The 58,237-nt window shown below is 43.0% G+C and overlaps 2 protein-coding genes across 3 annotated transcripts; one reads left to right on the forward strand and one right to left on the reverse strand.

Annotated features, from left to right (window-relative positions):
* Nucleotides 1-14,268: 14,268 nt before the first annotated feature.
* PRCP (prolylcarboxypeptidase) lies at nt 14,269-44,605 on the reverse strand. The gene is made up of 9 exons (XM_069015798.1): nt 44,354-44,605; nt 28,717-28,857; nt 26,840-26,941; nt 26,327-26,508; nt 25,420-25,577; nt 24,640-24,812; nt 22,999-23,163; nt 21,668-21,855; nt 14,269-17,384 (listed from the first exon to the last, which is right to left on the reverse strand). Exons 1-9 carry the CDS (start codon nt 44,477-44,479, stop codon nt 17,180-17,182), a joined length of 1,440 nt encoding a protein of 479 aa, XP_068871899.1. The 5' UTR covers nt 44,480-44,605; the 3' UTR covers nt 14,269-17,179.
* Nucleotides 44,606-44,930: 325 nt separating this feature from the next.
* Nucleotides 44,931-54,241, forward strand: DDIAS (DNA damage induced apoptosis suppressor). 2 transcript variants are annotated; one of them, XM_069015822.1, is made up of 7 exons: nt 44,931-45,006; nt 45,116-45,240; nt 47,182-47,310; nt 48,304-48,465; nt 49,560-49,677; nt 50,990-51,366; nt 51,454-51,542. In XM_069015822.1, exons 3-6 carry the CDS (start codon nt 47,198-47,200, stop codon nt 50,993-50,995), a joined length of 399 nt encoding a protein of 132 aa, XP_068871923.1. In that variant the 5' UTR covers nt 44,931-45,006; nt 45,116-45,240; nt 47,182-47,197; the 3' UTR covers nt 50,996-51,366; nt 51,454-51,542. The 2 variants fall into 2 exon arrangements, with proteins under 2 accessions (XP_068871923.1, XP_068871913.1); XM_069015812.1 differs by lacking the exon at nt 50,990-51,366 and having other exon boundaries at nt 51,454-54,241.
* Nucleotides 54,242-58,237: the final 3,996 nt, after the last annotated feature.

Genomic DNA, 58,237 nt, shown 5'->3' on the forward strand with positions numbered 1-58,237 from the left:
TGTGCAAGATACCATCTTTGAGCCATCTGTGCAGTCTAGAGCCTTCATCTCTGATCTTCAGGTGGGGACCACTAGGTCTGTACCAGTGCAGAGTTTACACATGGTCTCAGTGCACTATTTAAAGATGGTTTTCCTTAGAAGCGTGATTTTGGTTCATGGGATGGTATGGGCTTCATGGAAGAAGAATCAGAAGGAGAAAGAGGGCAGAAAGACTCAAAGAAAAAACTGTTAACAGAATTTTGGAAGGGGTGGGCAGATTTGTTTGAAGAATTTGGTTCTTGAGAAAGACAACTTAACTATCAGGTGCTTAAAAAATCATTGTGGGTAAAATGTTCCCATATCTGTCCAGCAAGGGCTCCTTGTGATCCTGCCCAGTCTGTGTCCCAGAGGACAAACTGGGGGTTTATAGTGCACTGACTTGAGTGGAGATCTATGGAAACTTGGGTCAGTTTCAAAGGAAATTGGTCAGGGCAGCAGAATCTTCTTAGATTAGAAACCTGCTAATGAGCCACAGACCTGTGTGCAGCTGTGGTGGTCCTTCCTTTTTCACCCAGTTCCCACCACTGTCTGTAGCCGGCATCACGAACAGCCCCATGGTGAACAGCCCAAATTGCTGCTAAAAGATAAACCTGTCCTTTTTCCATCTTGACAGGTTCACTCAAACCCTGATCAAATCCCCAGGGCCCTTCAATGCGTTCCCAAACTCTTGTACCAGCTTCTTCTACCTTACAGACCTCTTGGAAATAGAGAAAATCACAGAGAAAGGAAGCCCAGAAGTCAAGTTGGCATGAAGAGTATGGCAGGCAGCTCATTCTCCAGCGTGGCCATCAAACTGCACAAAGTCTATCTGTATCTGAAGATACAACAGAAAACAGCAGAATAAACAAACCAGATGAAGGAAACTACCACTAAGACAGAGAAATTAAAGGCACTCAGCCCCTCCATCCAGCTGTCTAGGGCACTCATTACATCTTATTTTGATTTTGTAGTGTCCACAAAACCCATCTATTTTCTAGGAGAGCTTTGTTAGCCTTTATGCTATGGTGGGGGGAGCTGTCATGTCTGTGAATAGTCAGCTGGGGTCAGAAAACAGATTTTGGTGGCAAAATTGGCTGTGTAAGATAAACGTTAGTCATGGTGATTATCTGCCAGGGAACACGAACAGGCTACAAAGAGATAAGAGGAGCTGCTGGCACCAGAGATCCAGTTTAAGTTTTTTCCATGGAATTTAATTTATGCCATCTTTGCAAACAATACCTGATTGCCGTGTGAGATGGTCCAGCACCAGAATGGCAGCTGCCAAACTGGTACCCAGCTGAACTCACCTCCTTGTTTGCTGCACCAGAGGCAGACAGAGGGGGTTTGAGCCTTCTTCCTCACAATTCTGTGCATTTTTTGATCTTCCACATAGAAGTCTCTCCCCACCTGATACTTCAGGGAGGAACTAGATTTGTTTTGCTTTGGTTAACAAGGGCCATGGAAACTAGACTTCATTGTCAATATCTAAACCACCCCCTTAATATTTCAGGAAGTGATAGGTTTAATTCCTTTCTGTGTTGCCCAGCTGCAGAATGCACACCAGTAATCAGCTTGATGGAGGTGTGGAGATGAGCCTCACAGTCTGATGCCCACCATCCGTGATTTGCTCCATGACAGGAAGGGCTATGTAGAGAGGTCCAGCCATAACCCAACAGGGTATCATTTTTTAGGGCTCTGAGACCACAAGTAGCTTTGGGAGGATTGCCTGGGTCAGGCACCATCATTAAGAGCTGTCTGTCAAGGCACTCTTCCCAGCACCAAGAAAACAACGTGGCCTTTTTTAAAGTATCTGGGATACACAGGTCCCTTTCTGAGCACATGGAAGATATGTCTGTGTTGGTAGCCTGGGGAACTGGTTTCCAGCCACTTTGACTGATAGTCTGATATCTCTTTTGCCCTTTTCCTTGCCCCAGTTGATCCTGCTGGCCCTGGTCCACAGTTACTTGCCATGGAGGGGATAGTTATACATCTCTAATATCAGTCAAAGTTGGGCACTTGTGGCCACAGAGGCTGCCTGGGATGTTCAGGGTGATGTTTAAGAAAGTTTCCAAGTCGCCATTACTTGCTTTCCTCTGGCGATGGCTGAACACTTGCCTGCCTGTAGGAAGTGGGGAATTAATTCCTTGTTTTGCTCTACTTGTGTGTGCAGCTTTTCCTTCACCTTGTAAACTGTCATTATTTCTCACTTCTACCCTTCCCATTCTCTTCCCTGTGCTGCTGTGGGGGCAGGGGGAATGAGTGCATGGCTGTGTGGGGCTGAGCTGCTGGCTGGGGTTAAACCACAACAAAATGCTCATTTCAGAACACAGTGCAGAAGAAGTTGACTTGCACCACTCACACTGCTGTCCAATAATTGAGGATCCATTGGGACAGAAAGCTGAAGAGTTCCTGTAGCTTTGTGCCAAAGGCACCTGCATGGGTTGTGAAGCCCTGGGTTTGAATATCTGCTGCTTTGGTATTTAACATGACAGATGAAACTTCTACCAACTTCCACTTTCATCCTCTCCATCTCCTCCTCCATCAGCAAAGACTGATGTACATCTTTGCATCTCCAGGAAGGACCTTTGTGTTCCCTTTAGTTGTGACAGCAACCCTCTGCCTTGAGGATGAGCCCCAAAACCAAGGATGTTTCATACATTGGGGTTTTAGCTGGAGAGAAGATGGAATTTGCTGCCCAGAGGGACTTTTCTTGTTAGGCTAAACCTTGAGGCTCAGACTCCTAAAGGTGCCTAATCCCTTACCAGTTTTAGCATGACTCAGGGAATATTGCCTAAAGCCAGAGATGATCTGTGGTGGTAACTTTCCCGGGCTGTGAGACTTAAAGGAGAATATGTGACACTTGGTCAGGTTCAAGCCAATTATACTTTAGAAACTTTGGAATTTTATTCACATTTTCCAGTTTTCCTTTCCTCCATCCACCACACATCACAAGCACATTCCTGTATTTTTGCTTTTGAAAAGGAGAAAGAAAAACAGAAAAGAATGAAGAAATAGGAAAACAGCATCCTCAGCTTAAACAGAAATAGTCAAAATGTTTTACTTTGAGAATGTTTTTACTTTGGTAAAAAGAATCTCATTTAGAAATCTCAGCCAACTCTTGGTAGCAAGTAGCCCTAAGAGTAGTGCCATATTCTGGTTCCATTCCTGTGTCAGTCACATGGGCACATCATTCACACTGCCACTGCTGCCTTCCTCCACTGGCCACGGCTTTCCCTGGTCAGGGCCATCATGGAATCACAGAATCATAGAATCATGGAATACTTTGGATTGGAAGAGACCATTTAAGACCATCTAGTCCAACCCCTTACAATGAGCACGGACACCTTCAACTAGATCAGGTTGCTCAGAGCTTCATCCAACCTGGCCTTGAATGTTTCCAGGGATGGAGCATCCACTGCCTCTCTGGGCAACCTGTGTCTCTATACCCTCATTGTAAAGAACTTCTTTCTTATATCTCATCTAAATCAACACTCCTTAAACCCTTGGCTGCATGCTCTGAGCATGTGTGTGCATGTGTAAATTCCCATTCTGAGCAAGGGGCTGCTGCAGTTGGATTTTCTCTCAAGATGTGCACACCTCACAACTTGCTGCTGTCGCTGTCCTCTTAATTAACATAAAACCTTGCCCAAAAGCACTTGTGTAAAGATTTAATCAGCTAAGTGCTTGTAATTGGGATACCCTGGAAGGAGAAAGGCTGGAGGACTGGTAATGTGGGACCCCCACCTGCCTTGAGGACACAGCCTACCTAGGGAGCCCAAAGCCACCAGCACATTTTCAGGACCCAATCATTTCCTGACAGGGGTTACCTGAGAGTAAGAGCACAGTGGTCACTGTGCTAAAATCCTATTCTTCCCTCTGGATTTAAGCCCCCTGTGACCACAGCGGGAGCAGAGACAGCCTATGGTAGCACCAAGCCCTAGATCCCAGCCCCGAAGCAGCCCTGTGCATGCAGCAGACACCTCTTAAGTCACCCTCCCAGGCCCTCAGGGCTGTTTGCCCAGGAGCCACTTATTGACTCGCCTCAACCCAAAACAACAACGTCCGTCATCGTTCCTCTTCCCAGCTCCGTCCCCCCGCCCCGGAGCAAGGAAAAGTGTCGAATAATCCTCCTCCGTTCGGTGTGTGGTCTGCTTTTCGGTGTCGTCATGCAGACAGTGCAGAGACAGGGGGTCAGGCGGGTCATCAGAATGCTAATAAGAAATCTGATTGATGAGCCGGTGCCTCGGGGATGAATGGGATACTTAATTAATGACTTCTGCTCTGTGTAAGAAAAAGTTTCCCTTAACTTCCATCCCTCTTTTTCTTGGGGAAAAAAAAAAAAAAAAAAAAAAGAAGAAGGAAAAGAAAAAAGGAAAAAAAAAAAGGAAAGAAAACCTCCATAATCCCAAGTTTTCCAAACAACATAAAGGGAACTTCAAAGACAGACGTGGTCAGTTTTTATGTGTTGGGTTGGTTCAGTGATTCTTTCCTTTCTTTGTTTACAAGGGCAGCCAGGCTTGATTCCAAGGCTGAAAAATAAAAGGCCACATTGTTCAACGAGATTCTGGATTTTTACAAGAAATTTCCTCCTTCCCAGTAGGGCAATTAACTGCTTCATTTCTGGCTCTGCCAGTACCAAAACATGCCGCCAGGCCTGTGAAACTCAGCAGAGGTCGGTTCCTGCCAAAACACCGCTCTGCTTCGGAAACAAGATGTACTATGGAGATGCTATTGTCCCATTAAATCCAACCAGCGATCCAGGACTGGTTGTTTGTGGGGGTTTTTTTGCAGGGAAATAAAAGCCCATCAGGAAAAATACCTGGTAGGCACTTAGCTTAGGAGCATTGGACTGTGTATTCAGGGCGATTCAAATGGGATTTCAAACCAGCAATTAGCAATGGGAAAACAGCAACAGTTTCAAATGATCTCTTCCGGATTGATTTGGAAGGTTATTTCATGCTAAATGAATAGCAGCAGGAAAGAAGATGAAAAGGGAAGAAGGAAACCCACACAAATTATTTTTTTCCCTTTGTGGTTTTGTTTTTTAGGACAAGCTCAGCTGCAGTGTTGAGGGCAGAACAAACTGCTCGGTATCAGCACCCGCAAAATGGCAACAAAGGGATGCAGGGAGACATATGGGGTCCCACCTGTTTCCCACCTAGATTCATTCACCCTCAGCAGGCAGCTCCTGGTCTCTATGGGCCCCAACACCACAACACAGAGCCAGGCCCACAGCCTCAACAGATTTGTGGGATCTTGAGCCCCTTGCTGGACCCAAGCAGGGAAGCTGCATCCCTGAGCCCCACCTGGTCTTCACCAGCCCTTTGCTGGTGCTGCTCATGCACCACAGTCAGTGTGTATTTAAGTGCTTGGTTGATCTGAAGCCCATGAGAGGAAGGCAAGGATCCTGACTGAGTTCGTGGGTGCCCCTGGCAGTGATGCTCAGCTCAGGACCACAGGACCTGCAGGCTGCCTTTTTCTGGATTGCTGGAGCTGAATTTTGATGCTGGTGTCTCATTTTTAACTTCTCCCTGTAGTAATCCTGTACATATCAAACACAACCTGTAAATACTTTAGCTGTAGCTTTAAATACAATGAAAAGTAATTTATTTTAAATTAGGCAAGAGACACTGAGGACACAGAGAGTTGGCATCAGACTGAAATCTGAGCACATAATGAAATGTGCCAACTGCAGAAGAAAAAAGGGCATGGCTTTAACCTGCCAGCCTCGTCTAGTGACTATTTGTCCCTTTTAAAAAATTGTACATGAATGTTCTAAGTGAGTAGGCACCTGTTTTTGGCCTAAGGGTTTAGAGCACTGGTTAGTCTCATCAGCCTTGCTAGTTTAAATCTCCTTTTTTCAAATCCCACTTGTGGGATTTAGGAGTCACTCACTTAGGTAGTTTATTATCTAAAAATCACTGACTTATGTAAAGTTCAGAGTCCTTCCTCCCTCTGGTCTTAGGTCCCCATAGCTGTGATTTTCTACTCAGTTTTGTCCAAGAGGTGAACTGTGCAGAGCAGCAACAAAGCAGCCTTTATGGCTCAAATGTTCTCATCTGGAACCAGTGTCACCCACCTGACCAGTATTTTAGGGAATTTGGGTGAGCCCTGGTTTATTTTTAGCCCTTCAGATCTTTCTGCACAAAGGGTTAATAAAGACACAAGTTGGGCAACAGGAAGAGGAGGAAGAGGGCAAAGGTGTGGGAATGGAGCAGGTCTCTGACCCTCCTGGGGACCTTGCTTCGGACACACCAGCTAAAGGAAAGGAGGAAAAGAAATAAGTGAGAAAAGACCTGCCAAGCAATGCTGGCCAGACAGGAAAAAAAACAAAACAACCAAAAACAACAAACCAACGGCCCAGAGCTGATTTGCATTTGTATTGGGCACTTGGGGAATACGGATAAAACACTCTTTATTTTTCAGGGGAATTCAGGGAATATCAGTAGCAACATCCTTGCACGAGCACAAAAGGGGAAACAGAGGAAATAGAAGTATTTTGGTAATCCTGTTCTTAGGCAGCAACAGTGATAACATCAGAATAACACCTCTCACCCCTTTTTCCTGAGTCTCATGAAGAAAAGCAGCACAGGCACAAAATTACAGTCACTTCTGGCACTGGCTGTGTAGGAGAAGTCAGGGAGAGAGGTTACATGGGGGGGAAGTCACCAGCAATGTATTGCTAAACTGTGAACAAAAGGAAGGGCCCAGAGTCTAAAACTAATATCAGAATGCCCCCACACCTCCTGTCATCAATGCCTGCAGTGCTCTGTGTCTGCTTGATGGGCATTGGCAGCATAAAAGCAAAGCAGAACTGAAAGCTGAAGAAGAGCAATGGACAAACATTCAAAAAGGTCAAGAAAGAAGTCATTTGTGGCCAGTGAAACAAGATGTATGGCTGAGCTGCTTCTTAAACCTGAGGCTGTGGCTGCTCACTATGGGTGTAGGACACACTCATCTATCCTAGTTCCCTCTGGTTCCCAGCCAGAAATCCCATCTGCACGTGTTTCCTTAAATCAAATGAGTTGGGTTGGAAGAGACATTTAAAGACCATCTAGTCCATGCCCCTTGCCATGGACAGGGGCATCTTTCTCTAGCTTGCTCAAAGCCCCACCCAACCCGACCTTGAACACTTCTAAGGATGAGGCATCTGCACAGTTATAGGGTTGTCCCTCCCTGCACTGCCCTGCTGGGCTTCTCTCCAGCCTGGTGGTTTTGCAGGTTCCTGGGCACCTCTCCTTGGCAGATGAAATTTATCAGCTGCTAGAACTCTGCTTCATCCTGATTTAGTTACACAGACATCTGGATCTTATCCAACCTCTGAAAAAGCAGTGAATTGGCCGTGTTCACTCCTCACATGCTAGGCAAGCCCAGTGGAGGATGAACTTGCCCACCAGTGCACCAGTCCAGGGTATTGCCTACTACTGGGCAGCTCCACATGGGCAGCATCTGTTTGCTACACAGTTTTGTGGAGATTTACTCATTTTGCACTTTTAAGTGACAAAAATGACTACTGAGTTCATCTCATACCCCAAGTCAAAGTGTTGATGCTACTGCTCCTGTAACACCCTGACCCTGTGGCCAGAGAGATGATCCAGGAGGGCTCTGTGCAGAGCTGGGCACCTCAGGCATGATGGTCACTTCTCGGTCAGTGGTGGTGACCTATCTCCCACACACGTGGTGGGTGGATCAAGCAAGGACATGGGCCTACCACCTCAGGGAGTGCCTGAGGTTGTTACCAACTCCATCACTGTGTTATAGGAACAGCCCTGGGGCTAAGGATCCTCTGCTATTTATCCCTGACATAACAGCCAGGAATGGCTCTGATGCTCTAAAAGCCCTGGAGAATCACTTACCCTCATGTTTAAATAAACTGTACGTTCCTCTGCACTAGGAAGGATCAGAACCAGGAAGGCTCTGCTTGGCTCTTTGTTAGCCATGTGTATCAGATCAAAACAAGGTAGCAAGTAGCCCCCTGCTGTCATTTCCCAGCTGAGAAAGAACTCAGGGTTACTTCAGGCTTGATTCCCTTCAGGCTTTGCCCACATAATTCCTTAGTGTGTATTTGCAGTCACCTTTAGAGCACACAGAGCTTCAGCTGAGAACGGAAGGTTCAGAAAACCCCAAGTGGTGGTGTGAAATGATTTACAAGTGCAGCTGTGCCAGTGCTACTCTGTTGGCATTTGCACCTCCTGGCACCCACAGGCCAGGGTCCACACACATTGCAGAAGGCACTGCCCTCTACGCTCACTTGCACATTTCCTATACATCCTTTCTGTCCAGGAATTCTCCATTCACCAAAAGATATTTTTGCTGCCATTTCTCGATGTTCTGGAGGATGGGGGGTGGGAAGAGAAGGGAAGGGAGGAACTGAGGTAGCAGAGGTCGAGCCCCTGGCTTACTCTGCTGATCAAATCCTGGGCTGTGGCATTACCTTCCCTTTCAGCTGACCCAGTCCGAGCGCTGTGACTGCCTATTCCCACGCCACGTCAAAGGGAAGGTTTACATTGTTCACTGGATATTAATTTAAATTATTCTGGGGTGCTTGGAAACCACCTCCTCCCCCCGTTCCCGTTCAGTCTCCATGGGGACTATCGCAGAGGCCGGGAGATAGAAATGAGCAGCACTGACACACCGATCCCCTTCTGCTGCAAACGCTGTCAGCCATCTCCACTGCCACAGGGGACACATTCATATTTCGCTGAATGACTTGCTAGGACAAGATAGATCAGTTTTAGAGTCTGGTACAATATCCTACTAATACCATTTTCCATTTGTTCCTTAGGTTCACACGCCTGTGTTGTGGCTCTTTTCTTCACACCAACATCCTGCTGCTTGTTGATGGTATTAATAACACCCGCGGCAGGAGGCTGTGCCCCCCAGGGCCCGGGCTGTCGGAGTAATTATTGAATGACATTGGGGTTGTTCTGTAAATTACTTTGTGACCCAGGAATTCAGCAGGTTACTGCTATAACTCAGGCTCTCACAGTTGATTGCACTCACCTCCTGCTGCCCCAACATTTATTAGTCTCGTTTGCCTAGCAAGCACTGGCTTCATCTGTGTGCTCACGCATAGATACGTGTTCCATGGAGGGGAATCCACTGTTCTTCCCTTAGAGCAAAGGAATGAGGCTCACATCACCAGAGCCTGCCTCAGCCAAGGAGCTGGGGGCAGCCAGTGGATCTGTGAGATGCTTGGAGCAACACCAAGGGACATTAGACACTGCAAAAAGTTGGGTTGCTTTGTGTCAAACTGATGCACGTGCAGGTGTGGAAGCAAAGCTCTGGGTGCTCTGGGAAGCCAGTCTTGGAAATAGTGACACATTGAGCTGTGCCTGCCATCACTCCTCATGACTCCTCAGCATCTGCCCAGATGTACTGGATAGCTTCCCTGGGAATGCTGAGCAGCCCTGGAGCACTGCTTAAGATTTGGACAGAGATACCACATTAAAATGTTTGTAATTCCTTCTGAAGAAAAACAGTCAAGACCTGTCTTGTCTTATTCTGGTCCAAATTCCCTACTTACAAAATGGGTATATAATACCTGGGATGAAACACTGGTGATCTGATGCATAGTTCTCCCGGACTCGTTTGGCCCTACGAACCACCCTCCAAAAGAAATCCCTTACCCTTTGTATGGAGGCAGCCTGGACTGCTCCTCTTCCTCATCCCAGTTGCTTGGACAGTGACTAACTGTTAAACCTGTACCACAGTCCCTCTTAAAAATGACTGGGCTCTGTTTTCATTGCAGCACAGAGGCTGTGAGGACTGAACCTCACTTCTAAAGCTCCAAGCAGCCAAAGCTTTTCCTCCCGTGTCCTGGCAGCTGGTCAGATCTCAGCTGCAGAATCTGTGACAGGATTGATGTAGGGATGCAGACAGCAAGAAGGTAGTCACTGATGCAAAAACTTTAGAGAACAAGTGCTTTCAAAACTAGTCCAAGGATATCTTCTACAAGAAAGACAATGAAGTAGCTACGTTGTTCTCAAATTTCAAGTTCTTTGGAATGTCTTAGTCTTGCAGATGATACCAAGTTGGAGGAAAGAACTGAAGGAAAGGTGACCATTCATACATGTGCTGAAAGAAGGAGGTAAGAATTTCATGGAATTCAAAGAGAGCAAGCACAAAATCCTGTCCCTTTGGGAAGGAAGGGCCCATTATAGTGGTACAGGCTGGGCACTGACAGCCTGCAGAACAGCTCTGTGGAAGAGGTCTTGGGGATCCTGCTGGACATCAAACTGGACATAAAGCCAGCTAAGCTGTGTGTCCTGGCAGCAAGACCAACATCCTCCTGGGCCATATGAATAGGAGCAGATCCAGGAGATCCAGTGAAGGGATCCCTCTAACTGGTGCTTGGTGACCACAGATCATATACTGCAGCCAGTTCAGGGCCTCCCAGTAGAAGTCAGTGATCAGCTGGAACAAGTTCAGGGAAGGACCACTGAGATGGCTGAGTCTGAAGCACTTGACCTGTGAGAAGAGGATGGGGGACCTGAACTCATTCAGCCTGGAAAAGGAATAGCTTTGGTGGCACCTACCAGAAGCCTCCAGGGCTCACCAAGAAGACAGAATAGGGTTCTTTATAATGGTGCATGCTGGGAGGATGAAAACACATGTCAACTTAATAAGGGGTTCAGGCAAGTGGCAGTATCTTTCCACCATGTAGACAGATGAGCAAAACGCTCAGAGAGGCTGTGCAGACTCCCTCCTTGAAGATTTTCAGGACCCAGCTGGATACATCACTGAGCATCTTGGTCTAACCCTGTTGCTGACCCTGCTGTGAGCAGGAGGGGTGAACAAGAGACCCCCTGATGTCCCGTTAACCTGAACCATGATTACTGGTTGTACAGCAGGGAGAGATGGGAGAGACAACAAGGCCTCACCTGGGCAAACTGCTTTTCCCTCCTTCAGAATATTCAGATTGATACAATCTGGGACTGGTTTTTAGGTGGTGAACTGAGTTCTTGAACACTCTCTCTCCAGAGCAGAGAACCCAGCACCAAGTCCACAGCCAAGGCAGGTAGATGAGATACAGAATTATAGCTGAGTGTCTGTCTTTGTGAGGAAGATACACTGATGTTGAGGTACCTCTTTTTCCTGTGTTGCTCTGCTGGGTGGCATGAGGAGACTGTGTTTCATTCCAACTGAGAGAGGCAATAGCTCAATATCCTTTTCCTCTTGATGTGCTGTTTTGAGGATGCTCAGATTACAAATTAAAAAATGCAACCTGTTAGTTTCTACTACAAATCCAAGTGCTAAGGAGTCCCAGAGCCACTACTTGCTTTTTAAATGCTTCAGCAACATGGAGGGTTCTACCTATCTTGCTAACTGCTCCTGACAACAAGATTTCCTAATGTGTCTAAGACCTGTGCCTTGAGATGGACATGGGGAAACCAAAGAATCACAGGCACAGGCCTATGAACAGCAGAAAAGCTGAACACCACCAGGCTGGTGCCAGCCAAGGTCTAGCTGTGGCTGCATCCCGCAGCATTGCCCCTTGGTGCTGTTCTCTCAGCCATCAGGTGTCATCCTGCAATAACTTGTCAGCAGGTCCAAACCTTTCCAAGGGGTTGATATGGAAAACTGGACTTTTGGGTCTAAAGCCATGGACCTGCATGGGTAGGGCTGCTCACCCAAGGCACAAAGCCAGACAGGGTCTTGTCATCCAAGTAACTGCAGATGACTTCACCGCATGCTCAGAAAGGAGAAAGCATTCCTACATTCCATGTTGCAGGGAATGTGGTTTTGCAGGAGGGCAAAAAGGAGGACCCTCTATTCAGGTGGCAGTCAAAAGAAGTGGAGAGTGCTCAGCCGCCTGCCAGAATTGGCCCTGTATTGGTTACACCCCCGGCTATTTGAGGTAAAACTTGGCCTCTCAAAGCTCTCTGCCTCTCTCCTGCGCCTTTGTATTCTCTAGAAGGTGAAGCGTAAGGGTATAAAAAGCTGCAAACAAGTTCCTACCTCTGGAGACCAGGCATTTACTCTAAGAAAGAAAGACCAATTGCTTCCCAGAGCATTGTCCACCCACATTAGAGAAAGGATTAAGCAGATACATTCAGCTATTCTAACAGATTTTCTTTAAACCTTGAATACGCCTCTCACACTTGGTAAGATAATCACATTAGTTTTGTCGTTAAAAGATCCCTTTTATAGAAAGTACCTAAACCGCTTAAACCACCCAGAGAGGTCGCATACATTAGAAAACAACAAGACAAACGGAAGGGATTTGCTATTCCCGGTTTCAGTGTTTCACTGCCTCTACTTTCTAAACTGGGGGATGGAACCAAAAGATCTTTCAAATCACCAGTGGAGGGAAAAGTTCCTGAGAGCTGGGCAGCCCCCACCCGCCCTGGGGAGCCCTCTCCCCACCCAGGAAACACTTGGGTACAGCACTGAGGACTTTGGAGAGAACACTGTTACACATGGAGATGCCCACAAGTTACACCCAAAGCACCCCCACAGCTGATTTTCCTCTGCTGAATATCTGGCACCCAAAACCCAACTGCAAGATTAGCAACAGCTGAGGTTGAGCTTATCACTGCCTTAGAGAGCACAGCTATGAAGTGCTCCATGCTGCAGGAGCACATCCTCACTGCTCCCTGTTGTGGGTGTTGAGGGCATTGCTGTCTCTGACAGGATCCCCATCGGGGCTGCAGCGAGGACAGAGCGGGTCCCCACCTCAGCAGGGTTCAGGGTAGCAATGCCATCAGCTGTCAGCAATCTGACTCTGCTGTAAAGCAATTTCTTCATTGGGCTGGTATTATTGAGAGGACACAGAGAAGGACACTGCCCCAAAGCATGTGGATCAAATAGTTTCACATTGGCTGGTAAGATGAAGTTGGCCTGGGGGGTAAAAAAAGAAAGGCTTATATTCCTGCAGCTGGAGGCAGTGCTGGGATATCAAGGAATCAAAATAATATAGGAGCACGAGTCTTCTCAGACCAGTGGAAGCTCCAATGCCCAGCATCTTTAAATGATAAAAGCCATCTTTTTTTTAACAATAGAAGGAGAAAATTAAAAAGTACTTAAGCACCGTTAATTTACCACAAATATCTTCAATTCATATCTTTTGCCACTGCCTCGCTGCACATTTTCTGCTAACCTGCCCTGCTAAAACAAACCATTTCAGGTTTTTTAACAGGGACAGTCTTAAAAAATCATAGATTTGCAAAGTCATCTCTGTAAGACCAAGGCTTTGCTTTAAAAACGCACAGAGAGGTTAGACTATTAAAAAAAACCCCAAATCCTAGAGGATACAGTAGTAACACCCAGTAGGACACCAGTTACAGCATAACAATGACGCTCTGAATCAATGGGGGAGAACTAAAAATGGAGGTTTGAAGTACACAATCCCCTGTATTCTTTCATCCCATGTTTAGTGGTTTTATAGTGTCCTCCTGACTGCCAGAAAGACACAACGATTCCACCCTTAGTCCTGCAAGGAGCTAAAATACCCAAGTGTCTATGTGCAGTCTTTAACCTACATAAAGCTCTTTAGGTCACTCATGATTCCTTAGAGATTCGATTCACAACAGCTAAATACCCTTTTTAAGAGCACAGATAGAAAAAGAAATCCCTTTATTTAAAGCATAATAACATTTTTTACAATATCCTTGGTGGGCAGACAGCATGGGAGACAAAAATTCTCACTTTTCCTGTGATGTAGAATCCATGCTCCAGGAGGGACTTCCCTTTCTATAAACTCCTTTGATGATGAAATATTTGATCATCTTCAAAATTAAAATTACCTTACAAACAAAATGAGTTGCAGAACCTATTTAGCTCCTTCCCAAGACTCTGCAGCCTTAGCTCTGCCCTATTAACTATTTGGTAAAAACCTCCCCTTGCCACGTCAGGGGACTTACAGATCTGTCCTCATAGCCTTCCTCATTACTGACATGTGGGAAGTGTGTGTTTGCCTGGGAAAGCTTTCAAAAGGAAAATGGACTTTTCCCATTATAGGTAGCTTGACTGCATTCAGTGTGGTCACCTACAGAGAACAACCAGCCCATACACCTGCTCTGCACCACAGCCAAAGCTCTGAAGAGAGAAACTCCCAAAGGAGTGCAGACTCACCATCTGTCATCCTGACTGCCGTGCGTGTGACTCGAGGATTCCTGTAACCAGTTTTCCTCTCACTCCTCAAGAGACAAGTACAAACAAGACAATATCACTTGCAGAACTTGGAATCTGCCAAAGGATAAAGATTCATGTCCCTCCAAAACAAAATCCAGTTCCAGAAATTCAACATTATTTTAATGTATTTTTATTGATACAAACTGCAGGTTCACCACTAAGATCCATGCTTTGGGGAAAACATTAATTCTTTTTCCATCTGTGTTTTTCCCAATGAGCAGGAAACATACAGTTTTAAATTCCAGTAATTTCTGACACATGCCAAGGACTTACATAAGCCTGAGTTGAAGTATGGCCCACCATCATATGCCTGGAAAGATAAAGCAACCATTTGTTATGGCCCAACTCGTCCTCACCTGTATGAAACACACAGGAGAGCCAACATTTAGATGAGGTAGCCAAACCACAAGACAGTCCCTTGGTAGCATTCAGAGATGTGTAAATGGATTTTAAGATGAAGTCTAAATGTCTGAGATAAGACCTAAAGTTTCAACTACTCAGCTTGATGGGAAAACAGTAAAAAGTAACATCAATTAAAAATCACATAAAAACAAGTCACATAAATTCATAAGCTGGTCCAACCAGTAGGAACCTGATCCAAAGTCAACTTGAATCAGTCTCACAGACAGAAACTGAATGGAATAGTGAGATTATTAAACAATCCCCCACAAATAAACAAAAAGCACAAACAAAATTTTTTTCAGAGGGGTTTTAAGTGGCATTTTACAAGTCTTAAAGTTTAAAAATTGTATGTTGTTTTAAGTGTTATTGAAGGTAATTTTTTATGAAAGGAGTGAAAAGAGAAATGAAACTTTAAATTACTTATGCTGCTTGAAACTAAAGTGTTTTCCATACAACAAAGCAGCAGCTGTTTCCTGAGACAGCAAGTTCACTAGCAGGGGAGAGAGAGGAGACACAAGCTGACTAATAATATACAGTAGCTGTTAGTTTGGGCTGTTCACATCTTTATCCATACAACACAGAAATGCTTATCCCTAAAATTTTCACTTGGAGTAGCATCCTGAGCAATCAGTGGGTGAGTGGGAGCAACTGGACCAGGATCTTGTTTGCTCAATTAAACCATTTCTGATCCCCAAATTTATATTAACTCTTATAGGTTTCATTCCTTGCCCTGCAGTAAACCAGGACATAACCACACATCAGTTAACATGTAAGAAGATACAACAGAATTTCTAAAAACTCTGCTGGCTGTAACATAACTGAGGAAAAAATAACATTTTATTTGTTTCAAAAGAATCAAGGACATGTTATTATAGAGTCTGTAAGTGAGAGTCTGGAGTATATTTACAGCTAAAACAGGAACTGTTGGAAAAGGGGAACACTAATAGCTTTCAGTCAACAGGTTTCAGGCAAATCCTACACAGCTTAGCCTTTAGCCCTGTAGTTCTTGTCTGGTCTTGTTCTCTGAAGTCTCTGTAAGAAATTACCATGCTCAAAAGCATGAGAGGTTCAGATTGCAGTCTGAACATAAATGCCATGTCTAACACTGGATGAGGAAAAGGACAATCTATTGGAAAGAAGATACATAGGAGTGTTTCAAAAGATAAAAATTCAGTGTTGGGCTCGCCTTGTTCCCAGAGGACAGGACAAGACTGGAAACAGAAAAAGCCACCTGGGATCTTAGGAAAATACTCAACTATCAGGCATATCATCAAAGCTGAGAAAACTTTTCAACAGAGATGGAATTTTAACAGTCTGGGGACACGAAGACTTGCCTGAGTCATTCTAAAATGGAGTTGTCCTTTAAACTGCAAAGAATCCTTTCTGAAGAAGGGCTGCAGTGTGAATGAAGCCAAAGCTGGAAAACAAGGGGACTGCCCCAGCCATTTATTAATGTCAAATATGCTGTCTCATGAATCAGGGCAGTTTGTCTGGTTTGGAAGCCTTACAGAAAGCCCAGTGCACCTGGCTTGGTGAGCTCAGCATCAGGCTTTAGGCTGATCCAAGGGAATAGCTGCATTCTGTGTTTTCAATAGTTTGTCTAGCAAACAATTTTTTTTTAAAGGCTTTTATTGAAGAGCCATCAGCAAACAGATCATGCAGAATTTGAACAATACACAGAATGGAGGGGAGGGAAGAACCCACACAAGGCACAGCCCCAATTATTTGTCACTTCATAAGATCCAGCCACCACAAGTGACACACTTGCTCTTCAAGAGAATAGCTTCAAAAGCTTCCTGATTTTAAAAAGCTAAGTGTTTGTGAGGGATACACACATACACACACAAAATATACCCATTTTCTTTGGTAACCATCATCACAGATAGTGACATCTCTCAGAATTAGGAAACATAGCAAAAGAAGAAATAAAATCCTGATGCATATTGTGCATGCTCAGCCAGTTATCAGTAGAGTCTGGGCCCAGCCCTGACCATTCAATACAGCACAGAATACAAAAATCCACCAATTAATAAGCTGCAGGAAAACTAGGTAGAAAAAAAAGTTGTATATTTATTTCTTTTCCAATACTCACTACAAAGGGTAAGGGCTGTTTAGTTTCCTTACAAACAGCACAGCTAGCTTTCCCAGCCCTTCCCTACCTCTCCACCAAACATCACAGTAAGATGTGATTTCTGTTCCCTCATTATCTCCAGCAGCAGAGGATGTCTGAAATTCAATCACATTGGAGGCAGCAGAGTTTCACCATCAACAGCACTGCCATATCCCACATGGGACAATCACTCAGCACAGCAAGGAGAAGGGCAACAATCCTAGAACAGGAACTCATTACTATGTGGTAAAGTACAGCATTTGAGAAGAGCAGAAGAGGAAAGCAAACCAGAGCAGGCAGCTCAATCCTTTGCACTTTGACTGGAGTTTATCATCTGAGAATGCTCTCCATCCATCTGCTGCCTGCCTCTCTCGTGGACACAAGCAATGATGACCACTGCAGTGCAGGTGAGGAAGCAGGAGGGAAATGCTCCAATGACCATATCACGAGGCCTGGCCCTACTCCCAGCAAAGCCAAGAGAAGTGTAATGGCCACAGTTGTTGCAGTGCCACTTCAGTGGCTGTGCCTGGCCTTTTCAATCCACTGCTTCATGAGGCAGATCTCCAAGGCTCGAGCTTGCTGTACAGACTTGGGGTCCAAAGGGTTACGGCTGCGTAGGTCCAGGTGGTGGGCTCCATCTGGGATCACAACTGCCACGAGGGAGTTGGTGATGTTCTGGGTCACCCCACCTGCAGACCACGGATCCAGGCCACCATTGCTGGAAGGAAAGACTATTTCATTAGGGTACATGTGCACAGCAGTCAGCAGTGAGGCTGTAGCTCACATCAACATTTCTACTAGTTTTGTACATGCAGCAACAGAGACCTCAGCCCTGTCTTAATGTCTTGTGCCCACCCCTCTGCTGAAAGGAGTCATCTTGACAGAGGTATGGAGCTATCATCAGCTTAAGCAAGGCTACACTTCTCATTAATTATCTTCTAATTCAGATAATAACCTATAACAGTGCAAAAGCCTCTGAAGAGAAATCTGCTGCTACCTGTAATTGTCATAAAAGTTTCAGGTTTCCCTCTACCAAAACATGTCAAAATTCCCAAATCAAAGCACTTCACTTTTGTTCTTTGCAGCCTGCCATAAACAAATCACTCACTGGACCCTTTAGAGCTGAATTTTCAGGAAGTTCTACCTTTTGCTAACTCAGCTGAGTGCCAACCTGGTTTTGCAAAGAAATGCTTGGATTAGCCTGCTGGCTTTAATAACAACCATAGGAAAATGAAGATTTTACCCCTTAAAAAACTGTCTAAAATTACTCTTCCACTGTGAAAGGACAATTTATTGCCATTTACTCCCCCTCCTCCCTCACCCCAAATCAATTACAAGAATTCCTTACACTATAGATATGGCTCCAAATAATAGTCCATAGAGCAAGCCAATGGCTCAGCTGGGAGAGAGCTTTCCATCTCTCATTCCTAGCTTTGGACTTGACCCAATAACCTCTACAACATTGTATTTTCCTTTATTGCAGTGCCCTTCCCACACATGGCCCATCTTTCTGCACAAAGAATACAACATCCATATACTTGTGGAGCTACACAAATCTAGATCTGTTCCTCACTTAAAACACTGGACCTGCCCACAAAAGGAAATGTCAGAGATGGGCTATGGTATTAGAGGCTAAATTTCTAGAGGGATCTAAGAAATTAAAACATCCTTGGACACAGATTTGGAGCTAGAAAAATACCACAATGGCAGCACCATGAAAAAACAGAAAAATAGCAAATAAAAACAAGAGCTTTTTTAGAAATAACCAAGAGTAAAAACCTGATGGGGTCTGAACTAATATTTCACTTGTTTCATCACTGAAAAAAACCCCCCGACTAAATATCTTTGAGTCTCTGTAGTTCTTTACTTTCAGTGATTCTAAATATGACTTAGAACAAGAGAAACATTTTGTATCCACAAAACAAAAAGCATAAAGAGCTGCCCAATAAGCCAAAAGCATTGGATTTAAAAGGTCACCTGAATCAGCAGAGCACCTTGGCAACAGGGGGATGAGTTGCTGAGCGACCCATGATGCACATGAATTTGGATCTTTTGGTCCTAGCCATGTGGAAACTAAGCATGCCACAGGTTTTTCTGTGAGCTTCTGGCTGCATCCTCTGCATCTCCTGCCAAAGGATGGCACCAGAGGCGCTGACGCAGTTTGGGAAGTGAAACTTGAAGGTGGGGGGGATGGAGGGCTCACCACAAAACCATGAATCTTGACAGTTTTTTGCAGATTTAAGATCATTCCAACTGGAATGAATTCTTTATAGGTTAAAACTAAGCATGCATGTAAGTACTCAGTTGTCCATCTCACAGGACAGGAATTTCCCAGTATAAACCAAAGAAGCAAAAGAAGAGAAAGAATAAAAGTCAGACTTTTTTTGCAGTGGCCAGGCAAGCAGGACTTCAGAAAAAAGCCAGTGCAAAAATCAGCACGCAAGTCCTGTTTTCAATTCATATACTTCCTTGACAGCATACATAAGGTTCTGCCTACCCCACAGCACAGAGTTCCCTCTCCTATATTCTCTTCAATCTCCTCAGCTCTCCTGCCCTGCCCAGAAGTTTTACACAATCTTAGCAGCCCTGTCTGTGCATCCTTTTTTAAACGACCACTCTCCACAACTTTCATGTTTCCTGTTATTAACTTTTTTCTCTCACCTTTTCTCTTCAGCCAGGCATCGTTCTCTTCTTTGCCACCACTCCCTTCTTTAGTGCTTTCAATTCTCCCTTCTGCACAGAGCACCAGAATCTCTTAAAACAGAACCTTCACTTTCTGCCTTTCCCCTGCCAGTGCAGAACTGGATATGTGGCTGCTCTGACTTAGACGCCTACAACCTAGATGTGATTCATTGAGAATGAAAAATACCCATTTTTGGACTGTGCACACCAAATTTCATACTGTCTGATGTAACCTGGGCTGGTTTTGACTACCACAGCACAGGGATGATGAGACACTACAGCTGCTACCACACGCATGAACAGTGTTAAAATGTCACTTCCCACCACCGTGCAGCACTTCCACACCAAGTACTCCAGTAAGAGGAGTGAAAAGAGGAGTGCTGGAAGAGAAAGGGGAAACAGTGGTCTGAAACCCCTAATTTCCTCAAACTAGTTTTAATAAAGACATACTGCCCAGGACAGGCAATTACCACCTGCTCACAGCCTAAGTAACCACTCACACACTACACAACTCCAGGAAGGTACCAGAGGGGCAATGGAATTCCCTGCATTAATGCCACACATACAAACAACAGTGAGACTGTGCAGAGTGATGTACTGCTCACAGAGGGAGAAGCAGCAGCAACAGTTTAAGCATCCTGGCCAAATCCCACTGCGTCTGGAAAAATCCACCCTACAGTGGTTCTCTTTAGATGGAGCACTTTTCCCTTCCTGCACTACACTGTTGTGCAAGTTGCCTGTCACTTGAAACACAGTCCTTTTCACCCCACAGGGAGCCACATCCCCTGGTAAACATTGGGATGTTTTTTGTAAAGCACTCTGCAGTGTTTGAGGATAAAAGGCTCTTATATAAAATGTACAGTGTTGACAATGTATTTGTTTGAAGAGAAACATCCCAGCTTGAGATCCAAAAGCTTTGTGTGTACAGCACTACTTTAACATTCATTTGGTTGCTTTCAGGCTTTTCTCATTTCCAGCTCCTTCAGCTGGCATAAATTCTTAAACACTTATTTAGATTTGTTTGCTTTGTATCACTTACAAAGCAGATTTCTACTGTAAAGAGCTGTGCGGCCTTGGAAATAAGCAACACTCTGCAGAAACTAAGTGAAACCAACAATTTTTTTTTATTTACAAGTTTTCCAAAAAAAGGTGGGATTTCTCACTCCAGAGTAGATATCCTGCTGGGATAGAAACAGCAAGAGGCAAACAAGAGGAAAGCAACAGGCCTTTGCAGCCAAACAGACTGACACTAACAGCTGCAGTCCAGAAAATAATCCCCAAATCAAGTGAGAAGTTTCTACTTTTGAAATGCACACCTATCTACCACGTCCAAAAGACTAATTCTGAGCTGGTTTGTAGAAGTGGCAAGGTGTTTTATGAAAAGGCCTTGAACAATTTAAACCAGAACACAGAGAAATATATATCCAGGAGCTTCCCATAGTGGGCAACGGGTACAGCAAGTCAGGACTCCTGAGGCCTCAATGGGTGTGTGGAACACCTCCCTTCCACATAAGAATTTGATGGACAGAGTACTCACCTGGATCACCTCCCAGCATAAGTACAACTACATGAACTTCCCTTTAAATAGTTTAATCTTAAATATAAGGGCAGGCTGAAAAGAGAGCAAGCGGCATGCACTAGTTTTTTGTGTTAGACTGAAACATTTCTTTCACTTTTTGTCCACACACAAAGGTGTTTCAGACAAACTTTTGTTTTATTACCAGTATTCCTTACCAAAATAGAAACATCTTTGTATTTGGATCTTATACAAGCTTGCTGAAACTTGCCTAAATGCCACTAAAAGAAAAAGGGCTGTTGGCAGTAACAGAAAAACTCCCAAAGTCAATTCCCTCTCTTTTCTGTATCAAAGGGAAAAAGGAATGCCATGCCAGCCCCTTCACAAGGCTATCACTCAGAGCAATAATTTTGGTGACCAAGATTCTGTGTCATAGCTAGAGCTCATTTAGACTCTCCTTTTACGCGTAAGCAACAGTGCTTTGGGTTCATAAAAGTAGGAATTTACCAGCATGGGAAACCTGGATTTTGGCCACAAGATAAGAAGGAATCCACTTGGAAAGATGTTTGGCAGAATCCCAGCCCAGATTCTTCTTTTACAGTCACACAGGCAGTAACAGAACAGTTGGCATCTTTGGCCACTGCAGACTGATCATTTTACTCTCAACAGCAACACAAAGTATGCCCATCATTTATTCAGCTGGAATGCTGGAGACAGATCCCTTTGCCACTTGGGGCAGAGTCTCTGCACTGACAACCCAAACTGGTGGAAGCCTCTACACTATCAGCTGAAACAAAGCTCACCTGAAGATGATGTTGCTGTGTGAACTGATGTTTTTTCCTCCATACATAGAAAGAATCCAAGAGAGGCGAGGCCTCACTCCCCACATCCTGTAACACTCTTCTGAAAGTGCATCAAAGTCCCACTTCTGAGGCTCAAACATGTCATGGACACCATCTGTGCATAAAGGCATCACCATCTCAGTGCAAGCCTGAAAGAAAGGGCAGGTCAATAAGAAGTATTTCCAGAAGAACATCCAATATCTGTTACTGCAGTATTTTAAAAAGAAAGGTCAAACAGCATTTAATCAGTAATTACCACCAAGCTATTAAAGAATCATTCAGGTTGGAAAATAACTTTTAAGATCAAGTCCAGCCATAAATCTAAACTGCCAAGTCCACTGCTAAACTGTCTACCAATGTGAATACTGTCTTTTAAAAAACTCCAAGGATGGGGACTCCACCATTTCCCTTTGCAGCCTGTTTCGGTGCTTGACCTTTTTCCTAATATTCAATCTAAACCTTCCCTGGTACAGCTTGGGGCCATTTCTTCTCATTCTATTGCTTGTTACTTAAGAGACAGAAACCCACCTCCCTACAATCTCCTTTCAGGAACCTGTAGAGAACATTAAGGTCTTTCCTCAGCCTCCTCCTTCTCTCCAGACTAAACACCGCAGGTTCTCTCAGCCACTCCCCACCAGACTTGTGCTCCAGACCCTTCTCTGAACATGCTCCAGCCCCTCAATGCCCTTCTTGCAGTGAGGGACCCAGAACTGAACACAGGAGTTGAGGTGTGGCCTCACCAGTGCTGAGTACATGGGGACAGTCACTGCCCTGGTCCTGCTGGCCACACTATTGCTGATACAGGCCAGGATGCCATTGGCCTTCTTGGCCACCTGGGCACTCTGCTGGATCATGTTCAGCCACTGTCAGCCAGCAACCCCAGGTCCTTTTCCACCAGGCAGGTTTACAGCCACTCTGCCCCAGCCTCTAGCCCTGCATGGGGTTGTTGTGACCCAAGTGCAGGACACACCACTTGGCCTTGTTAAACCTCATACAATTGACTGCTGTAGATAATTTACAACTGCTTGCTGTACATCATTTTCCAGTCTATATGAAGATGTAAAACTCAACAATTAGCTAGATAATGAAGATACAACCTAAACCTCCTGGGAAAGCTGCTTCTCTTTTCTCCTTGCCTTCCCCACTATAATCATACTTAGTTTGTGACTACATCTGTCATCAGTACATCAATACATCTGGCACAATATATTGACAGCTAAATGACAGTTCTCATCAGCTCTAGATCAAAAAACCCTCACTGACTTGCAATTTATAAAGATTAGTGTGCATACCTGGTAGTACCAACCCATTTCACCCAGACTCTTTGTTGCAGTCTGCGACACATCTAAGCATGGGGCTTCTCCTGTATAATTGTAATATAAATTTACTGCCTGGAAAACATTCTGCAACAACAATTTTTCAGAGAGACTGGGATCCTTCAAGAACTTGCAGACTTCCTGCAATGAAAAGAGAAGTAGATTTCTAAATCCATAGGAATTAAATATTAATACATGATACCTGGTAAGATATTAATTTCTTTTCCAAGTACAGTTGGACCGCTTCCAGAAAGTGTCTATGAAATGATATATCCTGATTATCACAAAAAGTAATATTACATGTGTGTGGTGCATGCTACTATGATGAACCTGAAACTTTATATTTCCTGGTTAAAAAAAAATTTAACAAACCCAACAGTGCCACCTTAATGTTTCATTCACCAAATTTTTCAATCCATCTCCCATACTTTAAAATAGATTATATTTAATAAATAGTATTTAGTACCTCTGTAATTGAAGACAGCACATACAGATATATAACAGACATTCCAGGTACAGACTGGGGTTCCCTGCAGTTTGATGTGGCAACTCACAACAGAGAACAGATTAAACTACATACATACATATATATATATATCCATCTAGCTAGCTACTCATTAAGGTTGGAAAAAGACCTCCAAGATCATCAAGTCCACATCTTCCTCCCTTTCTCACCCTCAGAGTTGTATTAGAGCTTCTGTTTCAGAAAAGAAAGTATCTTAACAGCTTATATAAATCAGATTTCATACATCAGTATTGTCCAGATGGGTAGTGGCTTTTTCTAGGTTAGGGTTATACCTCAGTCAAACAGGTAACATGGACAGTGGTGGAGGTGAGCTTGAGTTTCTTGGGTTCTTTCAGACTGATAAAAAATCAGAAATAATTTTCAATGTGTTCATATTGCTCTTTGCAGACAGCCACATAGGACAAATGAATTTCCCTCTCTCCTCCATCAGGCAGCTCTACACAAGGGAAAAACTTTGGTTTATAATTAACTACTGCCTAAAATACTTGTATTTTATCTGCCTCACCTATGTTACACAGTAACCCAAAGTCCTGCAGGGAAATTCAGCCAGAGTATTTAAAAGAATAAAAACGTTCCAATGAAATAGAAACCTTGGAGAAAGCACTGTGGATAAACAGAACTGCACAAGGAAGACTTGCAAGCATAAAAAGAGGTTCTGATTTGAGAAGGGACCCTGCAAGGAATATGCTTGTGGAAATCCACATTTTCTCTCATTAGTTTTCCCACATCAGAAAGGATATAGGCTCGAAACTTTTTCAGTTGCAAGCTCTGTCAGCTAAGTCTCACATCAGAAACTCTAAATTTTGTACAGTATTTCTACTGCTCAAGAACAGCTCTGCAGGACAGCTGAGGTTTCTCAGTCATCCCTGGCACTTTTCTTCTCCTGGGCTCTTGATATAACCTACTATACCTACAAGTGGCAGTTGGGCAACAAACCAGCTCATGCACACGATATTATCTTGATTGTCTTTTCTCAGTCACATTGGTTCAACAAAACCAAGAAAATAAAAGGAAAGGTGCAAACTCGGAGAGGAAGGGAGAATTATTAAACCAAATGGTCAAGATGTTACAAGATATTAGTTTTAAATTACCTGTATAGGCCAAGCTGGCAGAGGCTGCAAGAAGTCAGCTTTATAGGGATAATTCACCATAGCCAGATTTACCCATGTTTCACTCAGCCAGTTTTTCAATACAGCAGCATCCTGAAGATTTTTTAAAGGGCTGCACAAATGAAATGTGTTGGAAAGCCACTGCAAACCTGTATCTTTAATAAGAATAAATGGATAAAACAATATTTAGTGTATTGTACCATTAACACATAGGTCAGTTGTGCTGCTACTAAAAAATATTTTTGCTTAGCCTAATTTAGTGAAACTATTCCACATACATATAAGCACAGCAGATCAAATTTTAGTCAGCACCTCACTACAACCTCTTTTCAGGTAGTTGTATAATCACAGAATCACTTAGATTAGAAAAGCTCCTCAAGGCCAAGTGAGTTCCTATCACTGAGTTCATAATGATTACAGTAATTTTCTTTTCCTGAATGCCTCAGTTGGCAAACAAAGTACTCTTTTTATAGTAATGACTATCTGGCCTATTTGGTCAGAAGGAATACAAGCTTTGAGGTTCTGATCTGAAGCCTCTTCTTATTTAACCTTAGGGATGTTTGGACCTAGATTCTGCATCCCACCAGGCCTGAAAGAAGTTTGTGATACAACCAAACAGGCATTTAAACGTAGTGCTACATTCACTTGGCAGTTTTCAATATCAGGAGTAGAGTTTCAAAAAACCCAATACATACACAGGTGGAAGTCATAACACAATGTTGATCATTACTATTCTTTGAAAACACATTGGTGAGGTCTTACCTGTTGAGGAAAGGTGGTTAATAGCATCCCAGGAATTTCGAATGCTCTCTGAGCAGCCCGTGCCACTCTTTTTGAAATCATTGGTCACTATGCTGAAAAATGTGCCACATGGAACCAAATCACCAAACTGCCAGATTGGGGCAGAGGCTGCCAGAGCTCTGCAAAGGGACATAAGAGATCCTGAATCCCTGCAAAGTGAACTTCCACCCTCTGGTCAATACCCTCCCCCACAGCCACTATCTAAGCAGCATTTATAATTCAGCTTGGACACTGTGCTCTACGTGAACAAGCTCTAGGACACAGCTCTAGGTGAACTAACCACAATGTTGCAAAATTATTCCACCAGTCTGCAGGCAGAGGCTGCTGGAGGATATAAGTGTTGGACACTAGTAAAACAATATCAGCAAATACAGGAAGTAGAAATTCAGACTTGATTACTTGATTGTTTTTCATTCTTGTCTATCAATTAGGTCTTTCTCACTAGGCATTGTGTGAAATCTAATGAAGAGAGCCCCGGTCCACAGAAATATATTCTCTAGCAGACAAAGGTAGGGGAATTACTATTCTTCTTTCCAAGAGAATAACTAGGGCATTGAAGAGATTAAAGACCAGCCTAAAGTCATCAGGAAGTCTGGAGACCCTAAAAAATTTAGGTGCCAAGACAGTGTTCACATGCTGCTTTCACAAATCTAACAGGTAACTCTGACAAAATACAGCATCCAGTACCTGCTGACCTACAGTTGCCTTTATTAGGTGCTCCTTCCAAAATTCAAAGCAACTTGATTCCTTCTCCCAGTACTGAAAAATTCAAGCCAGCTTGAATTATGGTACTTCTCCCAGAGCTGTAATATTTATAGCAGAGAAGTAACAAATGCCTGCTCTGTTTAAGCAGGATGAGCACACTCACCCAACCACCACATGGGGATACTTCATCCTAAACCAGGCTGCAAGCATTCCTCCATAAGATCCTCCTATAGCTATGACTGGACTGTGCCGGGCTCCTGCAATGGTCATCTTCAAGTACTCAACAAGTACTGCAAAGTCTGCTAGAGCTTGTTCTGACGTCAGGTAATTTAGGTGCTTGGAATCCTGAGAGAAAGAAGGCAGGTTATGGACAGCATGAGTGATTTCCAGCAGCGGTCTTTCTATTCCCCACAGTAGCTACAGCTAAAACCAGGTCTACAGCCAAAATCACAGGTCTGAATCTGTGCCTGAGAACAAATGAAACATTCTTTGCAGGTGTCCCTTGAAACACTTAAAAAAATCTCTAGGCTTTTTTTTTTTTTTTACCCTAGAATTGATAGTTACAAAAAGGTTACATCTTACTCGAGTTAACACTCATTGCCCTGGCAAGAACTAAATACACAGAATTGTGTTTGTATGGAATACATTTATTAGGAAGACAAAAGATGACACTTACACTGAAAGACTCATTCCCAAAGGGCAAAGATTCTCCATAATATCTATGTTCAGCAAATACCAACATGGCATTAAGTTCTTCAGCCACATCCCACATAAAACCCTGGTTGGAGGAAAACAGACACTGAAAGTAATTGACTCAACTTGTTTAAAAGCCTCTAGTTTCAGTCTAGTGTATTCCAATTCTTTGATTAGAAGGATATCACTATCAAAATGCCACTAGAAAGACAGAATGCAATTTGCTTTTAAAGTATCACTGAAGTAAGAAAACACACAAAACATCTATCGACCCAGAGAAGGTGATACATACAAAGACAGTATCTGCATTTTAATGCTGCAAAATATCCTTGTTTTGTGACTACACACAGGCAATTCTAACAGAACTCCTATGGCATGAGGAGTTTAATCCACAGGAAATAAAAAAGCCTACAGGTGAAAAGCATGCATTTGAGCTAGGACTACATAACAGAAAACACAAAACTTGTTTGGCAATAAGCAATAACCTAGAGCATTGCAATACAGTTATTTTCAACTAACAAATAAGTACAACTTGTTATTACTTGTTGATAACAGTTTGTTACCACCATGTTGGAGTGAAAACTCCTCTGGACCCAGGCCCAGAGGAAAGCCAAATCACAGGGGTTGAATTAAAACCTTTGGATAAGCTGAGACACATGAAGTCGCATTAAAGTGAAATAGAAATAGAGATTTTTAACTTTTAGTAGACATATATGCTAAGTGCTTTAAACATTGAAAAGCTGCAGCAAAGGGACCTTAAACACAATTCTTACTGCAGCAGTGTTATCTTTTCACAGAATTTCTTTACTTTAGACAAAACATATGGATGGAACTATATTGTTCACATTTTTTAGAGTGTTCACATAAACAACAGGAGCTGATAGAAACTGTGCACGCAAATCTGTGTAATACCTATGTAACACTTGTGTAAGACTTACAACTGTTAGAATTAGACCAGGATAGGTTAAGAAAAGAAAAACTGGAATAGTGTGTTAATCTTATTGATCAGTTAGCAAATATAATCCACACTTCTGTAAGTTTAGATAATAGAAGAAGCTGTTTACTATTTGCTGTTTGCCTGCTGCTGCTACTGCTTGGCCTTATCGTGTAACCCCTTCAAACTCTGCCTTCAGAAAGCTGTGAGACTATGAAATGAAGAACTTAGCAGGACAGCAGCCTCCTCTGCTCTTTCACCCTCATCCAAAAAGGAAGGGTATCCCATCAAAAGCTCAACACCACCAGCTGTGGAAGGAAGCAGACAGAGATCGTCTGCTGGCAGCACAAAGCATACAAGCAGTCCTTGGTGGCTTCGAGCTCAGCACAAGCCACCTCCTGTCGTGTTACTGGACTTTGTATTGAAATGGCTGAAAAATAAGCACACTCCATTCTGCATTTGTATCAGTCAGGGAAGTAAAAACTTCCTCAGCTATTGCATAGAACAAGAACTATCTAGCTTTGATTTCCAGCTCCCTTCATATTTTTCTTAACAGAGAAACAAAAATCCAAACCTGAAAACCTCCTATTTTACTTGAGGAACCTAACATACTAGGAAAAGTTTAATTCAGTCCAAAATTCTAAATTGTTAGTTCAAGGCACCTTATGGTGTTTCCTCTAGAAATTTTCTTCACTGCTCCAGGAACTTAATACAAGTATATCCTTTTGGTTTGTTTGGGCTTCAAACAGGACCCTGAACCACCTTAAACTTTTTCTGCGCTTTTGTTCAGCTTCCTCTTCCTCCTATAACCATCATTACAAACTTAACTTTCAACAGCCTTCTGAGACTGTCTTCCTGTTCCTCCTCACTTGTTCAGTATGGCATTCCTGGCAGGTAGGATTGTAATTCCCCTATTTCCCACATACCGTGTTGTTGCAGAACCACGTGATGTCTCCCTCATTGCCTGTATAAAACAGTATTGGTCCATTGTCCTTCTTCCAGTTCTGATCTGCTACCAGATACCGCTGCTGGAAGGTACGATTTTCATCAAATCCAAAGTGATCAATCTGTAAGAACAAGGAACAGCAACATGTTCAGAAAGCTAGAACTGATCCTGGAGTCCACTGGGAGTGCTGACAGTTACTTTGCAGATAAAAAAAAAAAATCATTAATTTACATTCCTAATTCATCACATTATTTCTGCTTTGTGAAAAAAAAAAGAATCAAAATTACAGGTGTATATACTGAAGGAGAAATGCTATTTTCAGCCATTAAGAAAAAACATCCCTGCCCTTTTTATAGCATCCTACTTCACATCAGATTTTTAAAATATATTTAGGAAGTCAGACAAACCTGCTGAGAGGCCACAAAGTATCTCATGCAATGAAACTGTATCAACAAGTAAAAAGAGTCATCACAAGATGTTTTGAGTCTTAGGAAAACCTTACTAGCCTTGTTATTAAAAAAACTGAAAAAAACCAGCAAACTAAACAAAAAAGAACTCTAAAACTAAAATCAACAAAAACCTCACCTCTTCTTTCTCTCCTCCTTCTGGCATAAGAATTAAATTTAAACAGATTCTTGTTAGAAAGTGGGTTTTTATTGCTTTCTACTGCTCTACAAATATTGCCAGCCTAAACATCATACCCCTTAACCCAAACTCCACAGTGTTAGATTTATTCCCTCACTAGAAATTCAGTTCCTAAGGTCATTTTTTTCCAGCTTTTACTCACACTGCTTTGTATTCACTATCCACCTCAACCCTTCTCCTAGAATTCATCCACACTGGAAAGTTTATCAATTGCTTTTACACGTATCTCCCTGCATAGGCATAATCTTATTCTGGAATACCCATGCAGGCTTTTACTATGAAATATAAAAAAATCAAACCAAACCACAGAATTACCCCAGAAGACCTATCCTACTTAATTACCATGTATTCACAGTTCTTCATTATTTCTATTCATCAGCTGAAAACAACCTGAAGCTTCCAAATTTTGACTTTCATCAGTGCACCAATTCACCTTTTCCTTTCATAGCTCCTGCTGGTGGTAACAGCCTGACATCTGCTGGCTTGAGGATCTCTGCTCACCCATCCATCTGCCTCTACACCCAAAACTCTGCCACACCTCTCAGATGCTACAGGAACCAAACTTTCACATTCCCTATTTTGGGAACATCTGCAAGTTTATGTTGAAAAACATCAGATCACACACAAATCCAAGCACTTGCTGTTATCACAGTAACATCTGCTAGGCAGATTCCTTTAGGCACCTCAGAAAAGCCTAACTCTTGACCTGCAGGATCCAGCTACTCATATTTGCTTAGGGTCAAAGAGAGCACAGGAACTTATTTCAGATATACAATCTGCTGCAAAATGTCTTTTCTGAACTCTCTCAAAGGTTACTCCCTCTTGGACTCTAGTGGGAGGACGTGTGTGCTGCAGCTCACTGCTACAACAGCAAGAGCAGGAGGAGGTCTGGGCATGGTGTGGCCAGAGACAAGGCCTTTCCCTTCAATAAGTAACTTCAGTGACTGCTTCCAGACCCAAATAAAACTATTTTAGGTACTTCCACAGTTTTCCTCAGGGAGGCCGTTTGCTCCTTACTCATAAGTACATGGTGATGTTATGTGCATATTTAACTTTCACTGAACTTCAGTACTGACACCACATGCTGGGGCTTGTTTGGCACTGACAACTCACCTGCTTCTTTTTCATCTGCAGTTATTAATTTTAGTTTCACCTATTAAGAGTGATTAAATGTAGAAAGGCAGAAAAAGGTCAGCAACTGAAAGAGTCTTTGGTCATACGATCTTGGGACAATTAAAGAGAAGGATCAGTTAAGGCACATCTAAAAAGTCACAGTATAGTTTTATAAACTCCAACACTATTAAAAAATACAACTAATACATCTTTTGTTCCATGTCTGTTTGTAAATGGGAGAAATTCTTTCTCTATTTAAAATTTTTGGTTAGGCTGCTTGTTGGAGACAGGAAAAACAGGCCCATGTGTCTGGTTTGTCTTTTATGGAATCACCCAAGATTAAACATTTAGATTTAGAGCTTGATTCTGCATCCTTCTTGCCTGAAGCCAGAGTGACAACTGGAGGACTACACCCCAAAAAGTATTCAACCTTCCTAACTACAAAGATAAATACCAGTGCAGGCAGCTTAACATGCAACAGACAAAAAAGAGCACAGAGGAGAAAATAAGCAAAAACAAAATACCAAGCAAACAAAAAAACCAGAAAAATTTTGATACCAGGCTGAGCTTATCCAATGGAGTATTGTGCAGAACAGATTCTAAGGCCCATCTTACTGTTCCTCTTTCACAGAAGCTAGAAAATTAGGATACTGATACTCCAACATGCATATATTTTCCCAAATTATGGCCAGTTTTCTGTGCAGACATGATTTACCACAGTTTTCCTCTGATTTGATCTGCAAATCTACTTCCCCAAAACAAACCACAACGCTCTAGTGAGTCTGTCTCTCAAAACCAAGAGGGAGAAAAATACAAGCATTTAAGTTCTCTTTTGGTGGTTTTAGTAACCATGTTGACCAAAGTGACATGATTCTCTGTCTTGACTCTGACATGCTGTACACCCCCCCTTCACTGCCATCAGCCATGTTATTCTTTCCTATTCCTCTCTCAATCTGTAGAAATTTGATAGTCCCACAACAACTTAATCACCTCTGTTCATCGTACTCATAGCACATCCAACCATGGGCATGTGCAAGATCCCAGGCAGAACAGACAAGTCCAGACTTCTCCAGGAAAAAAAAAAACCCAAAACAAAAAAACAACAACACAAGTACCTATTACTCAGCTGAAGAGCAGAAATTCCTTTATTCCTAGATGATGGGGCTTCATACCTTGTAGCAACTTGTCTTTGCAAGGGTATGACATACAAGAAGAGTAAAAATAGAAATCCAAACCAAAACAACACCTAATGTTTGTAAAGCAGTCAGAGAAGAAAGTGTCACAAATCCTGGTTATTGCAAAGAAATTCAAAGAAATTCTAAAACCAGAACATCAAAACACAGTGTGGAGGTGTCCCAAGGAGTATCTTCTCACAACAGTAAAAACTGTGCGAAAATGTGTCAAGCCAGAGGGAAGAAGCCCAAGAATCAACATAAAATCGTGAAGTGAAAGGTTTGGACATATAGGGAAAGCTGCAGTTCAGGAACAGCAGATGGAGCTGTTGTGTAGCCAAAGTGTGCAGCTGGAGTGTGCGGGTCTGTCCACAGGAGCTGCTGGGTCTCATTCAAACAATTGCTTTATTTCACCATTCTTTACAGAACAGGTATGCAAACAAGTAATAAGCCCCAGCAACCGTGTGAAGCATAGGGTACAACTCAAATTAACCAGGTATTTTTGCAGCTTTTTTCCCTTAATGTCATTAAAAAGTTGAACCAGAAAGGGATTTTCTCCATACTTATGCAAAAGGAGTAAGGTAAAAACAATGACTTTTACAACCAGACTTGATTAGAACAGACCACAACAACAAAAAGTCTGTTTATTACACATTTAAAATACCTTAACTGCTGGTTAAAACAATGGTAATGGTATACTAACAGATACATGGTTTTTCCAATTAAAAATTTCATAATTACAACTGTGGCCAAGATGTCAGCAGTGAGTACAAGGTCCTGAGCTGTCCGACACAATTTTGAAATTGGCCCTGCTTTGAGTGGGACGTTTGATGAGATGATAGCAAAGTTCCCTTCTAAAACAAAACTATTCTAGAATTAATGCAAACCAGTTACCAAAGTTCTAAGCTTCTGCAAACAGGATTATCTGGCAGGTTTGATAAAAAATAATAACAGTCATCGTCAGTGATGCAACAGAAATGTTTTACAGATCAAAGTATGATCTACTGACACAGGAACAGTCATTCTGATACTAAAAAGAGGAAGGATAAAATTAGAAAAAGCAGCACTGAAAGTCGTAAGTTATGAAAAAGTTTTTAAGAGAAACTCTTGTCAGCTGAGGCAGGCAGGATGGCAAAGGGAGCAACAAAATTTGAGTTGCACATACAAAAAACTTTGTGAACATTGTTCAATTAAGAAAGCCTCATATTTTCCTGCACATCTTTGAGTCCAAAGACTCACAAAGCATTTGGGCAAAATAAAACCATACATTTAGCAGATGGCTTGAGAGGCAGGCAGCTCTGATGGAAGACCACTACCCACGGCATGGCTACTGGGAACTGAACTCTCTGAGCTGGATGACAAACATCAGTGGGCAGCACAAGGCAATGGGCCCAGGAGGCTGATGAGAGCATCAGACTGAAGGCTCAAGTCAGCAGCTTTAATCCTTCAGCTCAGAGGAACTTTCCACAGAGAAGTGCAGCTCATCAGCTCAGGGTGAGGGACCTTCCCCAGACTGATTTACTGAACAAACTCACACTGGGAAGAAGGGCCAAACCCCACCTTGGTGCCTTCTGTTTGAACTATACAGCACCTTTCTGTATCTTTATCTTATTTGTGCACATGTACCATGTGCTTTTGTTGAGCTCTCAAAGATTACTTATCTCATGGTGGTTTTTTAGTAATGTGCTTTTTTGTTATTTTAAAAGTCCATTTAAAATAAAACAAGCCACTCTGCCACACATCTCCCCTGGGGAGGAGACAAAAAAGGCACAAGAGATGTTAGTTATTGTACAGATGTTAGTCTGCTTAATGTACTTCTGGAAGTATTCAGGAACTTGGGCAATGAGTAGAGTACAAATACAAAACAGGACATGTGGGCTAAAACCCACTTCCTTCTCAGCAGCACCATAAGGTCATCAGTGACTACAGGGACTGGGCAGCAAAGCCAAGCCTTTACCAAAAAAGACTATAATTCACTGGGCAGTTTCTAACCAAAAGCATCTAATACCATTTCAGGTGATAAATCAGCACCTGATGGCTTTATGCTTTTAAGTTTCTGGCAAGACTGTGAGCGTCTGAAAGCCTTTCTGTGATGCCTTGAATTTCAATCTGCTACGTGATAGCTTTATTTTCCCAAATTGGATATTCCATGTGAAATCAAGCCAGTTGTTTTACTGGTGAGAAGCCAGGGGATCTTAAGTCATGCTTTACTTTCCACATGTCCATGGAGTTGTTTTGAGTGCTCATCCTGTCTGAATTATTTCCTGAGGACAGGAAGATACAGGATAGCCTGAGGATATCCTCCTGTGTGAACGGCAGTGTGGACCTTAGCCTCCTTGGGATTTCACTGATGTATTTCTATTCCTGCTTTTACTCCTGATGGGCTGTGGGCCCTATTAGTTTTGTTTCCTCTTATAACCTTTGCTTCCTCTATTCAAATTTGAAGTTCACAAAGGCAGCAACTTTCTTGTCATCTTTGTATAACACCATGTTCAAAGGGGAAGAGGCTGGGGGGCAGATTTTGTTGAGCTTGCCAGGACTGAGGTTTCATCCCACCAATACCTGCGGAGATTCTCTGTTTGTCCCTGCTCACTTAGTGCAGAAAAGGGAGGGAAAAAAAAAAAGAAAATCAAGCTTAGCTTTGTTTCATCTTCTCCATTTTAAATGCAAGTAATGAGGTGTTTCCTTACTTTCAAGGCTGATAGTTGTGCAAGGACAGCAGAGACTGAAGACTTGTGCCCATCTGTTGAAATGCATAATCATTTGGTGCTCTGCAGAAGAGCAGGGAGATGTAAACTGCACCTTCTTGCATCAGGCTGTGTAACCCACTAACTGGAAAGTCTTAGACATAAGTAATACCAGAGATTTAAGAGACAGAATCATAGATTAGAAAAATGGAACTGCTTAGGCTGGAACAACACCTTCAAGACTGAATCCAACCATTAATCCAGCACTGAGAAGACCACCCCTAAACCACATCCCCAAGTGCCACATCCACACACCTTTTGAACACTTCCAGAGATGGCAATGCCACCACTTCCCTGGGCATCATGTTCCAGTGCTTGACAAGCCTTTCAGTGAAGGAAGATTTCCTACTATCCAATGTAAACCTCCTCTGCTGCAAAATGAGGCCATTTCTTCTCACTCTATTGCTTGTTACCTAAGAGACAGAAACCCACCTCCCTACAATCTCCTTTCAGGGAGTTGTAGAGAACATTAAGGTCTCTCCTCAGCTTCCTCCTCTCCAGACTAAACACCGCAGTTCCCTCTGCCACTCCTCACCAGACTTGTGCCCAGCCCCTTCCCCAGCTCCGTTGCCCTTCTCTGGACACGCTCCAGCCCCTCAATGTCCTTCTTGCAGAGAGGGGCCCAGAACTGAACACAGGAGTTGAGGTGTGGCCTCACCAGTGCTGAGTACAGGGGGACAGTCACTGCCCTGGTCCTGCTGGCCACACTATTGCTGATACAGGCCAAGTGCCATTGGCCTTCTTGGCCACCTGGGCGCACCTTGGCTCATGTTCAGCTGCTGTTGACCAGCACTCCCAGATCCTTTTATCCTGGGCAGCTTTCCAGCTATTCTTCCCCAAGGCAGTAGCGCTGCCTGGGGTTGTTGTGACCCAAGGGCAGGACTGAGCATTTTGCCTTGTTGAACTGCACACAACTGGCCTCAGCCCATTGATTCAGCCTGTCCAGATCCCTCTGCAGAGCCTTCCTGCCCTCCAGAAGACCAGCAGAGATTTAACTCTACTCACCACCACCCTCTGGGCTTAGCTATCCAGCCAGTTTTCTACCCAGCAAAGAGTACACTCATCCAAGCCAAGACTGACTCTGTCATTGTCATTTTCCACAAGCTCCATAATTCAGAGGTTTTGTTCACCAGATTTAATTTTATTTGTTAATCCATCACATTTACCAAACCATACAGATAATAATACACATGATTTTTGACCATTTACTGTTTCCAACTTCTATTCAACTACTGATGTAGTCTAGAGCACCTGTTATCAAGTTTTCCTTGACTGGAATAAGCTTCCAGCCAAATATGCCCCCAAAGCCAATGCAAGCTTAGGATCCTTGTAATAGAAAGAATCTATCATTGCAACTGTGTCCTTGAGAATACACTGGCCTTTGACAAGGCACATGGGTTAGTGATAAACCTGGTAGTGTTACATTACAGATGGACTTGATGATCTTAAAGGTCTTTTCCACCCTAGTTGCGTCTATGATTCTACACTTCATGTATCTTTCTGAAGCTTCTCTTAGGCTGCAGAAATCACAGCACCTGCTCTGGGCGATGCTGTTTAAGGAAGTCTGATTTTTAGCACTGATTTATCTCTTCACTGATTAAAAGACATGGACAAGAAAAACTTCAGACAGGAAATCTACCCCTGCCCTGAGTCACACAATTTGGACAGGCACTTGAAAAGACCAAAGAACATTTAAAAAGCTACAGGATATGCTGTAGGAAAGCACCAGGGTACTCAGGTCAGACCTTGTTAGACACAAACAGTACATGATGAAAGGTTATTTTTACATCGGAAGCCCAACTGGCTAATAAGAACACAAACAAATTGATTTCAACTTCCACAAACCATTAATAGTATTGTGCTGCAATTGAATCTCCAGATTCTGCTTACCATGTAAAAATGAACTCCATAAACACATTTAGGCTTTAACTACTTAGGTGTAAAGCCCAGCAGACACAGTGAAGATGCTATTCCTTGTTAAAACTCCTCCATTTGGAAGGAGAAGTACCACAGGCATTCTCAACATTTTCTGTCCCGTACTTGAGAGCCACAAAGCTCCAGCACAAGGGGGAGAATGGATGACCATGGCAAGAATCTATTCAATCTGCTTTACTGCTGACACTCCTTAAACCAGAGTCTCCATTCTCCTGTCACCCAGTTCCTCTCAGAGAAATGAAGAGGCTCGTGCTGCTCAGACTCCACCAGCTACATAACTCCGCAACAATATGGCAATAAACACCCCAAATGTTCACATCACTGCTGTTTCCATTCAAGGCATTATTTTCCTGGTGAAATTCTTCCTCAGGACAAGGGATGGGGCAAAGCATAGGGAACAACCAGCTCAGAGCTGTACTTCATGAGGTGTGATTTCACAAGGCTGAAAAAAGCACACAGACGCACTAAACCAGCAAGAGCAAAGTTACCCTTGTGCAAGGTCTCTCAGACCCCTAACAGGCAAAGGCCACTAATTTTTTCCATGTGCCTGCCAGATTGAATTACAAATCCATCACATTCAGAGGATTAACTTCAGAGGAGAGGAAAAAATTGGATGTGAAATGTCAATATGTCACAGATTAAGCAGCATAAAAACATGCCAGGTTGTTTTAGGAGTGACCTAAAGTTCTGTGTAGGACTAATTGTTTAAGCAAAAGAATTTGAGAAGTTTCATCTTCTCTGATGAGCAGAGTTTTCCATTTGAAAGACTTCAACTCTTTTTTTTTTTTTTTAACAAAGACAATGGGAATAAGAACATTTCAGATCTAAGAGAATATTTTTATTTAGTCAAATTAAATATTTAAACCAGCTCTACCCCTACCCCAAAAAGGTCTAGAACTGTCTACTTTGCTAAATATTTTTAAAAGGTTTAATTCAGGTTGCAATTGTTTTATTTGCCAGGTTTTCAGAACTACAATTAAATTTGCTTTATCATTCTCCCAGCCTTAGTTCAACCACTATTACTTGTATTTTATTTTTTATTGCTAATCCTACAAAAGACAGAGGATCCAAGGAAGTAGAGATGAACAGTGACAGCGAACAGGAAAGCTGTCCTGTCATCTATCCAGATAATCTTCTAATTAGGCAGAGCACAGACAAAATGACACAGCTCAGTACTGGGATGGCAGTTTATCAGTATTGAAAGGCTAAGTATTTTACATGTGCCACTGTGGATCATGTATTTAATAGCCACCAAATTTGATGAGCATCAAGGTGGGGGGAGAGAAAACTTCAGAACACAAAGCATCAAAGCAGCAATTACTTCTACAGCCCTGATGCAATAGCAAAAATACCACAGCAACTGCTACTTGGCAAGCTTGCAACACCAAGAAACAACTTCTGCTTGCAGGGCTGCAAGATACTGGTAGACAGGATGATGGGGAAATCAGCAGCATTCAGGGAAATATCATCTGTGGCTCCCTGTACCACCAAATGTGTCCATATCAGTAATCAGAGGGAAAGGACATCACACAGTATCATAGCTCCCTGCTATCCCATGCAGGTAGGCTTTTCAGTGAGCCACCTACTCTTCAGGAAAGAGACACATCTCAAATTTCACTCTACAAGCACCTTTTCCAGCTAATCTTCACATAATCACTTTGGCTTTAAGCCTGACACAAGGGTGAACTTGTATATAAACTGTGTCTTGGCTGCAGGCACGACTAATGGAAAAAGCTGTTACATCAATTTAAAGTTAGAAACAACAACCCACGAGGATCAGAAGTTTTGTTCTTTGCTCTGTGTGTTTAGAGAACAGCAACCACACACAGTACAGCTGACAGTAGCATTAAAACAGCACTGAGTGTCAGAACATACTACATGCGTGCTAGAGCTGAACTAAAGCATAGGAGACAGCAAATAGAAATTTTAAATAAAAAAAAGAAAATTATCCCATTACACCACTGTGCTTAAAAGAAACACAATTCCCATTCTTCTGTCTTTGTTTAATTCTCTGAATTGACATGCCTGGAAAACAAAGAAATTAACCATTTTGCAAGTATTAATAAGATGGCCCAGTACAGCCCGGTTTACCCCACTAAATTTCTGATAATCTTCACCGCTTTAGATACAAAATCCAAATATGACAGGATGGATGAAATAAATTAAGGTATTCCGGTTTTGAAAGCTTAAAATAAAATGATCAAGTTTGATTTCTGGTCTCTCACCAACTTGGCAAAATGCTACAAATTATCTGCACAATCTACAACTTCTTACGCTGATGGCTGGTCTTTATCTCCTCAAAGTCAGATGAAGAAATAGATACAGAACTCATCAGCATAAAATTTCATTTTGAACTTAATTTTCCTCCATATCTCCCCACCCAGTCCCCTCCACAAAAAAAAAAAAAAAAAAAAAGAAACAAAAAAAATCAGCTCTAAGACTTTGCTTCAACTTGTAGAAGCTTATGGTACAAGTCAAATTCAATGAAGTTAACAGGAGTTCTCATGCACATCTGGCTTGTGATCAGCTTGCTACTTCAACCATATGCAGTTCTGCTCAATGTTTTGTTCTTCAGACTTTTATTAATCTAGACAGTCTATCAGAAAGCTGTCAGTGGCCTATTACAGCTTTTAATGATTAAAGCTAGTGAGATATGAAATGCTCACTTTCAGTGACGGAGTAGTAGTGATCATTGATGTTTTTTGAGTCATTAGTATTAACTGCTCACTTGAAGGAAGAGGTTGCAAGTTGTGAGGAAATTGTTTCCTGCTTAATTTGAGAAGCTGATGTCTGCATTGTGACCTCGCAGATAAGTAGTGCATAAAAATAAAAATTCACTGACAAGCTTTAACAAGTACTTCCCCGTTTTCCTGTCCACTGAAAAAGAGCTATTGTTCCTGCGTGTGGACCTGGTTTATAGCTTACAGTTCCCATTTTAAACCATGCTATGAAATCACAGAGTAAGAGCTGCCAAATATTCCTGTACTACTTGATGAGTAAAACACATACTCCAAGTAATTCACCTCAGGGACAAACATCAGCATCACTTCTCTAAACACCGGCAACTTTTAATTGGTGCCAAGGGGCTCTGTAAAAAGTACTTTGTTTTTTCCTTCACCAGAAGCCAAGAGTGCTATTGTATTATGGTGCCAGGCATCAAAAACAACCCATCTTAACCATTCCCGACATCTGGTACTATTCTGAAACACCAACCTGAGTCACAATAAGATGCTAACCACAATTAAAAATTATAACCTCAATCCATCTCTGTCTTCCTAAGCTAGTTTTAGACTCATGATTGAAAACTACTTCATTAGGTTTAAAAGACCTCCATATGTGACTGTTGTATACAGGTTTTTAGTGACACTCATTTACATACAACAGTAAAAAAATACTGAAAAAATGCAGAATTGGATTAAAGATACCTTGCTCCACAAACGAAACTTCCTTCTTGTGAGTTCAAGAGATGCAGCATTTAAGAGCAAAACTGCACCCTTAGTTTTGACTAATTCAATAAATTAGGATAACATTGTCATAAAAATGTGAGCCAAGCTCTTCACCACACTTTTCTCTACTCTGCACATTCATGAAGTAAGCTGACAGAAGTCAGATAGGTTTTTGATGTAGTACTGATTTACAATTAAAGCATTACATTCTTGTATTCGCCTGCTTCCTCTTTCATAGATCTTTTCTGCAAAACAGAAAAAAATATATATATGTCTTCACTTCCTCTTTGCAGTTCTTCTCAAATTCTTTTCTGGCTTGAAACTTGCATTCTAATTTTCACATTTTCAATCAGGGCTTTTATTTTCTATACTTCAGAATTTCAGTCTGTAATACAAAATAAGGTATTAAAGAATCCTGATAAAGCCAGAAATGATCAAATTGCATTACTTTTTAAACTTCATCACTTTGAAGCTTCAACATATCTTCCTTTTATGTACACACAATATGAAGTGTGGATGCATTTCAGAGCACAAACACTTGCATGTGAATTTACTATGAAATAATTACAGAGGTGTGAAACCTAGAAAGTTATTAAATGCAATCAGAATCCTTCCTTTGGAAGGGGTGACACAATTGACATGTATTAAATCAAAAGACAAGCTGATTGAAGGACCAGGGTCAGTAAGTTGCTGAACAAAAATTAATTTGTACTTGTTACATTGGTTCTTGGACAAATTCATAGCAGTTCACAAACTGTGATTGAGGTGAAGGGCTCACCAGCACATTGACCCTCACACTGCCAGCAATTATCAAACTGAGTGAAGAGACACCACATCCACTCTCCTTTCTAAGACAACAGTTTATCACTGAGGAGCTTTCAAACATCAGGAATTGTAAGACATCATGCTCTCAGCAGTACTGCACATAAAGTACAGCAAGTTCTCAGGCTACGGTTTTTGTAACACTGGTTCGTGTGCCAAAGGCAGAGACATAGAGGTACAAGACAAGGCTCCCCAAAGGTCAGAACTGACTGACTCCAGACTCTCCCCAGCATGCTGTAAGATTATTTCTACTTGGATAAAGAGAACTAGATGGATCTTGGATGCCTCACCAAGTCATTCCAATGAATTTGAACTGTGGTCACAGACACAGCTGCTTACAAAGAAGCCATCCCAACAGTGGTGATCCTGATACAGCTCTATACATTCTCCACATCATTCTCTGTAAACTTCCATTTTGGATGGATTAATTTAACACACAAATCACAACCAACCACTTAGCAGGCAAGCAAATTACCATGGACTTGCCTACAAAAGTCACATTAGTACATCAGAAAAGCTATAAAGGATACCCCTAAAAATCATCCCCTAAATAGATAACATTTGTTGATGTAAAGATGTGGCTGATGACAGTTTTGCTTCAAGGACCATCTACTCTTCTCGGTCTGCATGAGGTACCTTTTCACTGGGGTAATTTCACTCATACATAGGAGGGGTAGAGGGCTGAAAGACATCAATTACTTTTGAAGGGAGAGGAAAAAAAAAAACACACCTCCAAGATGAAATAATAAAAGTTATTAAATACACAGACAGGTCAGCAAACAAGCTAAGATGCTAGTCACACTGACACAGGCATTGCTTGACTGATTTCTCAATATTCTAGACTTTAGCCCCATCATCATGGATGTCTGACACTTAAAATGGTAAACAGGAGGAAGTGTAATGCAAACGAGCATTGCACTGAACTCTGACCCTGTTATTTCTCCATTTTTATGAAAACAGACTTAAATGTCACTGATTCACAGTAAAAGCTGACACTAAAACCCTCAAACAATGTTACATATCTACAGATTATCATGCCTAGATGTTCCAATGTGCAGCAGTAATAAATTATTCACAGTGATCAATAAGTAACTTTTTAGGCAACAAATCACGTAAGGAATCTATTTACACTTTCAAAGTCTTCTTCTGTACAAGTATTAAATATTAAAGGCTCTATTTAAAGGTGTTTTTAATATTAATAGGTGTAAAACTGTTTCCTTTCTGAGCATAATATTTTGCCATATTATAAAATATTTTTTTATATTGAATGCTTTTAAATTATTTCAGCTTATGATGAAAACCATAAGAGAAACAAGAAAACAGGGACCTTAGCTAAGGAGAAAGACTTGGCTGCAAGGAACACAAGCAGATAATTCATGTCATAAGTAAATACAATGTAAGTAATTAAACTTCAACAATCTTGAGAGGTGGCAAAGTATCGCTGCCCATATTTAACATGTTAATCATTGTTTTTATGTTGCACTACAGAATAACAATGCAATTACAAATTCCCAGACAAGAGCACTGAGTGCATGTTTCATGAGGGCTGAATGCTATCAGTTCTACACACTGTGCTACTGATAGCATGTCCTATGCTCTCTGTGTGATTAGACCTCCCATGCTACCTCTCTGTATCTTTCAAGTGCCAGGCAGCAACATTCAAATCTTTGATGAACACACCTCTCACACTCTCTTCAACAATATTAGTAAGTCTTTGGATAAGGAAAGCAAGGATTTCAAGGCCTGTGAATGGGCTCGCTCTTTCCTGGAGCAGCCACTCTTCAGCCAATGTGATTTTTCTTGACGCATGAGAGGAAGAGAACACATAAGAGACAGAAGAGAACAAGATGTGGCATCAGTATTTACAATAGGATGTTACCGTGACTCTTCCTTCTCTCAACACCTATTTACATCCCAAAATCCACGGATCTCAACCACACAGCAGCTCTGCCGCTTTGCTGGCAACTGGATGGCACCTGGGCTGTCTGTGCCAGAGCTGAGGAGAAAAGCCAGGCGACACTACAGCCCCGGGAGGAGATGATGACAGAGGTGCAACAGATGTTGACAAAGGGTGGTTCAGACCACGGCACAGAATTAGTATCACTGATACTATGATAACAATGTGTAACAACCAGTGTGCCACAACAATTAGGGTTAATTACACCACTACTGCAGGAGCGATATCCTGGCCAATGCTGGCCACACACTGTGGAAAGTATCTGCACTATGCTCACAAAACAAGCTCCAGAGCTGTTAAAGGAGTTAACGCAGGGACACAAATCACAAATCGTTACCCGAGTGAACATTAGGCAGAGATGTTTTCAAAACACAGGAATTTCATTATTTATGTAGGGAGACCCCTGGAACAGGAGCATTTCCAAACCAGTAACACTATCTGCAGAAGATTGTGATCTCAGTGGATGGATTTCTCACTAAAATCCTTCCCAGTCTCTCACCTCAAATGACAGGGACCTTGACCCTAAAATTATTCCATAGCTATTCAGGATAATCTTACAAGGGTAATCTGTTTTCTTTACATCTATTCTCTCTGTCAGCATAATCTTCTCATTTTGCTCACTCCATCATAACTCCACCTTGTACAAAGCTGAAACAGGAGATATTAAATCCTCATATCATCCAAGATGCCCAGCCACAAGTTGCACCAAGAGACGTTTAGATAGGATATTAACAAAAAAAATATATTCACTGACAGTTATCAAGCATTGGAACAGGCTGCTCAGGAAGTGGTTGAATCAACAGCCCTGGAGGTGTTTAAAAGAGGCGTAGACGTGGCACTTGGGAACAGTGTTTAGTGGTGCACTTGGCAGTACTGGGTTAAAGGTTGAACTCGATGATCTGAAGTCTTTTCCAACCTAAACAATTCTATGCCTGTAAACTAAACACCTTCTTCCCATCACTCCCTATGTAGACCAGGGCATTAAATTCAGATGCATGCTAAAACATTCTAAACAAACCAAGCGAATACTAGAAAAACGTCCTCCTCCCTTATTATGCCTTCCAGTAAAAAGAGCCACTGCCTCCCCTGCGAAACCCAGGCACAGAACAGCGATGATGCAGACACTCCCCAACACACCAAAGGAATTGCTGACTGTTTTTATGAAAACCCATGAACAAGGGGGGGTTTCAAGTCATACGCAAGGAAGCCAAACCAACACTTAAAGACAACACTGCAGAGCCCTCCATTCTGTCCACATGTCATGGATTTCGCCAACGAATTATTGAAGAAGACACGATGACAAAACTCAAGTTAGTATAACAGAAATCTCTTCCATGCTCCATCCAGGGGACAGCGTGCCTGCCCATGGCTGTGGGGAAGGTGGAACTAGACAATCTTTAAGGTCTCTCAGCCCAAACCACTCCGTGATCAAAGAAACGAACAAGAAAGCCCCGCAATTGCTGTTTGCAAACACAGTCAGGGTGCGGCCGCGGAGCGCGGCCCCGCGCTGCTGACACGCCGTGCAGCATGTGCGGGAATACGGACTCCTGGGCCAGGATTCAGTGCACGGACACCAAAGAGAGCCGACGACCTGACAGGTTAAACAGCTGCAGATAACCGGAACACTCAAGGCTTGGAACGTTTTACCAAGCGGACTGAGCGTCTTTTTAAAAACCTGCGGGTAGTACTGTCCCGCCTGTGGCTCGAGCGAGGCTAATGACAGCGGAAAATGCCCCCCAACTCCCCAGGGAAACTCCCTCCTTCCCCAACCGGCTCCCACCTGCTGGCTCAGGTAGCGCGTCAGGTAGGGACCGACGGGCAGCGAGGCGCTCCGGCGGCGGCGGAGCGGTGAGGGCAGGGCGCCGGCCGCGCCGAGGAGCGGCAGAAGCAGGAGGAGCCGCAGCATCGCCGCGGGCAGCAGGAGCAGGACGAGCAAGAGGAGGAGGAGCAGGAGGGGCGCCGGCCCCGCCGCTTTATAGGAGCCCGGCTCCCCCGCCCGGGGCTGCCCCGCGGGGAGCGGCGGGACCCTGGGGGCGGGGCCAGCCCCACACGTGGAGGGGCGGGCCCTAAGCAGCGGCACCTTCCGATTGGCGGCCGGTCGGAGGTCAGCTCGCGCGCGCCTTCGCCGTTGGCTGAGGCGGCTTCCATCGGTGCTTCGGCCGCTCGGCCTCCCGCGGGGAGGCAGCGATTGGCTGCTCGAAGCACGTGACCCGCCCGCGTCGCCGCTCCGCTCCGTGCGGGGCGCGGCCGACGTTCTCGCTTCGTGATTGGGCAAGCGGGGCCGCGCTCCCCCCGGGCTGCCTGGCGATTGGCTGAGCGCCGCCTCGTCCCGCCCCCGCGGCGGCCCTCAGCAGCCGCACTTCCGCCCTTCCGCTCTGCCCTCAGGCTGCGGGAGCCGCCGGCGGCCGAGCCCCCGCTGCTGCCCCGGCCCGGGTGAGTCGGACCGGATCGGCCCGGCCGTTCGCTGTCGGCCTCGGGGAGGCTCAGAGGTGAAAACGTGGGTGTGAGATGTGTTAACGACTCGTGCTTTGCTTTTCGTCAGGGAGAGCGAGGCAGCGGGCTCGCCAGAGCGCACCGGGCACCGATAGGAACGGCGCCGGCAGCCGGGCCGCTGAAGGGCAGCGAGCGCACCTCCAGGGCTGTGCGATTCCCCGGCCGGGCGCTGAGGTTTGGGTTGTTTTGTTTATTACAAAAAGTTCAAGTAAAACAAATCTGTTCGTGCTGTCCTCTTTCAGTCTGCGTCCAGATAGCGAGTTCTGTGTTTCTTCCAAAGAGAAGTAGAGGTGTAGATCTTGAGTCTGTTTGCTCTTGCCAGAACCTGTGTGAGCACTTACATGCTGTGCTTTATCTTCCGTATTTCAGTTGAATACTTGCAGTGTTCTGTGTTTTCTAGGGTGTGCTTTTGGGTTTTTTTTTTGTTTTGTTAATGTCTTTTAAAAGTGCGGATAACAAAAACTATGTAAACTTTGTTTCTAGAGTTCTGAGTTGAAAACTCAGTGGGAATGTGAAGCACCTGCTAGTTTCTCCAAACCCACCTTTCTGGGCAATAAAAAAATCAGACTTAACTTTATTACTCCTTTTCTATATATTGATGTGTTTTCCATGTACTTTTTACTGTTATATTGTACTGTAACTAAAACAAAATAGTTCCCTTTTGGCAAGAGTTGAAGGCATGCACCATTCAATTTACTGAGTCAAATGAATCTCTGTTAATGTGTGTGTTCTGAAGACATGTTTTTTTCTCATTTTGTTTGGCCCTCTATTAAAGCTTTCCCCTTTCCCTACCTCTGTTTTCCAGATGTAGGGAATATTGGGATTTTTTTTTAACATCTGCACTACTCAGAGTAATGAATTTAGTCACTCACATTTGTCTAGTACTCACTGTTTCAGATCTTGTTTTTACCAGAATGCTGAGAAAGGTGTTGCAAAGGGCAAAGGAATAATAGCCTGTAAGTGTAACAAAACATAATTGTTGATTACTGAGTATGGGGTTTTTTTAACCTCTAAAACCTGGAAAAAAAAAAAGGAGACTTGAGTCTCCTTTGTCTGTTTGGTCTTTTGCCTCTCCAAGAGAGCTTTGGGATAAAGATGTGGAATTCACTTCCTATTCTGAATTTATTCTGCAGCTTATAGTGAAGAGAGATTTATATTTAGCTGTGACCATGATAAAAGAGCTTTTGTAAGTACGGACTTTTAAGGAGTCATTTAATTCAGCTGTAGAGAACATTTTGGTGATTTAAGTTGGAACTCTGTGATTTGAGGTATTGGATGAGGCTCCAAGCAACTTGGTCTAGTGGAAGGTGTCCTGCCCATGGAAGGAGGGCTGGAACTAGGTGATATTTAAGGTCCCTTCCAACCCAGACCACTCTAGGATTCTATGATCGTTGGCTACTTGTTTCTAACATCTGCTGAGAAAAAAGTTGTCTATCTAAAATAGGGGAAGTTTCCTAAAACTTGATGTTTTGGGCAGTGTAGTATAATAAAGCCAAAATAAATCTGCAGGAAAGTAATGCTGAATAAAAATTAATTAATTCCTATTTATTTAAATGTTCAGTTCATCATTTATTTGTCAAATCCATACAGCCTCTGTTGAAATCAGCAGTAAACACCTGGAGTTGCCTCTTTAGCTCAAAGAGTGTGATATAAGAGGAATATAGTTGCTATTGTGAGCCTTTTTCGAGATTTTCTGAGTATCCTTTGCAAGTCATTGATGTTGAAGCATTTGCAGATTTACAAGTGCAGAATCATTTCAGTTTTTAACCCCGTGTTGACTTCACTCTAAATTAAGGAAAAGAATCAGAAAGCAATTTGCTGTAGTGCTGCACTCAAGAATAATTCTAATAATGATTCCGTAAACACAAGTGAGAATTTGCATGATCTGTCTGCAGGGGTGTGCAAATGCCATGAACACTTCCTTCTTATTGTATAACTTCATCCTTTTTTTTTCTTTTTTAAAGAGTTAATTAATAGAATTTCTATTTCCAAACAGAGATCATCATTTCCTGAAGACTGCTGTTCAAAATGTTAAAATAACCCAACTGAAAGCAGTTAATATTAACATCTCATAGAATGAGAACTCTTTGACCCATTTCGACTTACTCGTTTCAGGTGATGCGGTGAGCACATGAATAGTGTGCAGGGACTCTTGGCTGCCTCTGTGATTTCCATCCAGAATTCCTGCTTCACCTATCCTGCCTGTCAAAACTGCTTTTCTAGGCTGATACTGGATTCCAGGAGGTACGTTATGTTTTGGGTATCATTTACTGATTTCCATTAACTTGGGATCTCTGTTAGCTGAACACAAAACAAAACAGTGAAAATCCAGCCACTGTAGAAATAAGTGTTAATTTCAGCTCTTATGTTACTTATCCCTGTTTAGATCTCTGTATTCCAGGAGCAGCTTGGAGGTCATTATGCATCGAGAGTTCTCTTGTATTCAGTGTTATGCAATAGCAATAAATGGTTTAGCAGAACAAATGATGTGTGTTAGAGCTTCCAAGTGCATCCCCTGCAGTCCACCCAGTCCCTCAGTGCTGTTCCTAAGTTGGAAGACATTGTCTGAAAGCCCCTCCAGATCAAACCCTGATTTTATTTTTTTTCATCTCATTCTACCTGTGTGGCACACCTGGAAGTCCTGTATGACTCTTCACTGAGTGCATGTCCAGAAATGCATGAGCTTTCCTTTTTAATTGCAGTGGTGGGTGAAATCTCTGACACACAGAAGAACAGTAAATCAATGAATGTCAGCACTAAGTGGAAGGAGCTGACTTTGTAAAACAAGGATATCTGTTGTTTCAAATGCTGAACTACAAGATAACAGTTCTGTTTCCTGATTATTTTTTTAAACCTAGGTATTTGTACTCAAGCTGCAGGAAGAAAAATCCCAAACCAGAATGAAATGTGAAAAAAATGGGTGCAGGTAATTCAAAATTGCACCCGAACCATCTCTCAAAGCCCACTGTCCCTTCAATTTCACAACAGGCTAGCATTTAATAAATCAGTTAAAGGAGCCAGAGGCATTGTCATAATATACACATCTTGCTCTGAGCCTTTGGTAAGATTAATGCCTCAAGGAATAAAGAATAAGAAAAAAAATCTTACAGTTTTTAATGGAATATTTGATACATTATGGTAGTAATACTTATGACTGCAGATAAGTTCTTACCTCAGCAGTGATTAACAGAAGCTTGTGTATTCAATCTTTTTTATCCTTTTTCTGTCTTTTTTCAGCTTCAACTGTCTAAAATGTGGCTGCACAGGTGAAGCTAAAGATGCAAGCTACAGATATAGATTGTCCCTAAAGATTGCTGACACTAATGATTTGTTCGACATCACTGTTTTTGGAAGTTGCTTAGATCCATTCTTTGGGGTCACCGCAGAAAATCTGCAGAGGTAAGGAATAGATTGTCTGACCATACAGGTGCTGCTATTTATTCAGCCTAAAAAACTGAAATGAGGCTAGATGGTGGGAAGATGAGTGGGAAGTAACTGCTAAAGTGCTTCCTTCCAGTATTTCCTTGGTACCCCTCACCTTGAGAAAATGCCAAAATTTGTTTCTTCTTGAAATCTTGATGCTTTGAGATGGATTACTTCTAGGTAGTAGAAGAAATGCTCCACTTGTCTATTGAAGGCAGCTACTACCTGTTAAGTGAGCTTCACTGGTTGGTTGGTTTGGCTTCTTCCTCATGTCCTTTCTCCTTTTTTTTTTGGAGATGATTGAATTTTCCTTTGTGTAAGTAAGTTGGCTTTTCCAGATAGAGCCTCTGGGTTTTCTTTTTTAACAGTTTGAATGCACCTTGTGATTTCTTTCAATATGACCAAATTTTCCTGAAGAAAGAAGGGATTTCTGAGAAAGTTCTGTTCAGTCCTCAGAGCCTGACCACCCACATTATAGGCTTCAGATTTTCTGAAATGTGAAACTGCCAGGATGGGATATTCAGATAGATTCCCTGCTCCTTTCTCTAGTCTATAATTTTCCAATGCCTTGTGTTATCACTGGCTCAAAGATGAATTGTTTTTAATGCCGTATTAGCAGCATTAATAACCTGCTCATGACAGGCCTTCTGCCCTACATTTCTGTACTGCTGTCAGCCATGAAAAGCAGTTATTTCCATGTCTCACATGGATATTACTGTGCTGTAAAGGCCTGGGCAGGAAGGATGTGTAAGGAATAGGAGCATATTGACATCATTGTACAGTCACTGGGTTTGGCAGAAAAATCGCAACCACGTGGGGAACACCTGAAAGTTCTGTGTGTATTAAACCTGTTCAGAGTGGTTGTTTTGTTTACTTTATCTCACTAACAAATTAGGTGAACTAAAGAATTGAATTTATAGGTTCATGGTTTACTGCTTTCATTCTATGTTTAGTTGAAGCTACCACAAAATCTTTCCTTAACATGTGTCCTCATTAGCACTGTACTACAGCTAAAATGCTAAGTACGGCTTCCTCTGTTGGTCCAATACTTCTGTATGTTTTTATTCAAGGTATATTCAAGACTTCAATCAGCTGTCAGGAGAAACAAACACAGAGTCATCTACAAGAGCGTTAGTTCAAGCAGTGGAAATCTGTTTCATTGGAAAAAGGTTCATATTTGGAGTGAAGGTAACTTTTAATCCACATCATGGCCTTTTAGTGAGTTTTTATAGACAGTTAGGGGTATAGACTGAGCTATCAAAGCTTCATGTACAACATTTTTTGGAAATTTGAGAAAATTTAAGGCTGGGACCTGAGAAGGATTCTGCTTCTTTCCCCCAAGACTCCTGTGGGTTTTTTTAAATGAGTCACATCCAAAAATCATCTTGAATGGCAGTAGTCATCTTAACAGATTGTCAGGGTGCTTTTCGGAGAGCCTGAGCAATGCCAGCTCCTGTGCATGTCAGTAACAGCTTGGAGTCTGTAAAAAACCATATACGGTTGGAGCAAGAAACAGACTCTCTTTCCAAGCACTGCCCTACCTTTCCCATGCTGTGCAGTCTCCTTTCCAGTCTGAAATGTAAGGAGAAGCACATCCCCTTGTAGCATTTTAATATTTCTGGATTTAAGAGCATTTTCAAAATGCTCTTAAATGTTGTTTTAGTACAGCTGTTCAATATCTGCATTGGTGGCTCTTTTATGTGTTTAACACACTTTTAAATATTAGTTCTTAGCAATATTTCTATAGAAACAGTCTTCAAGGTTCTCTTCAAGTGGTGCTTATGTGAGTCATTCATATTATGAAATCTGTGAACTAAACCCTACCTGGCAGGTGTTTTGCCTCTCCCATAGGTACGATAAGGTTTGTATCTGAACTGAGATTTTTCCTGATGTACAGCATCTTAAGTAATGGAATGTGGAGGACTTAATGGATTAACTTTACTTACCTGGAACCTTTGACCAGGTCTGTGGGCCTCATGCCTTGACAAGGATAACTAATCCTAGGTATCACCAGCCTTGTGGCTGCTCCTGCGCACACAAGGGCTGAACACACATTCAAAGACTCTTTGTTCAGCCCTTGGCTGTAGACATTTCTGTATAGTTGTGTTCAGCTGTGCATACAGTTGTACCTCCCAGATAATACTCAGAATCAGCATAACACACTTTTTAAAGACTTACTTAGAAGGGTATTGTCCTTGGCTAACAGCCTTCAGCCTCAACCCTTGCAAAGAGTCAGGGAGGAGGAGGGTTGTTGGAGATAACTATATCTGCTTTTTGGCCACTCTGGCTTTGCCAGACCGTGAGGGGTAGATGAGAAAGGGTTTATCCACTTCTTAAAATATTAGCTAATTCCCTCTCCATTTAACATCATTTTTCACCTGTAATTTCTATGTAGAGAGAAGCAGGTTTTATAAAGAATTGCAGTTGAAGCTCCTTTGAAACACTGCTCTCTAAAAAAAATCTGAGCAGATAACAGTTGTAGCTTATTTCCCTTTCACAGATGTAGTGCACAGGAAGTACCGTGCTGGCTTTGGTAGCTGAGCTGCCAAGTCAAGTACCAGAGTGCTTTGCTTCAAGTGCTGCCCAGTGCCTCCTGGATGAAAGAGAAGCACTGGCCTTAGGCTGCCAGCCATTCGCACTGAACTGCTCCAGAGGAAGCCCGGAAGCATCCAGTGCCCTAAAGGGAGGAAGAAATTTCTGTGAAGTCCTTTCTCAGAGTTCTTGGTTGTTTTTCCAGCTCCAAAACTCTGTAATTGCAGCAAGCAAAGAACCTCTCACTGTGATGCCCTTTATAGCCCTTGCCAGGGCTTATTTCCCAGGGACTGCCTTGTGTGACAGACTGTTTTGTATTCTCTTCCTTGCAGATCCTGACAAAAAGTGAGTCCTAAATTTATGCCTGACTTAGAAGACATGTTAATTTTTTTTCTCTCTAAGTTGCTTTTTTGTTTTCTTTCCACCCCCCAGGGTTGTACAAGGGAAGATGGAGGGCATTCTGCTGCCAGCAGCATCCTGCAGAAGTGTTCCAGAATTAATAGAAGTATGAAAAACCTTGTAGCTTGCCAGATCTTCCTGCCAAATGCTGCTGTTACTGGCTTTACTGTTATCAGCTACTTAGATCGTCTCCTGCAGTCGGCAAAATTCAGTAGCTGTAATAACAGCTCATATTTACCTGATGCGTCATCAACTCCCATAGATGAACCTCTCAGTGAGCTCAGCAGCTTGTCTAGCCTGAGCAGGAGCTCCTGTTTTGTTCAGTCTAGTGGCAGGGAAAGTTTTTTAGGGTGCTGGCAGCAGTCCTTCAGTCTGACTTCATCTGTTGCTTGGGTAACAGCAGAAGACTTTCCCACTCTGGAAGTGGGAAAGCTGGTGAGTGAACAGCATGAACAAGAGGAGAGGCCTGTCTCTGCAGAATTGGGTAGTGTAAGCCTCAACAATCAAACTCTTTGGGACTCACAGTTTCTCATCTCATCTGTGAAGGAAGGGGATAAAGAGAAGGGTAATGAATTGAGTTCACAGCTTAGTCAGACTGACGGTATCTCTGCAACTGATAAATTGGAGAGAGCATCTTCAAGCAGTGAATGTTCACATGGAAACACTTCCAAGTTGTTACAACATCCCTTGGAATCTGAGATAAAAAACATTTACCCAAAAATTAATAGTATCAATTATTGTTACCCAGAAAAATCCCACAACTCCCTTGTTTGCAAGAGAGATGCCTCAGCTCCTAATCATGTAAATGTAGCTGGAGTGTCTCAGATGGACTCTATGCTTTGGGAAGAACTCCCATTCTCAGAAAGCCTGAATCAATTGTTAGCCAGAATAGAGGAGGGCAGGAGTGTTGTAGCATCACCTGGCCTTGATGCAGGCAAATGTGTGCATCTTGGAAGCAGCAAGTTGGGTGTAAATCTTAACGAATCACATCCCAGGCAAGCCCCACGTGATTTGCCTGCAGCCAGTGTCTCAGGGAGGCTCTCGCCGACAGCAGAGAACAATAGTTCAGAGAACACAGTGTTTGCTTGTCTTCAGTCAAACGCAGGCCCTCTGAGTGATGTGTCACAATGTGAGTCTTCCCCTAGTGATTTATCTTCAACGCTCAAGGAATGTGGGGCATCCTTGCCAGTTACACCAGAGCCTTCTGTTTCTCGGAGCATATGTGTGCAGTTCAAAGAAGCAAATAGTGACCCTGCAAATTCATCTTGGTCTTTTATTAGGCTGCATGGAGAAACCTCCTGTTTAAAAAAGAGCAAGACAGCCACCTGTGTGCATTCTGCACATGAAAGCTGTTTAGCCGGTTGTGAAAATAAAGAAAATTATTCTGTAACAAGCCAAAAAACAGATCTTACACTCACAGGGGCCTGGGTCTCTGATCCACCAACTCCCAACAAGGCAAGAAGGATATATAAGAGAGAATTAAAACCATTGACAGAACTGTCAGATAATACCTTCAAAAGTGTTAGGAGGAAAGAGCTGCAGTGGAACATCATCTTCGCTGAAGGCAGCTACAATGCTTCTGCTGATCTCTTTGATGCAAGTGTAAGAGAGGTAGCAAAACCTGTGGAATTCTTAAATAAATCATGTAATTCTTTAATACAGGAAGATACTTTGACAGAGAAGGTCACAACTGAATTGATATTTTCTCCTGGAGGTGTTCCTTGTAACAGCTCAAAACTGAGCTCATCCCTACACACGTCCCCTCATGCTTTTAGCAAGCACAGCACACCTGTAGCTTACTCCTTTTGTGATTCAGAATGCAGTTCAGTTTGCGCTCAGGACTTCGTTCCTTATTCACAGTCAACCCCTATGACAAAACCTCTGCAGAAACTCTGGCCTCTTAGGGAAAGAAGCTCTTTTGTCACCATCTTCACCCCTAAAAATCCTACTAAAATCCATTCCAAATGCAAGCGATCTAGGTCTTCCTTTCAGAACACTCTGCTGCAGCAACTTACCGGCAAGTTAGTGAAACGTGGGAGGCCAAGGAACAGAGAAGACAAAGGAAGTGGTAGCCCCGTTTCACAGCAGTTCTTTAACAGCCAGCTGCCTGCCAGCTTTGAGGAGTGGATCCCTCCATCTTCAAAGAAGGGGCTGAAACCAACTGCATCTTCAAATTTAAAAACAGTTAGCTGGGCTGCTGACTTGCAATCCACCTGTGGGCACACTGGCAGGAACCCTATTTCTGAAAGCAGAAAGAACAGTGAAAATGATGAAAATCTCATCCAAAATGAGAGAATAAGCCCCGGGGATAGAGCTAGGATTCTAACAACTCCTGTATCTGCAAGTGTCACCAAGACCTCGTTTTTAAATGATAAAGTCCTGGAAACTTGTTCCCCTTCAGAAGGCAAGAATCACCTCTCACATGGAAATCATTCAGGAGTTGTATTGGAAGGGCCAACTGTCTGGTCTCCTGAGCTGTTCTTCCAAGCACAGACCCCTTTTTCCAGTAAGCCAAAACACTAAAAAAGATACATTTCTATGCTGTGTTATTTTAAAATATCTTTTTAAACTTTTGGGGGGGAGCCAGTGAAAGAAAAGAGCTAGTTAAAAGTTAAATTGTATACACCTGTTGGCATATGTCTTGCTAAGAGGAGTTTGGTTTATTTTCAGACCTTTGTACTACAGAGATGAGGGAAATCAGAACCAGCAGTTTACTATATTTTGTTGAAAATTAATTAGGATGTGCAATAAACACTTTTGTAAATGTGTGAGTATTGAATACATCTCACTTAATAAAGTACGAGTAGGTGAAGTGTTTTAATGTTCACTGTTGCCTTTTCATCACAAGAGCAGCATTGGAATCCACGTCCACTCCGGATTCTTGCCTGATGACTCTGGGGAGAAGGGCCAAGTTTTCATTGAAGATTTGATGGTGTCTTTTATCTAAGCCCGTTTGGGATCCCGTGACAGCCTTGGGTTGGGTGAAAGGAGCCATCCTGAGAGCTTGGTAGCAGCTCCCAGTTTTCCTATAACTTGAAAAAGCCTAAAGACTGCTAGTGGCAGATTCCTGACAGTGTCTTTCCTCTCCTTGCTTTAACGTCTTCCGTATCCTCAATCCAAAACAGCTGCATTTAGGATCATTGAACAGAGAAATCTTGGATCTGCTGCTGTAAGCTTTAAGTTAGGCCCTGCAGAAGGATGTGGGAATCTGGTGGCACAGTATCTGAGCAGCCTGAAAATGCTGACATTTTGTTGTCAGTGTTTTTAAGGTCACAGTGTGGCCTGAGGGGGTAGAGGAGATGCACCACCACAGTTGCAGAACCAGAAACAAACCTAAAAGTACCTGCTGTGACTTTTTTTTTTCTTTTGGGGTATAAAATGAATATGCACCATTTACATTGTGACTGGTGACAGGGAGGGGTTACTTGGCTCATTCTCAGCTGCAAGGTGGATATTTTTATCTTCCTATGTTTGAGGCCTCATATAATTTCTACAGCACCTCCTTAAGCCTCACTCTATGTTCAGAAGAGTTTTATGTCTCAGCATGCAAGGAACAAATTGTATCAATACTGATGTCTAAAGGGCTTTCAGGTTATAAAGACACCACTTCTGCCGTAAGAAACCTGAGAGGCAGAAGTTGCTGCAAGTTAAAGGAGCATTGTGGGAATGTATCATTTGCTGCTGATCTTGTTCCTGTGCATTTTACTCACTATATGTTGTTGATCGTTGTTGCAGTCAGGGCTAGAAGGGCTTCTTGTGTGGCTGAAAGGCTTCTCTAACCTCACAGTCCCTTGGTCCCACAATAAGTGCCTCAGTGGGGTACCCACACAGACCAGCAGGCAGGACCTTCCTAAGGCAGCCAACAGAAACCACGTTTGGGGTGGATGAACAAAAAAACCTTTAGAATTTGAGCTGTAATCTGCATGTCTTCATATATCTTCTACAAAATATGTACCTGCTCGTAAATTTCAGGAAACTCAGGAATGAAGGCATTTACTCTCACCACCTTGTTCCTTATCCATGATTTTTAGCATGGATCTCTATCGCAGAACATACAGGTAAACTTTTTGAGTTTCTCAGTCTCTAGCCTAAGTTCTGCACCTTCTAGTCAAATGCATTTCCCTTTGATGGATAGGGGAGAGAAGAGTACTTGGCATCAAACAAGCTTCTCCTGTGGCTGAGCAGGGTATAAATGGGATACGGACTCTCCTGCCAAGGGTGCAGATGTGCTGAGGCTGCAGGCATTCCAGCAGGCTGACCCAGGAAAAAGTTACACGTGGCTGTGCAGCAGGTCTGCACAGGTAAAGTCCTTCTACAAAGAAACTTTTCCAAGTCAGCCTTGGTTGGTTTGGTTATTTTTTTCCCCCTCCTCATTTACAGTTGAAATCCTGGCACAGGTTCAAAAGCTTGCCTGACTTTGCAAGGACATGGAGCACTGCTCTGAAGATCACTGAAAGACCTTAACCAGCAAACCATCTCTTCTTGCTGTCCCCAGCAAGATACTCAAGCACACTGCAAAAGTTCTTCTTGGTGTTTAATGATCCTGCAACAGCAGATGGCAGTGGAAAGAGGTGCAAGGTTTCTTCTGACAGGTCCAAGCCTAGAGCCCTGCAGTCCCTGAACCCTAGATAGAAACAGAGGAAAAAGGAACATCTTGTTAGAGCAAAGAAAGAGACAGAAAAAGAGCAGAATTGGACATCACAATTTTAAACAATGTTTAATTGATAAGCTGATGATGTTTTTCAACTGGGAGAGAGGAAATTCAGGTTAGATACGCAGAAAATATTCTTCACTGTGAGGGTTGTGAGGCACTGGCACAGGTTGCCCAGAGAAGCTGTGGATGCCCCATCCCTGGAAGTGTTCAAGGCCAGGTTGGATGGGGCTCTGAGCAACCTGGTCTGGTGGAAGGTGCCCCTGCCCGTGGCAGGGGTTTGGAACAAGATCTTTAAAGTCCCTTCCAACCCCAGACCATTCTGTGGTTCTGTGACCAAAGTAACCTGCGGATGGAGTCACTTGCTAAGTGTGGTGCCAGTGACAGCACTGTTGCAGAACGTGGCAGGGCTCTGCTGTAAAGGTCACAGACCGCCCTGTGCGAGGCTTCCTGGCACAGCCAAAGGGGCAGGAGGTAAGAGCAGAAGCCGTATGGGTTTGCAAGCTGCTGCTGAGTTGCCCAGCTGAGCTTTAGCCCAGCAAATCAGCGCACCAAAACCACACCAGGGCTGCTTCAGTCAGGATAGGGCAGGACTCCAGGGTGAGGCCAAGTGAAAAGGCCTGGGCTTGTGCCTACATTTGCCAAGTGCTCTGCCTATTGAAAAGATTTTATATCTTGCAAATAAAATCCTACTTGATGGACCCTTGGGGCAAGTGGAAAAGGAGTAGGAAATGTTGCCTGCCTGGAAATTATAAATCTGCATGTATAGCTTATGTAGAAGAAATGAAGGGAAAGACAGCATTACTCACACCTAAAGCACTGTGCATAAGGAAGGCAATACAGAAAAGGTTTTAAGACATTATAACACTTGAAACTAGTTTTTTTTCTACTGCAGCACATAGTAGGGTACTGCAGTTATCATTGGCTCTTTAAGCAGTCCCTTGTGATAAACTGGACAGACACCCACTCTATCACCAGGAGTTAGACCTGATCCAAGTGAGACACCAGAGATTTGATGCAGCTAGCTATGAAACACTGCCAGAGCTTCTACATCGTATACCTGACAGCATCTTGACATGAAATGTTTGGTCCAGCATGAGTGATTTTATTCAGCAGACAATTCATTCACACACACAGTGAGTGATAGCTTTGGTGCAGGCTGATGTGATTATAATTATAAGCTTGTACAAAAAGACTAAAGCTCAGCATGTTTAATTCTGAGGGTAATAAAACTCCTGAAAATGCATACTGGGTCTGTGATTGATTCCCTATGCATAGAAATCCATAAATCAAGACTAGATTTTAAATTAGGCAGGACTGTCTGTGCCATACCATTGAAATTAAAGCAGGACACTCAGATCTCCTGTGCTTTGTGCAAGAGGACTGTACACAGAGTGAGAGCAAAAAGTATTGTTGTGTGACAGGCCCCTGTCAGCAAGATGACACCTTCTGGGCAGAGCTCCCCATATGCTCAGTAGGGAGACTTTGACCATGAGAAGATGGAAGAGAGGCAGAAAAAGCTCTCTTGCTTTTGCTCCTGTAGTCAGTCAGCCTTGCATTTCTTCCCCTGGGCAGCTTGTTCCCTTTTTGCAGGGAGCCTTTGTGTGCTCACATTCCTTTCACCCTCAGCAAAGCCTGGCACAGGCTGTACCCTTGCTGCTACACCTGCTGAAGAAGAGATGCACATCCCACTGGATACATGCTCCTTGCAAGGAAGAGCTGCTACTCTACACCTGCCCCTTACCTTTCCTCAGGAAGAGCTTGGTCCATTTCCTCCAGCCTTCACCCCCAAAAGCAACACACTCCAGCCCTCCTCTCTTTCAGTAAATACTCACTTCCCAAGCGGTCTGAGCATCTGAAGGATGTTTCCTTCCTCTCCTTTTGCCTTGTTCCTACCTAGAAGCATACACAGGGACTTTTCCCTATCCAAATACCTCTCTGTTCTCTCACTGACTCAAATTGCCAGCTTCCTGGGGAAGGAAGAGCAGATGGTCCAGCCCTCATGTCAGACATTTACCAAGGAAGGAGCTTCAAGGTCAGTGGGAAAGGCAATAAAAGACACATGGTGTCTTCAAGCTTCACAGCTCGTTTCTCAGTGTAAGTGTTAGCAGGAGTCATCTTTGATGTGGAGCAGAGCACAGGGGAGGAAAGCTGATCCCCAGAATG

The sequence above is a fragment of the Aphelocoma coerulescens genome, chromosome 1 (genome assembly GCF_041296385.1).
Source record: "Aphelocoma coerulescens isolate FSJ_1873_10779 chromosome 1, UR_Acoe_1.0, whole genome shotgun sequence".
NCBI classification, from domain to species: Eukaryota; Metazoa; Chordata; class Aves; order Passeriformes; family Corvidae; genus Aphelocoma; species Aphelocoma coerulescens.

What these genes read in the sequence shown, in the direction of transcription:
- PRCP (XM_069015798.1), bottom strand. Translation starts at nt 44,479, where the DNA reads ATGCTGCGGCTCCTCCTGCTTCTGCCGCTCCTCGGCGCGGCCGGCGCC. An exon ending in CGTGGTTCTGCAACAACACG is followed by an intron (nt 26,942 to 28,716) that starts GTATGTGGGAAA and finishes TCCTCCAACCAG; the next exon opens with GGTTTTATGTGGGATGTGGC. An exon ending in TATCCCCATGTGGTGGTTGG is followed by an intron (nt 25,578 to 26,326) that starts GTGAGTGTGCTC and finishes GTCCCTTTGCAG; the next exon opens with AGCTCTGGCAGCCTCTGCCC.
- DDIAS (XM_069015812.1), top strand. Translation starts at nt 47,198, where the DNA reads ATGAATAGTGTGCAGGGACTCTTGGCTGCCTCTGTGATTTCCATCCAG. An exon ending in ACCGCAGAAAATCTGCAGAG is followed by an intron (nt 48,466 to 49,559) that starts GTAAGGAATAGA and finishes TTTTTATTCAAG; the next exon opens with GTATATTCAAGACTTCAATC. An exon ending in GGTTCATATTTGGAGTGAAG is followed by an intron (nt 49,678 to 51,453) that starts GTAACTTTTAAT and finishes TCCACCCCCCAG; the next exon opens with GGTTGTACAAGGGAAGATGG.